The following is a 72089-nucleotide window of genomic DNA, read 5'->3' on the forward strand; positions in this document are numbered from 1 at the left end:
ATTGTCATAATCATTTTGTTGATGTCATAATCATTTGATGATGTCATAATCATTAGATGATGTCATAATCATTTTGTTGATGTCATAATCATTTGATGATGTCATAATCATTTTGTTGATGTCATAATCATTTTGTTGATGTCATATGATTTGATGATGTCATAATCATTTGATGTCATAATCATTGGATGATGTCATAATCATTTTGTTGATGTCATAATCATTTGATGATGTCATAATCATTTGATGATGTCATAATCATTTGATGTCACAATCATTGGATGATGTCATAATCATTTTGTTGATGTCATAATCATTTGATGATGTCATAATCATTAGATGATGTCATAATCATTTTGTTGATGTCATAATCATTTGATGATGTCATAATCATTTGATGTCATAATCATTGGATGATGACATAATCATTTTGTTGATGTCATAATCTTTTGTTGATGTCATAATCATTTTGTTGATGTAATAATCATTTTGTTGATGTCATAATGATTTGATGATGTCATAATGATTTGAGGTCATAATCATTGGATGATGTCATAATCATTTTGTTGATGTCATAATCATTTGATGATGCCATAATCATTTGATGATGTCATGATCATTAGATGATGTCATAATCATTTTGTTGATGTCATAATCATTTGATGATGTCATAATCATTTTGTTGATGTCATAATCATTTGATGATGTCATCATCATTAGATGATGTCATAATCATTTTGTTGATGTCATAATCATTTGATGATGTCGTAATCATTTTGTTGATGTCATAATCATTTTGTTGATGTCATAATGATTTGATGATGTCATAATCATTTGATGTCATAATCATTGGATGATGTCATAATCATTTTGTTGATGTCATAATCATTTGATGATGTCATAATCATTTGATGTCATAATCATTGGATGATGTCATAATCATTTTGTTGATGTCATAATCATTTGATGATGTCATAATCATTAGATGATGTCATAATCATTTTGTTGATGTCATAATCATTTGATGATGTCATAATCATTTGATGTCATAATCATTGGATGATGTCATAATCATTTTGTTGATGTCATAATCATTTGATGATGTCATAATCATTAGATGATGTCATAATCATTTTGTTGATGTCATAATCATTTGATGATGTCATAATCATTTTGTTGATGTCAGAATCATTTGGTGATGTCATAATAATTTTGTTGATGTCAGAATCATTTGATGATGTCATAATCATTTGATGATGTCATAATCATTAGATGATGTCATAATCATTTTATTGATGTCATAATCATTTGATGATGTCATAATCATTTTGTTGATGTCAGAATCATTTGATGATGTCATAATAATTTTGTTGATGTCAGAATCATTTGATGATGTCATAATCATTTTGTTGATGTCATAATCATTAGATGATGTCATAATCATTTTGTTGATGTCATAATCATTTGATGATGTCATAATCATTTTGTTGATGTCATAATCACTTGATGATGTCATAATCATTTGATGTCAAAATCATTGGATGATGTCATAATCATTTTGATGATGTCATAATCATTTGATGTCATAATCATTGGATGATGACATAATCATTTTCTTGATGTCATAATCATTTGATGATGTCATAATCATTTTGTTGATGTAATAATCATTTTGTTGATGTCATAATGATTTGATGATGTCATAATCATTTGACGTCATAATCATTTGATGATGCCATAATCATTTGATGATGTCATAATCATTTGATGATGTCATAATCATTTGATGTCATAATCATTGGATGATGTCATAATCATTTTGTTGATGTTATAATCATTTGATGATGTCATAATCATTGGATGATGTCATAATCATTTTTTGATGTCATAATCATTTGATGATGTCATAATCATTTAATGATGTCATAATCATTTTGTTGATGTCATAATCATTTTGTTGATGTCATAATGATTTGATGATGTCATAATCATTTGATGTCATAATCGTTGGATGATGTCATAATCATTTGATGATGTCATAATCATTTGATGATGTCATAATCATTGGATGATGTCATAATCATTTTGTTGATGTCATAATCATTTGATGATGTCATAATCATTAGATGATGTCATAATCATTTTGTTGATGTCATAATCATTTTGTTGATGTCATAATCATTTGATGTCATAATCATTGGATGATGTCATAATCATTTTGTTGATGTCATAATCATTTGATGATGTCATAATCATTAGATGATGTCATAATCATTTTGTTGATGTCATAATCATTTGATGTCATAATCATTAGATGATGTCATAATCATTTTGTTGATGTCATAATCATTTTGTTGATGTCATAATCATTTGATGATGTCATAATCGTTTGATGTCATAATCATTAGATGATGTCATAATCATTTTGTTGATGTCATAATCATTTGATGTCATAATCATTTGATGATGTCATAATCATTTTGTTGATGTCATAATCATTTTGTTGATGTCATAATGATTTGATGATGTCATAATCATTGGATGTCATAATCATTGGATGATGTCATAATCATTTTGTTGATGTCATAATCATTTGATGATGTCATAATCATTTGATGTCATAATCATTGGATGATGTCATAATCATTTTGTTGATGTCATAATCATTTGATGATGTCATAATCATTTTGTTGATGTCATAATCATTTGATGATGTCATAATCATTTGATGTCATAATCATTGGATGATGTCATAATCATTTTGTTGACGTCATAATCATTTTGTTGACGTCATAATCATTTGATGATGTCATAATCATTGGATGATGTCATAATCATTTTGTTGATGTCATAATCATTTGATGATGTCATAATCATTAGATGATGTCATAATCATTTTGTTGATGTCAGAATCATTTGATGATGTCATAATCATTTTGTTGATGTCATAATCATTTGATGATGTCATAATCATTTTGTTGATGTCATAATCATTTTGTTGATGTCATATGATTTGATGATGTCATAATCATTTGATGTCATAATCATTGGATGATGTCATAATCATTTTGTTGATGTCATAATCATTTGATGATGTCATAATCATTTGATCATGTCATAATCATTTGATGTCACAATCATTGGATGATGTCATAATCATTTTGTTGATGTCATAATCATTTGATGATGTCATAATCATTAGATGATGTCATAATCATTTTGTTGATGTCATAATCATTTGATGATGTCATAATCATTTGATGTCATAATCATTGGATGATGACATAATCATTTTGTTGATGTCATAATCTTTTGATGATGTCATAATCATTTTGTTGATGTAATAATCATTTTGTTGATGTCATAATGATTTGATGATGTCATAATGATTTGAGGTCATAATCATTGGATGATGTCATAATCATTTTGTTGATGTCATAATCATTTGATGATGCCATAATCATTTGATGATGTCATGATCATTAGATGATGTCATAATCATTTTGTTGATGTCATCATCATTTGATGATGTCATAATCATTTTGTTGATGTCATAATCATTTGATGATGTCATCATCATTAGATGATGTCATAATCATTTTGTTGATGTCATAATCATTTGATGATGTCGTAATCATTTTGTTGATGTCATAATCATTTTGTTGATGTCATAATGATTTGATGATGTCATAATCATTTGATGTCATAATCATTGGATGATGTCATAATCATTTTGTTGATGTCATAATCATTTGATGATGTCATAATCATTTGATGTCATAATCATTGGATGATGTCATAATCATTTTGTTGATGTCATAATCATTTGATGATGTCATAATCATTAGATGATGTCATAATCATTTTGTTGATGTCATAATCATTTGATGATGTCATAATCATTTGATGTCATAATCATTGGATGATGTCATAATCATTTTGTTGATGTCATAATCATTTGATGATGTCATAATCATTAGATGATGTCATAATCATTTTGTTGATGTCATAATCATTTGATGATGTCATAATCATTTTGTTGATGTCAGAATCATTTGGTGATGTCATAATAATTTTGTTGATGTCAGAATCATTTGATGATGTCATAATCATTTGATGATGTCATAATCATTAGATGATGTCATAGTCATTTTGTTGATGTCATAATCATTTGATGATGTCATAATCATTTTGTTGATGTCAGAATCATTTGATGATGTCATAATAATTTTGTTGATGTCAGAATCATTTGATGATGTCATAATCATTTTGTTGATGTCATAATCATTAGATGATGTCATAATCATTTTGTTGATGTCATAATCATTTGATGATGTCATAATCATTTTGTTGATGTCATAATCACTTAATGATGTCATAATCATTTGATGTCAAAATCATTGGATGATGTCATAATCATTTTGATGATGTCATAATCATTTGATGTCATAATCATTGGATGATGACATAATCATTTTCTTGATGTCATAATCATTTGATGATGTCATAATCATTTTGTTGATGTAATAATCATTTTGTTGATGTCATAATGATTTGATGATGTCATAATCATTTGATGTCATAATCATTTGATGATGCCATAATCATTTGATGATGTCATAATCATTTGATGATGTCATAATCATTTGATGTCATAATCATTGGATGATGTCATAATCATTTTGTTGATGTTATAATCATTTGATGATGTCATAATCATTGGATGATGTCATAATCATTTTTTGATGTCATAAACATTTGATGATGTCATAATCATTTAATGATGTCATAATCATTTTGTTGATGTCATAATCATTTTGTTGATGTCATAATGATTTGATGATGTAATAATCATTTGATGTCATAATCGTTGGATGATGTCATAATCATTTGATGATGTCATAATCATTTGATGATGTCATAATCATTGGATGATGTCATAATCATTTTGTTGATGTCATAATCATTTGATGATGTCGTAATCATTTTGTTGATGTCATAATCATTTGATGATGTCATAAACATTTGATGTCATAATCATTGGATGATGTCATAATCATTTTGTTGATGTCATAATCATTTGATGATGTCATAATCATTGGATGATTTCATAATCATTTGATGTCATAATCATTTGATGATTTCATAATCATTTGATGTCATAATCATTGGATAATGTCATAATCATTTTGTTGATGTCATAATCATTTGATGATGTCATAATCATTAGATGATGTCATAATCATTTTGTTGATGTTACAATCATTTGATGATGTCATAATCATTTTGTTGATGTCATAATCATTTTGTTGATGTCATAATGATTTGATGATGTCATAATCATTTGATGTCATAATCATTGGATGATGTCATAATCATTTTGTTGATGTCATAATCATTTGATGATGTCATAATCATTAGATGATGTCATAATCATTAGATGATGTCATAATCATTTTGTTGATGTCATAATCATTTGATGTCATAATCATTTGATGATGTCATAATCATTTTGTTGATGTCATAATCATTTTGTTGATGTCATAATGATTTGATGATGTCATAATCATTTGATGTCATAATTATTGGATGATGTCATAATCATTTTGTTGATGTCATAATCATTTGATGATGTCATAATCATTAGATGATGTCATAATTATTGGATGATGTCATAATCATTTTGTTGATGTCATAATCATTTGATGATGTCATAATCATTAGATGATGTCATAATCATTTTGTTGATGTCATAATCATTTTGTTGATGTCATAATCATTTGATGTCATAATCATTGGATGATGTCATAATCATTTTGTTGATGTCATAATCATTTGATGATGTCATAATCATTAGATGATGTCATAATCATTTTGTTGATGTCATAATCATTTGATGTCATAATCATTTGATGATGTCATAATCATTTTGTTGATGTCATAATCATTTTGTTGATGTCATAATGATTTGATGATGTCATAATCATTGGATGTCATAATCATTGGATGATGTCATAATCATTTTGTTGATGTCATAATCATTTGATGATGTCATAATCATTTGATGTCATAATCATTGGATGATGTCATAATCATTTTGTTGATGTCATAATCATTTGATGATGTCATAATCATTAGATGATGTCATAATCATTTTGTTGATGTCATAATCATTTGATGATGTCATAATCATTTGATGTCATAATCATTGGATGATGTCATAATCATTTTGTTGACGTCATAATCATTTGATGATGTCATAATCATTGGATGATGTCATAATCATTTTGTTGATGTCATAATCATTTGATGATGTCATAATCATTAGATGATGTCATAATCATTTTGTTGATGTCAGAATCATTTGATGATGTCATAATCATTTTGTTGATGTCATAATCATTTGATGATGTCATAATCATTTGATGATGTCATAATCATTTGATGTCATAATCATTGGATGATGTCATAATCATTTTGTTGATGTTATAATCATTTGATGATGTCATAATCATTGGATGATGTCATAATCATTTTTTGATGTCATAAACATTTGATGATGTCATAATCATTTAATGATGTCATAATCATTTTGTTGATGTCATAATCATTTTGTTGATGTCATAATGATTTGATGATGTAATAATCATTTGATGTCATAATCGTTGGATGATGTCATAATCATTTGATGATGTCATAATCATTTGATGATGTCATAATCATTGGATGATGTCATAATCATTTTGTTGATGTCATAATCATTTGATGATGTCATAATCATTTTGTTGATGTCATAATCATTTGATGATGTCATAAACATTTGATGTCATAATCATTGGATGATGTCATAATCATTTTGTTGATGTCATAATCATTTGATGATGTCATAATCATTGGATGATTTCATAATCATTTGATGTCATAATCATTTGATGATTTCATAATCATTTGATGTCATAATCATTGGATAATGTCATAATCATTTTGTTGATGTCATAATCATTTGATGATGTCATAATCATTAGATGATGTCATAATCATTTTGTTGATGTTACAATCATTTGATGATGTCATAATCATTTTGTTGATGTCATAATCATTTTGTTGATGTCATAATGATTTGATGATGTCATAATCATTTGATGTCATAATCATTGGATGATGTCATAATCATTTTGTTGATGTCATAATCATTTGATGATGTCATAATCATTAGATGATGTCATAATCATTAGATGATGTCATAATCATTTTGTTGATGTCATAATCATTTGATGTCATAATCATTTGATGATGTCATAATCATTTTGTTGATGTCATAATCATTTTGTTGATGTCATAATGATTTGATGATGTCATAATCATTTGATGTCATAATTATTGGATGATGTCATAATCATTTTGTTGATGTCATAATCATTTGATGATGTCATAATCATTAGATGATGTCATAATTATTGGATGATGTCATAATCATTTTGTTGATGTCATAATCATTTGATGATGTCATAATCATTAGATGATGTCATAATCATTTTGTTGATGTCATAATCATTTTGTTGATGTCATAATCATTTGATGTCATAATCATTGGATGATGTCATAATCATTTTGTTGATGTCATAATCATTTGATGATGTCATAATCATTAGATGATGTCATAATCATTTTGTTGATGTCATAATCATTTGATGTCATAATCATTTGATGATGTCATAATCATTTTGTTGATGTCATAATCATTTTGTTGATGTCATAATGATTTGATGATGTCATAATCATTGGATGTCATAATCATTGGATGATGTCATAATCATTTTGTTGATGTCATAATCATTTGATGATGTCATAATCATTTGATGTCATAATCATTGGATGATGTCATAATCATTTTGTTGATGTCATAATCATTTGATGATGTCATAATCATTAGATGATGTCATAATCATTTTGTTGATGTCATAATCATTTTGTTGATGTCATAATCATTTGATGTCATAATCATTGGATGATGTCATAATCATTTTGTTGATGTCATAATCATTTGATGATGTCATAATCATTAGATGATGTCATAATCATTTTGTTGATGTCATAATCATTTGATGTCATAATCATTTGATGATGTCATAATCATTTTGTTGATGTCATAATCATTTTGTTGATGTCATAATGATTTGATGATGTCATAATCATTGGATGTCATAATCATTGGATGATGTCATAATCATTTTGTTGATGTCATAATCATTTGATGATGTCATAATCATTTGATGTCATAATCATTGGATGATGTCATAATCATTTTGTTGATGTCATAATCATTTGATGATGTCATAATCATTAGATGATGTCATAATCATTTTGTTGATGTCATAATCATTTGATGATGTCATAATCATTTGATGTCATAATCATTGGATGATGTCATAATCATTTTGTTGACGTCATAATCATTTGATGATGTCATAATCATTGGATGATGTCATAATCATTTTGTTGATGTCATAATCATTTGATGATGTCATAATCATTAGATGATGTCATAATCATTTTGTTGATGTCAGAATCATTTGATGATGTCATAATCATTTTGTTGATGTCATAATCATTTGATGATGTCATAATCATTTGATGATGTCATAATCATTTGATGTCATAATCATTGGATGATGTCATAATCATTTTGTTGATGTTATAATCATTTGATGATGTCATAATCATTGGATGATGTCATAATCATTTTTTGATGTCATAAACATTTGATGATGTCATAATCATTTAATGATGTCATAATCATTTTGTTGATGTCATAATCATTTTGTTGATGTCATAATGATTTGATGATGTAATAATCATTTGATGTCATAATCGTTGGATGATGTCATAATCATTTGATGATGTCATAATCATTTGATGATGTCATAATCATTGGATGATGTCATAATCATTTTGTTGATGTCATAATCATTTGATGATGTCATAATCATTTTGTTGATGTCATAATCATTTGATGATGTCATAAACATTTGATGTCATAATCATTGGATGATGTCATAATCATTTTGTTGATGTCATAATCATTTGATGATGTCATAATCATTGGATGATTTCATAATCATTTGATGTCATAATCATTTGATGATTTCATAATCATTTGATGTCATAATCATTGGATAATGTCATAATCATTTTGTTGATGTCATAATCATTTGATGATGTCATAATCATTAGATGATGTCATAATCATTTTGTTGATGTTACAATCATTTGATGATGTCATAATCATTTTGTTGATGTCATAATCATTTTGTTGATGTCATAATGATTTGATGATGTCATAATCATTTGATGTCATAATCATTGGATGATGTCATAATCATTTTGTTGATGTCATAATCATTTGATGATGTCATAATCATTAGATGATGTCATAATCATTAGATGATGTCATAATCATTTTGTTGATGTCATAATCATTTGATGTCATAATCATTTGATGATGTCATAATCATTTTGTTGATGTCATAATCATTTTGTTGATGTCATAATGATTTGATGATGTCATAATCATTTGATGTCATAATTATTGGATGATGTCATAATCATTTTGTTGATGTCATAATCATTTGATGATGTCATAATCATTAGATGATGTCATAATTATTGGATGATGTCATAATCATTTTGTTGATGTCATAATCATTTGATGATGTCATAATCATTAGATGATGTCATAATCATTTTGTTGATGTCATAATCATTTTGTTGATGTCATAATCATTTGATGTCATAATCATTGGATGATGTCATAATCATTTTGTTGATGTCATAATCATTTGATGATGTCATAATCATTAGATGATGTCATAATCATTTTGTTGATGTCATAATCATTTGATGTCATAATCATTTGATGATGTCATAATCATTTTGTTGATGTCATAATCATTTTGTTGATGTCATAATGATTTGATGATGTCATAATCATTGGATGTCATAATCATTGGATGATGTCATAATCATTTTGTTGATGTCATAATCATTTGATGATGTCATAATCATTTGATGTCATAATCATTGGATGATGTCATAATCATTTTGTTGATGTCATAATCATTTGATGATGTCATAATCATTAGATGATGTCATAATCATTTTGTTGATGTCATAATCATTTGATGATGTCATAATCATTTGATGTCATAATCATTGGATGATGTCATAATCATTTTGTTGACGTCATAATCATTTGATGATGTCATAATCATTGGATGATGTCATAATCATTTTGTTGATGTCATAATCATTTGATGATGTCATAATCATTAGATGATGTCATAATCATTTTGTTGATGTCAGAATCATTTGATGATGTCATAATCATTTTGTTGATGTCATAATCATTTGATGATGTCATAATCATTTTGTTGATGTCATAATCATTTTGTTGATGTCATATGATTTGATGATGTCATAATCATTTGATGTCATAATCATTGGATGATGTCATAATCATTTTGTTGATGTCATAATCATTTGATGATGTCATAATCATTTGATCATGTCATAATCATTTGATGTCACAATCATTGGATGATGTCATAATCATTTTGTTGATGTCATAATCATTTGATGATGTCATAATCATTAGATGATGTCATAATCATTTTGTTGATGTCATAATCATTTGATGATGTCATAATCATTTGATGTCATAATCATTGGATGATGACATAATCATTTTGTTGATGTCATAATCTTTTGATGATGTCATAATCATTTTGTTGATGTAATAATCATTTTGTTGATGTCATAATGATTTGATGATGTCATAATGATTTGAGGTCATAATCATTGGATGATGTCATAATCATTTTGTTGATGTCATAATCATTTGATGATGTCATAATCATTTGATGTCATAATCATTGGATGATGACATAATCATTTTGTTGATGTCATAATCTTTTGATGATGTCATAATCATTTTGTTGATGTAATAATCATTTTGTTGATGTCATAATGATTTGATGATGTCATAATGATTTGAGGTCATTATCATTGGATGATGTCATAATCATTTTGTTGATGTCATAATCATTTGATGATGCCATAATCATTTGATGATGTCATGATCATTAGATGATGTCATAATCATTTTGTTGTTGTCATAATCATTTGATGATGTCATAATCATTTTGTTGATGTCATAATCATTTGATGATGTCATCATCATTAGATGATGTCATAATCATTTTGTTGATGTCATAATCATTTGATGATGTCGTAATCATTTTGTTGATGTCATAATCATTTTGTTGATGTCATAATGATTTGATGATGTCATAATCATTTGATGTCATAATCATTGGATGATGTCATAATCATTTTGTTGATGTCATAATCATTTGATGATGTCATAATCATTTGATGTCATAATCATTGGATGATGTCATAATCATTTTGTTGATGTCATAATCATTTGATGATGTCATAATCATTAGATGATGTCATAATCATTTTGTTGATGTCATAATCATTTGATGATGTCATAATCATTTGATGTCATAATCATTGGATGATGTCATAATCATTTTGTTGATGTCATAATCATTTGATGATGTCATAATCATTAGATGATGTCATAATCATTTTTTTGATGTCATAATCATTTGATGATGTCATAATCATTTTGTTGATGTCATAATCATTTTGTTGATGTCATATGATTTGATGATGTCATAATCATTTGATGTCATAATCATTGGATGATGTCATAATCATTTTGTTGATGTCATAATCATTTGATGATGTCATAATCATTTGATGATGTCATAATCATTTGATGTCACAATCATTGGATGATGTCATAATCATTTTGTTGATGTCATAATCATATGATGATGTCATAATCATTAGATGATGTCATAATCATTTTGTTGATGTCATAATCATTTGATGTCATAATCATTGGATGATGACATAATCATTTTGTTGATGTCATAATCTTTTGATGATGTCATAATCATTTTGTTGATGTAATAATCATTTTGTTGATGTCATAATGATTTGATGATGTCATAATGATTTGAGGTCATAATCATTGGATGATGTCATAATCATTTTGTTGATGTCATAATCATTTGATGATGCCATAATCATTTGATGATGTCATGATCATTAGATGATGTCATAATCATTTTGTTGATGTCATAATCATTTGATGATGTCATAATCATTTTGTTGATGTCATAATCATTTGATGATGTCATCATCATTAGATGATGTCATAATCATTTTGTTGATGTCATAATCATTTGATGATGTCGTAATCATTTTGTTGATGTCATAATCATTTTGTTGATGTCATAATGATTTGATGATGTCATAATCATTTGATGTCATAATCATTGGATGATGTCATAATCATTTTGTTGATGTCATAATCATTTGATGATGTCATAATCATTTGATGTCATAATCATTGGATGATGTCATAATCATTTTGTTGATGTCATAATCATTTGATGATGTCATAATCATTAGATGATGTCATAATCATTTTGTTGATGTCATAATCATTTGATGATGTCATAATCATTTGATGTCATAATCATTGGATGATGTCATAATCATTTTGTTGATGTCATAATCATTTGATGATGTCATAATCATTAGATGATGTCATAATCATTTTGTTGATGTCATAATCATTTGATGATGTCATAATCATTTTGTTGATGTCAGAATCATTTGGTGATGTCATAATAATTTTGTTGATGTCAGAATCATTTGATGATGTCATAATCATTTGATGATGTCATAATCATTAGATGATGTCATAGTCATTTTGTTGATGTCATAATCATTTGATGATGTCATAATCATTTTGTTGATGTCAGAATCATTTGATGATGTCATAATAATTTTGTTGATGTCAGAATCATTTGATGATGTCATAATCATTTTGTTGATGTCATAATCATTAGATGATGTCATAATCATTTTGTTGATGTCATAATCATTTGATGATGTCATAATCATTTTGTTGATGTCATAATCACTTGATGATGTCATAATCATTTGATGTCAAAATCATTGGATGATGTCATAATCATTTTGATGATGTCATAATCATTTGATGTCATAATCATTGGATGATGACATAATCATTTTCTTGATGTCATAATCATTTGATGATGTCATAATCATTTTGTTGATGTAATAATCATTTTGTTGATGTCATAATCATTTGATGATGTCATAATCATTGGATGATTTCATAATCATTTGATGTCATAATCATTTGATGATTTCATAATCATTTGATGTCATAATCATTGGATAATGTCATAATCATTTTGTTGATGTCATAATCATTTGATGATGTCATAATCATTAGATGATGTCATAATCATTTTGTTGATGTTACAATCATTTGATGATGTCATAATCATTTTGTTGATGTCATAATCATTTTGTTGATGTCATAATGATTTGATGATGTCATAATCATTTGATGTCATAATCATTGGATGATGTCATAATCATTTTGTTGATGTCATAATCATTTGATGATGTCATAATCATTAGATGATGTCACAATCATTAGATGATGTCATAATCATTTTGTTGATGTCATAATCATTTGATGTCATAATCATTTGATGATGTCATAATCATTTTGTTGATGTCATAATCATTTTGTTGATGTCATAATGATTTGATGATGTCATAATCATTTGATGTCATAATTATTGGATGATGTCATAATCATTTTGTTGATGTCATAATCATTTGATGATGTCATAATCATTAGATGATGTCATAATTATTGGATGATGTCATAATCATTTTGTTGATGTCATAATCATTTGATGATGTCATAATCATTAGATGATGTCATAATCATTTTGTTGATGTCATAATCATTTTGTTGATGTCATAATCATTTGATGTCATAATCATTGGATGATGTCATAATCATTTTGTTGATGTCATAATCATTTGATGATGTCATAATCATTAGATGATGTCATAATCATTTTGTTGATGTCATAATCATTTGATGTCATAATCATTTGATGATGTCATAATCATTTTGTTGATGTCATAATCATTTTGTTGATGTCATAATGATTTGATGATGTCATAATCATTGGATGTCATAATCATTGGATGATGTCATAATCATTTTGTTGATGTCATAATCATTTGATGATGTCATAATCATTTGATGTCATAATCATTGGATGATGTCATAATCATTTTGTTGATGTCATAATCATTTGATGATGTCATAATCATTAGATGATGTCATAATCATTTTGTTGATGTCATAATCATTTGATGATGTCATAATCATTTGATGTCATAATCATTGGATGATGTCATAATCATTTTGTTGACGTCATAATCATTTGATGATGTCATAATCATTGGATGATGTCATAATCATTTTGTTGATGTCATAATCATTTGATGATGTCATAATCATTAGATGATGTCATAATCATTTTGTTGATGTCAGAATCATTTGATGATGTCATAATCATTTTGTTGATGTCATAATCATTTGATGATGTCATAATCATTTTGTTGATGTCATAATCATTTTGTTGATGTCATATGATTTGATGATGTCATAATCATTTGATGTCATAATCATTGGATGATGTCATAATCATTTTGTTGATGTCATAATCATTTGATGATGTCATAATCATTTGATCATGTCATAATCATTTGATGTCACAATCATTGGATGATGTCATAATCATTTTGTTGATGTCATAATCATTTGATGATGTCATAATCATTAGATGATGTCATAATCATTTTGTTGATGTCATAATCATTTGATGATGTCATAATCATTTGATGTCATAATCATTGGATGATGACATAATCATTTTGTTGATGTCATAATCTTTTGATGATGTCATAATCATTTTGTTGATGTAATAATCATTTTGTTGATGTCATAATGATTTGATGATGTCATAATGATTTGAGGTCATAATCATTGGATGATGTCATAATCATTTTGTTGATGTCATAATCATTTGATGATGTCATAATCATTTGATGTCATAATCATTGGATGATGACATAATCATTTTGTTGATGTCATAATCTTTTGATGATGTCATAATCATTTTGTTGATGTAATAATCATTTTGTTGATGTCATAATGATTTGATGATGTCATAATGATTTGAGGTCATAATCATTGGATGATGTCATAATCATTTTGTTGATGTCATAATCATTTGATGATGCCATAATCATTTGATGATGTCATGATCATTAGATGATGTCATAATCATTTTGTTGTTGTCATAATCATTTGATGATGTCATAATCATTTTGTTGATGTCATAATCATTTGATGATGTCATCATCATTAGATGATGTCATAATCATTTTGTTGATGTCATAATCATTTGATGATGTCGTAATCATTTTGTTGATGTCATAATCATTTTGTTGATGTCATAATGATTTGATGATGTCATAATCATTTGATGTCATAATCATTGGATGATGTCATAATCATTTTGTTGATGTCATAATCATTTGATGATGTCATAATCATTTGATGTCATAATCATTGGATGATGTCATAATCATTTTGTTGATGTCATAATCATTTGATGATGTCATAATCATTAGATGATGTCATAATCATTTTGTTGATGTCATAATCATTTGATGATGTCATAATCATTTGATGTCATAATCATTGGATGATGTCATAATCATTTTGTTGATGTCATAATCATTTGATGATGTCATAATCATTAGATGATGTCATAATCATTTTGTTGATGTCATAATCATTTGATGATGTCATAATCATTTTGTTGATGTCATAATCATTTTGTTGATGTCATATGATTTGATGATGTCATAATCATTTGATGTCATAATCATTGGATGATGTCATAATCATTTTGTTGATGTCATAATCATTTGATGATGTCATAATCATTTGATGATGTCATAATCATTTGATGTCACAATCATTGGATGATGTCATAATCATTTTGTTGATGTCATAATCATTTGATGATGTCATAATCATTAGATGATGTCATAATCATTTTGTTGATGTCATAATCATTTGATGTCATAATCATTGGATGATGACATAATCATTTTGTTGATGTCATAATCTTTTGATGATGTCATAATCATTTTGTTGATGTAATAATCATTTTGTTGATGTCATAATGATTTGATGATGTCATAATGATTTGAGGTCATAATCATTGGATGATGTCATAATCATTTTGTTGATGTCATAATCATTTGATGATGCCATAATCATTTGATGATGTCATGATCATTAGATGATGTCATAATCATTTTGTTGATGTCATAATCATTTGATGATGTCATAATCATTTTGTTGATGTCATAATCATTTGATGATGTCATCATCATTAGATGATGTCATAATCATTTTGTTGATGTCATAATCATTTGATGATGTCGTAATCATTTTGTTGATGTCATAATCATTTTGTTGATGTCATAATGATTTGATGATGTCATAATCATTTGATGTCATAATCATTGGATGATGTCATAATCATTTTGTTGATGTCATAATCATTTGATGATGTCATAATCATTTGATGTCATAATCATTGGATGATGTCATAATCATTTTGTTGATGTCATAATCATTTGATGATGTCATAATCATTAGATGATGTCATAATCATTTTGTTGATGTCATAATCATTTGATGATGTCATAATCATTTGATGTCATAATCATTGGATGATGTCATAATCATTTTGTTGATGTCATAATCATTTGATGATGTCATAATCATTAGATGATGTCATAATCATTTTGTTGATGTCATAATCATTTGATGATGTCATAATCATTTTGTTGATGTCAGAATCATTTGGTGATGTCATAATAATTTTGTTGATGTCAGAATCATTTGATGATGTCATAATCATTTGATGATGTCATAATCATTAGATGATGTCATAGTCATTTTGTTGATGTCATAATCATTTGATGATGTCATAATCATTTTGTTGATGTCAGAATCATTTGATGATGTCATAATAATTTTGTTGATGTCAGAATCATTTGATGATGTCATAATCATTTTGTTGATGTCATAATCATTAGATGATGTCATAATCATTTTGTTGATGTCATAATCATTTGATGATGTCATAATCATTTTGTTGATGTCATAATCACTTGATGATGTCATAATCATTTGATGTCAAAATCATTAGATGATGTCATAATCATTTTGTTGATGTCATAATCATTTGATGATGTCATAATCATTTTGATGATGTCATAATCATTTGATGTCATAATCATTGGATGATGACATAATCATTTTCTTGATGTCATAATCATTTGATGATGTCATAATCATTTTGTTGATGTAATAATCATTTTGTTGATGTCATAATGATTTGATGATGTCATAATCATTTGATGTCATAATCATTTGATGATGCCATAATCATTTGATGATGTCATAATCATTTGATGATGTCATAATCATTTGATGTCATAATCATTGGATGATGTCATAATCATTTTGTTGATGTTATAATCATTTGATGATGTCATAATCATTGGATGATGTCATAATCATTTTTTGATGTCATAATCATTTGATGATGTCATAATCATTTAATGATGTCATAATCATTTTGTTGATGTCATAATCATTTTGTTGATGTCATAATGATTTGATGATGTAATAATTATGATTATGACATAATCAAATTATTATGACATCAACAAAATGATTATGACATCAACTAATGATTATGACATCATCAAATGATTATGACATCAACAAAATGATTATGACATCATCCAATGATTATGACATCAAATGATTATGACATCATGAAATCATATGACATCAACAAAATGATTATGACATCAACAAAATGATTATGACATCATCAAATGATTATGACATCAACAAAATGATTATGACATCATCAAATGATTCTGACATCAACAAAATGATTATGACATCATCCAATGATTATGACATCAAATGATTATGACATCATCAAATCATTATGACATCAACAAAATGATTATGACATCAACAAAATGATTATGACATCATCAAATGATTATGACATCAACAAAATGATTATGACATCAACAAAATGATTATGACATCATCCAATGATTATGACATCATCAAATGATTATGACATCAACAAAATGATTATGACATCATCTAAGGATTATGACATCAAATGATTATGACATCATCAAATGATTATGAAAGCAACAAAATGATTATGACATCATCAAATGATTATGACATCAACAAAATGATTATGACATCATCTAATGATTACGACATCATCAAATGATTATGACATCAACAAAATGATTATGACATCATCTAATGATTATGACATCATCAAATGATTATGACATCAACAAAATGATTATGACATCATCCAATGATTATGACATCAAATGATTATGACATCATCAAATGATTATGACATCAACAAAATGATTATGACATCATCTAATGATTATGACATCATCAAATGATTATGACATCAACAAAATGATTATGAAATCAACAAAATGATTATGACATCATCAAATGATTATGACATCAACAAAATGATTATGACATCATCCAATGATTATGACATCAAATGATTATGACATCATCAAATGATTATGACATCAACAAAATGATTATGACATCATCAAATGATTATGACATCAACAAAATTATTATGACATCAACAAAATGATTATGACATCATCAAATGATTATGACATCAACAAAATGATTATGACATCATCTAATGATTATGACATCAACACAATGATTATGACATCATCTAATGATTATGACATCATCAAATGATTATGACATCAACAAAATGATTATGACATCATCCAATAATTATGACATCAAATGATTATGACATCATCAAATGATTATGACATCAACAAAATGATTATGACATCATCAAATGATTATGACATCAACAAAATGATTATGACATCATCCAATGATTATGACATCAAATGATTATGACATCATCAAATGATTATGACATCAACAAAATGATTATGACATCATCCAACGATTATGACATCAAATGATTATGACATCATCAAATCATTATGACATCAACAAAATGATTATGACATCAACAAAATGATTATGACATCATCAAATGATTATGACATCAACAAAATGATTATGACATCATCAAATGATGATGGCATCATCAAATGATTATGACATCAACAAAATGATTATGACATCATCAAATGATTATGACATCAACAAAATGATTATGACATCATCTAATGATCATGACATCATCAAATGATTATGGCATCATCAAATGATTATGACATCAACAAAATGATTTTGACATCATCCAATGATTATGACCTCAAATCATTATGACATCATCAAATCATTATGACATCAACAAAATGATTATTACATCAACAAAATGATTATGACATCATCAAATGATTATGACATCAACAAAATGATTATGTCATCATCCAATGATCATGACATCAAATGATTATGACATCATCAAATGATTATGACATCAACAAAATGATTATGACATCATTAAATGATTATGACATCATCAAATGATTATGACATCAAAAAATGATTATGACATCATCCATTGATTATGACATCATCAAATGATTATGACATCAACAAAATGATTATGACATAATCAAATGATTATGACATCAACAAAATGATTATGACATCATCTAATGATTATGACATCATCAAATGATTATGACATCAACAAAATGATTATGACATCATCCAATGATTATGACATCAAATGATTATGACATCATGAAATCATATGACATCAACAAAATGATTATGACATCAACAAAATGATTATGACATCATCAAATGATTATGACATCAACAAAATGATTATGACATCATCAAATGATTCTGACATCAACAAAATGATTATGACATCATCCAATGATTATGACATCAAATGATTATGACATCATCAAATGATTATGACATCAACAAAATGATTATGACATCAACAAAATGATTATGACATCATCTAATGATTATGACATCATCAAATGATTATGACATCAACAAAATGATTATGACATCATCTAAGGATTATGACATCAAATGATTATGACATCATCAAATGATTATGAAAGCAACAAAATGATTATGACATCATCAAATGATTATGACATCAATAAAATGATTATGACATCATCTAATGATTATGACATCATCAAATGATTATGACATCAACAAAATGATTATGACATCATCTAATGATTATGACATCATCAAATGATTATGACATCAACAAAATGATTATGACATCATCCAATGATTATGACATCAAATGATTATGACATCATCAAATGATTATGACATCAACAAAATGATTATGACATCATCTAATGATTATGACATCATCAAATGATTATGACATCAACAAAATGATTATGAAATCAACAAAATGATTATGACATCATCAAATGATTATGACATCAACAAAATGATTATGACATCATCCAATGATTATGACATCAAATGATTATGACATCATCAAATGATTATGACATCAACAAAATGATTATGACATCATCAAATGATTATGACATCAACAAAATGATTATGACATCAACAAAATGATTATGACATCATCAAATGATTGTAACATCAACAAAATGATTATGACATCATCTAATGATTATGACATCATCAAATGATTATGACATCAACAAAATGATTATGACATTATCGAATGATTATGACATCAAATGATTATGAAATCATCAAATGATTATGACATCAACAAAATGATTATGACATCATCAAATGATTATGACATCAACAAAATGATTATGACATCATTAAATGATTATGACATCAAAAAATGATTATGACATCATCCAATGATTATGACATCATCAAATGATTATGACATCAACAAAATGATTATGACATCATCCAATGATTATGACATCAAATGATTATGACATCATCAAATGATTATGACATCAACAAAATGATTATGACATCATCAAATGATTATGACATCAACAAAATGATTATGACATCATCCAATGATTATGACATCAAATGATTATGACATCATCAAATGATTATGACATCATCCAACGATTATGACATCAAATGATTATGACATCATCAAATCATTATGACATCAACAAAATGATTATGACATCAACAAAATGATTATGACATCATCCAATGATTATGACATCAAATGATTATGACATCATCAAATGATTATGACATCAACAAAATGATTATGACATCATCAAATGATTATGACATCAACAAAATGATTATGACATCAACAAAATGATTATGACATCATCAAATGATTATGACATCAACAAAATGATTATGACATCATCTAATGATTATGACATCAACACAATGATTATGACATCATCTAATGATTATGACATCATCAAATGATTATGACATCAACAAAATGATTATGACATCATCCAATAATTATGACATCAAATGATTATGACATCATCAAATGATTATGACATCAACAAAATGATTATGACATCATCAAATGATTATGACATCAACAAAATGATTATGACATCATCCAATGATTATGACATCAAATGATTATGACATCATCAAATGATTATGACATCAACAAAATGATTATGACATCATCCAACGATTATGACATCAAATGATTATGACATCATCAAATCATTATGACATCAACAAAATGATTATGACATCAACAAAATGATTATGACATCATCAAATGATTATGACATCAACAAAATGATTATGACATCATCAAATGATGATGGCATCATCAAATGATTATGACATCAACAAAATGATTATGACATCATCAAATGATTATGACATCAACAAAATGATTATGACATCATCTAATGATCATGACATCATCAAATGATTATGGCATCATCAAATGATTATGACATCAACAAAATGATTTTGACATCATCCAATGATTATGACCTCAAATCATTATGACATCATCAAATCATTATGACATCAACAAAATGATTATTACATCAACAAAATGATTATGACATCATCAAATGATTATGACATCAACAAAATGATTATGTCATCATCCAATGATCATGACATCAAATGATTATGACATCATCAAATGATTATGACATCAACAAAATGATTATGACATCATCTAATGATTATGACATCATCAAATGATTATGACATCAACAAAATGATTATGACATCAACAAAATGATTATGACATCATTAAATGATTATGACATCATCAAATGATTATGACATCAAAAAATGATTATGACATCATCCATTGATTATGACATCATCAAATGATTATGACATCAACAAAATGATTATGACATAATCAAATGATTATGACATCAACAAAATGATTATGACATCATCTAATGATTATGACATCATCAAATGATTATGACATCAACAAAATGATTATGACATCATCCAATGATTATGACATCAAATGATTATGACATCATGAAATCATATGACATCAACAAAATGATTATGACATCAACAAAATGATTATGACATCATCAAATGATTATGACATCAACAAAATGATTATGACATCATCAAATGATTCTGACATCAACAAAATGATTATGACATCATCCAATGATTATGACATCAAATGATTATGACATCATCAAATGATTATGACATCAACAAAATGATTATGACATCAACAAAATGATTATGACATCATCTAATGATTATGACATCATCAAATGATTATGACATCAACAAAATGATTATGACATCATCTAAGGATTATGACATCAAATGATTATGACATCATCAAATGATTATGAAAGCAACAAAATGATTATGACATCATCAAATGATTATGACATCAACAAAATGATTATGACATCATCTAATGATTATGACATCATCAAATGATTATGACATCAACAAAATGATTATGACATCATCTAATGATTATGACATCATCAAATGATTATGACATCAACAAAATGATTATGACATCATCCAATGATTATGACATCAAATGATTATGACATCATCAAATGATTATGACATCAACAAAATGATTATGACATCATCTAATGATTATGACATCATCAAATGATTATGACATGAACAAAATGATTATGAAATCAACAAAATGATTATGACATCATCAAATGATTATGACATCAACAAAATGATTATGACATCATCCAATGATTATGACATCAAATGATTATGACATCATCAAATGATTATGACATCAACAAAATGATTATGACATCATCAAATGATTATGACATCAACAAAATGATTATGACATCAACAAAATGATTATGACATCATCAAATGATTGTAACATCAACAAAATGATTATGACATCATCTAATGATTATGACATCATCAAATGATTATGACATCAACAAAATGATTATGACATTATCGAATGATTATGACATCAAATGATTATGAAATCATCAAATGATTATGACATCAACAAAATGATTATGACATCATCAAATGATTATGACATCAACAAAATGATTATGACATCATTAAATGATTATGACATCAAAAAAATGATTATGACATCATCCAATGATTATGACATCATCAAATGATTATGACATCAACAAAATGATTATGACATCATCCAATGATTATGACATCAAATGATTATGACATCATCAAATGATTATGACATCAACAAAATGATTATGACATCATCAAATGATTATGACATCAACAAAATGATTATGACATCATCCAATGATTATGACATCAAATGATTATGACATCATCAAATGATTATGACATCATCCAACGATTATGACATCAAATGATTATGACATCATCAAATCATTATGACATCAACAAAATGATTATGACATCAACAAAATGATTATGACATCATTAAATGATTATGACATCATCAAATGATTATGACATCAAAAAATGATTATGACATCATCCAATGATTATGACATCATCCAATGATTATGACATCAAATGATTATGACATCATCAAATGATTATGACATCATCCAACGATTATGACATCAAATGATTATGACATCATCAAATCATTATGACATCAACAAAATGATTATGACATCAACAAAATGATTATGACATCATCCAATGATTATGACATCAAATGATTATGACATCATCAAATGATTATGACATCAACAAAATGATTATGACATCATCAAATGATTATGACATCAACAAAATGATTATGACATCAACAAAATGATTATGACATCATCAAATGATTATGACATCAACAAAATGATTATGACATCATCCAATGATTATGACATCAAATGATTATGACATCATCAAATAATTATGACATCAACAAAATGATTATGACATCATCCAATGATTATGACATCCAATGATTATGACATCATCAAATCATTATGACATCAACAAAATGATTATGACATCAACAAAATGATTATGACATCATCAAATGAATATGACATCAAATGATTATGACATCAACAAAATGATTATGACATCATCTAATGATTATGACATCAAACGATTATGACATCATCAAATGATTATGACATCAACAAAATGATTATGACATCAACAAAATGATTATGACATCATCTAATGATTATGACATCAAATGATTATGACATCAACAAAATGATTATGACATCATCTAATGATTATGACATCATCAAATGATTATGACATCAACAAAATGATTATGACATCATCCAATGATTATGACATCAAATGATTATGACATCAACAAAATGATTATGACATCAACAAAATGATTATGACATCATCTAATGATTATGACATCATCAAATGATTATGACATCAACAAAATGATTATGACATCATCCAATAATTATGACATCATCTAATGATTATGACATCATCAAATGATTATGACATCAACAAAATGATTATGACATCATCCAATAATTATGACATCAAATGATTATGACATCATCAAATCATTATGACATCAACAAAATGATTATGACATCAACAAAATGATTATGACATCATCAAATGATTATGACATCAAATGATTATGACATCAACAAAATGATTATGACATCATCTAATGATTATGACATCATCTAATGATTATGACATCATCAAATGATTATGACATCAACAAAATGATTATGACATCATCCAATGATTATGACATCAAATGATTATGACATCATCAAATCATTATGACATCATCAAATGATTGTAACATCAACAAAATGATTATGACATCATCTAATGATTATGACATCATCAAATGATTATGACATCAACAAAATGATTATGACATTATCCAATGATTATGACATCAAATGATTATGAAATCATCAAATGATTATGACATCAAATGATTATGAAATCATCCAATGATTATGACATCATCAAATGATTATGACATCAACAAAATGATTATGACATCATCCAATGATTATGACATCAAATGTTTATGACATCATCAAATGATTATGACATCAACAAAATGATTATGACATCATCTAATGATTATGACATCATCAAATGATTATGACATCAACAAAATGATTATGACATCATCTAATGATTATGACATCATCAAATGATTATGACATCAACAAAATGATTATGACATCATCCAATGATTATGACATCAAATGATTATGACATCATCAAATGATTATGACATCAACAAAATGATTATGACATCATCTAATGATTATGACATCATCAAATGATTATGACATCAACAAAATGATTATGAAATCAACAAAATGATTATGACATCATCAAATGATTATGACATCAACAAAATGATTATGACATCATCCAATGATTATGACATCAAATGATTATGACATCATCAAATGATTATGACATCAACAAAATGATTATGACATCATCAAATGATTATGACATCAACAAAATGATTATGACATCAACAAAATGATTATGACATCATCAAATGATTGTAACATCAACAAAATGATTATGACATCATCTAATGATTATGACATCATCAAATGATTATGACATCAACAAAATGATTATGACATTATCGAATGATTATGACATCAAATGATTATGAAATCATCAAATGATTATGACATCAACAAAATGATTATGACATCATCAAATGATTATGACATCAACAAAATGATTATGACATCATTAAATGATTATGACATCAAAAAATGATTATGACATCATCCAATGATTATGACATCATCAAATGATTATGACATCAACAAAATGATTATGACATCATCCAATGATTATGACATCAAATGATTATGACATCATCAAATGATTATGACATCAACAAAATGATTATGACATCATCAAATGATTATGACATCAACAAAATGATTATGACATCATCCAATGATTATGACATCAAATGATTATGACATCATCAAATGATTATGACATCATCCAACGATTATGACATCAAATGATTATGACATCATCAAATCATTATGACATCAACAAAATGATTATGACATCAACAAAATGATTATGACATCATCCAATGATTATGACATCAAATGATTATGACATCATCAAATGATTATGACATCAACAAAATGATTATGACATCATCAAATGATTATGACATCAACAAAATGATTATGACATCAACAAAATGATTATGACATCATCAAATGATTATGACATCAACAAAATGATTATGACATCATCTAATGATTATGACATCAACACAATGATTATGACATCATCTAATGATTATGACATCATCAAATGATTATGACATCAACAAAATGATTATGACATCATCCAATAATTATGACATCAAATGATTATGACATCATCAAATGATTATGACATCAACAAAATGATTATGACATCATCAAATGATTATGACATCAACAAAATGATTATGACATCATCCAATGATTATGACATCAAATGATTATGACATCATCAAATGATTATGACATCAACAAAATGATTATGACATCATCCAACGATTATGACATCAAATGATTATGACATCATCAAATCATTATGACATCAACAAAATGATTATGACATCAACAAAATGATTATGACATCATCAAATGATTATGACATCAACAAAATGATTATGACATCATCAAATGATGATGGCATCATCAAATGATTATGACATCAACAAAATGATTATGACATCATCAAATGATTATGACATCAACAAAATGATTATGACATCATCTAATGATCATGACATCATCAAATGATTATGGCATCATCAAATGATTATGACATCAACAAAATGATTTTGACATCATCCAATGATTATGACCTCAAATCATTATGACATCATCAAATCATTATGACATCAACAAAATGATTATTACATCAACAAAATGATTATGACATCATCAAATGATTATGACATCAACAAAATGATTATGTCATCATCCAATGATCATGACATCAAATGATTATGACATCATCAAATGATTATGACATCAACAAAATGATTATGACATCATCTAATGATTATGACATCATCAAATGATTATGACATCAACAAAATGATTATGACATCAACAAAATGATTATGACATCATTAAATGATTATGACATCATCAAATGATTATGACATCAAAAAATGATTATGACATCATCCATTGATTATGACATCATCAAATGATTATGACATCAACAAAATGATTATGACATAATCAAATGATTATGACATCAACAAAATGATTATGACATCATCTAATGATTATGACATCATCAAATGATTATGACATCAACAAAATGATTATGACATCATCCAATGATTATGACATCAAATGATTATGACATCATGAAATCATATGACATCAACAAAATGATTATGACATCAACAAAATGATTATGACATCATCAAATGATTATGACATCAACAAAATGATTATGACATCATCAAATGATTCTGACATCAACAAAATGATTATGACATCATCCAATGATTATGACATCAAATGATTATGACATCATCAAATGATTATGACATCAACAAAATGATTATGACATCAACAAAATGATTATGACATCATCTAATGATTATGACATCATCAAATGATTATGACATCAACAAAATGATTATGACATCATCTAAGGATTATGACATCAAATGATTATGACATCATCAAATGATTATGAAAGCAACAAAATGATTATGACATCATCAAATGATTATGACATCAACAAAATGATTATGACATCATCTAATGATTATGACATCATCAAATGATTATGACATCAACAAAATGATTATGACATCATCTAATGATTATGACATCATCAAATGATTATGACATCAACAAAATGATTATGACATCATCCAATGATTATGACATCAAATGATTATGACATCATCAAATGATTATGACATCAACAAAATGATTATGACATCATCTAATGATTATGACATCATCAAATGATTATGACATGAACAAAATGATTATGAAATCAACAAAATGATTATGACATCATCAAATGATTATGACATCAACAAAATGATTATGACATCATCCAATGATTATGACATCAAATGATTATGACATCATCAAATGATTATGACATCAACAAAATGATTATGACATCATCAAATGATTATGACATCAACAAAATGATTATGACATCAACAAAATGATTATGACATCATCAAATGATTGTAACATCAACAAAATGATTATGACATCATCTAATGATTATGACATCATCAAATGATTATGACATCAACAAAATGATTATGACATTATCGAATGATTATGACATCAAATGATTATGAAATCATCAAATGATTATGACATCAACAAAATGATTATGACATCATCAAATGATTATGACATCAACAAAATGATTATGACATCATTAAATGATTATGACATCAAAAAAATGATTATGACATCATCCAATGATTATGACATCATCAAATGATTATGACATCAACAAAATGATTATGACATCATCCAATGATTATGACATCAAATGATTATGACATCATCAAATGATTATGACATCAACAAAATGATTATGACATCATCAAATGATTATGACATCAACAAAATGATTATGACATCATCCAATGATTATGACATCAAATGATTATGACATCATCAAATGATTATGACATCATCCAACGATTATGACATCAAATGATTATGACATCATCAAATCATTATGACATCAACAAAATGATTATGACATCAACAAAATGATTATGACATCATTAAATGATTATGACATCATCAAATGATTATGACATCAAAAAATGATTATGACATCATCCAATGATTATGACATCAACAAAATGATTATGACATCATCCAATGATTATGACATCAAATGATTATGACATCATCAAATGATTATGACATCATCAAATGATTATGACATCAACAAAATGATTATGACATCATCAAATGATTATGACATCAACAAAATGATTATGACATCATCCAATGATTATGACATCAAATGATTATGACATCATCAAATGATTATGACATCAAATGATTATGACATCATCAAATGATTATGACATCATCTAATGATTATGACATCATCAAATGATTATGACATCAACAAAATGATTATGACATCATCCAATGATTATGACATCAAATGATTATGACATCATCAAATAATTATGACATCAACAAAATGATTATGACATCATCCAATGATTATGACATCCAATGATTATGACATCATCAAATCATTATGACATCAACAAAATGATTATGACATCAACAAAATGATTATGACATCATCAAATGAATATGACATCAAATGATTATGACATCAACAAAATGATTATGACATCATCTAATGATTATGACATCAAACGATTATGACATCATCAAATGATTATGACATCAACAAAATGATTATGACATCAACAAAATGATTATGACATCATCTAATGATTATGACATCAAATGATTATGACATCAACAAAATGATTATGACATCATCTAATGATTATGACATCATCAAATGATTATGACATCAACAAAATGATTATGACATCATCCAATGATTATGACATCAAATGATTATGACATCAACAAAATGATTATGACATCAACAAAATGATTATGACATCATCTAATGATTATGACATCATCAAATGATTATGACATCAACAAAATGATTATGACATCATCCAATAATTATGACATCATCTAATGATTATGACATCATCAAATGATTATGACATCAACAAAATGATTATGACATCATCCAATAATTATGACATCAAATGATTATGACATCATCAAATCATTATGACATCAACAAAATGATTATGACATCAACAAAATGATTATGACATCATCAAATGATTATGACATCAAATGATTATGACATCAACAAAATGATTATGACATCATCTAATGATTATGACATCATCTAATGATTATGACATCATCAAATGATTATGACATCAACAAAATGATTATGACATCATCCAATGATTATGACATCAAATGATTATGACATCATCAAATCATTATGACATCAACAAAATGATTATGACATCAACAAAATGATTATGACATCATCAAATGATTGTAACATCAACAAAATGATTATGACATCATCTAATGATTATGACATCATCAAATGATTATGACATCAACAAAATGATTATGACATTATCCAATGATTATGACATCAAATGATTATGAAATCATCAAATGATTATGACATCAAATGATTATGAAATCATCCAATGATTATGACATCATCAAATGATTATGACATCAACAAAATGATTATGACATCATCCAATGATTATGACATCAAATGTTTATGACATCATCAAATGATTATGACATCAACAAAATGATTATGACATCATCAAATGATTATGACATCAACAAAATGATTATGACATCATCCAATGATTATGACATCATCAAATGATTATGACATCATCAAATGATTATGACATCATCCAACGATTATGACATCAAATGATTATTACATCATCAAATCATTATGACATCAACAAAATGATTATTACATCATCTAATGATTATGACATCATCAAATGATTATGACATCAACAAAATGATTATGACATCATCTAATGATTATGACATCATCAAATGATTATGACATCAACAAAATGATTATGACATCATCCAATGATTATGACATCAAATGATTATGACATCATCAAATGATTATGACATCAACAAAATGATTATGACATCATCTAATGATTATGACATCATCAAATGATTATGACATCAACAAAATGATTATGAAATCAACAAAATGATTATGACATCATCAAATGATTATGACATCAACAAAATGATTATGACATCATCCAATGATTATGACATCAAATGATTATGACATCATCAAATGATTATGACATCAACAAAATGATTATGACATCATCAAATGATTATGACATCAACAAAATGATTATGACATCAACAAAATGATTATGACATCATCAAATGATTGTAACATCAACAAAATGATTATGACATCATCTAATGATTATGACATCATCAAATGATTTTGACATCAACAAAATGATTATGACATCATCCAATGATTATGACATCAAATGATTATGACATCATGAAATCATATGACATCAACAAAATGATTATGACATCAACAAAATGATTATGACATCATCAAATGATTATGACATCAACAAAATTATTATGACATCATCAAATGATTCTGACATCAACAAAATGATTATGACATCATCCAATGATTATGACATCAAATGATTATGACATCATCAAATCATTATGACATCAACAAAATGATTATGACATCATCAAATGATTATGACATCATCTAATGATTATGACATCATCAAATGATTATGACATCAACAAAATGATTATGACATCAACTAAATGATTATGACATCATCAAATGATTATGACATCAACAAAATGATTATGACATCATCCAATGATTATGACATCAAATGATTATGACATCATCAAATGATTATGACATCAACAAAATGATTATGACATCATTAAATGATTATGACATCAACAAAATGATTATGACATCAACAAAATGATTATGACATCATCAAATGATTGTAACATCAACAAAATGATTATGACATCATCTAATGATTATGACATCATCAAATGATTATGACATCAACAAAATGATTATGACATTATCCAATGATTATGACATCAAATGATTATGAAATCATCAAATGATTATGACATCAACAAAATGATTATGACATCATCAAATGATTATGACATCAACAAAATGATTATGACATCATTAAATGATTATGACATCAAAAAAATGATTATGACATCATCCAATGATTATGACATCATGAAATGATTATGACATCAACAAAATGATTATGACATCATCCAATGATTATGACATCAAATGATTATGACATCATCAAATGATTATGACATCAACAAAATGATTATGACATCATCAAATGATTATGACATCAACAAAATGATTATGACATCATCCAATGATTATAACATCAAATGATTATGACATCATCAAATGATTATGACATCATCCAACGATTATGACATCAAATGATTATGACATCATCAAATCATTATGACATCAACAAAATGATTATGACATCAACAAAATGATTATGACATCATTAAATGATTATGACATCATCAAATGATTATGACATCAAAAAATGATTATGACATCATCCAATGATTATGACATCATCAAATGATTATGACATCAACAAAATGATTATGACATAATCAAATTATTATGACATCAACAAAATGATTATGACATCATCTAATGATTATGACATCATCAATTGATTATGACATCAACAAAATGATTATGACATCATCCAATGATTATGACATCAAATGATTATGACATCATGAAATCATATGACATCAACAAAATGATTATGACATCAACAAAATGATTATGACATCATCAAATGATTATGACATCAACAAAATGATTATGACATCATCAAATGATTCTGACATCAACAAAATGATTATGACATCATCCAATGATTATGACATCAAATGATTATGACATCATCAAATCATTATGACATCAACAAAATGATTATGACATCAACAAAATGATTATGACATCATCAAATGATTATGACATCAACAAAATGATTATGACATCAACAAAATGATTATGACATCATCTAATGATTATGACATCATCAAATGATTATGACATCAACAAAATGATTATGACATCATCTAAGGATTATGACATCAAATGATTATGACATCATCAAATGATTATGAAAGCAACAAAATGATTATGACATCATCAAATGATTATGACATCAACAAAATGATTATGACATCATCTAATGATTATGACATCATCAAATGATTATGACATCAACAAAATGATTATGACATCATCTAATGATTATGACATCATCAAATGATTATGACATCAACAAAATGATTATGACATCATCCAATGATTATGACATCAAATGATTATGACATCATCAAATGATTATGACATCAACAAAATGATTATGACATCATCTAATGATTATGACATCATCAAATGATTATGACATCAACAAAATGATTATGAAATCAACAAAATGATTATGACATCATCAAATGATTATGACATCAACAAAATGATTATGACATCATCCAATGATTATGACATCAAATGATTATGACATCATCAAATGATTATGACATCAACAAAATGATTATGACATCATCAAATGATTATGACATCAACAAAATGATTATGACATCAACAAAATGATTATGACATCATCAAATGATTATGACATCAACAAAATGATTATGACATCATCTAATGATTATGACATCAACAAAATGATTATGACATCATCTAATGATTATGACATCATCAAATGATTATGACATCAACAAAATGATTATGACATCATTAAATGATTATGACATCATCAAATGATTATGACATCAAAAAATGATTATGACATCATCCAATGATTATGACATCATCAAATGATTATGACATCAACAAAATGATTATGACATAATCAAATGATTATGACATCAACAAAATGATTATGACATCATCTAATGATTATGACATCATCAAATGATTATGACATCAACAAAATGATTATGACATCATCCAATGATTATGACATCAAATGATTATGACATCATGAAATCATATGACATCAACAAAATGATTATGACATCAACAAAATGATTTTGACATCATCAAATGATTATGACATCAACAAAATGATTATGACATCATCAAATGATTCTGACATCAACAAAATGATTATGACATCATCCAATGATTATGACATCAAATGATTATGACATCATCAAATCATTATGACATCAACAAAATGATTATGACATCAACAAAATGATTATGACATCATCAAATGATTATGACATCAACAAAATGATTATGACATCAACAAAATGATTATGACATCATCTAATGATTATGACATCATCAAATGATTATGACATCAACAAAATGATTATGACATCATCTAAGGATTATGACATCAAATGATTATGACATCATCAAATGATTATGAAAGCAACAAAATGATTATGACATCATCAAATGATTATGACATCAACAAAATGATTATGACATCATCTAATGATTATGACATCATCAAATGATTATGACATCAACAAAATGATTATGACATCATCTAATGATTATGACATCATCAAATGATTATGACATCAACAAAATGATTATGACATCATCCAATGATTATGACATCAAATGATTATGACATCATCAAATGATTATGACATCAACAAAATGATTATGACATCATCTAATGATTATGACATCATCAAATGATTATGACATCAACAAAATGATTATGAAATCAACAAAATGATTATGACATCATCAAATGATTATGACATCAACAAAATGATTATGACATCATCCAATGATTATGACATCAAATGATTATGACATCATCAAATGATTATGACATCAACAAAATGATTATGACATCATCAAATGATTATGACATCAACAAAATGATTATGACATCAACAAAATGATTATGACATCATCAAATGATTATGACATCAACAAAATGATTATGACATCATCTAATGATTATGACATCAACAAAATGATTATGACATCATCTAATGATTATGACATCATCAAATGATTATGACATCAACAAAATGATTATGACATCATCCAATAATTATGACATCAAATGATTATGACATCATCAAATGATTATGACATCAACAAAATGATTATGACATCATCAAATGATTATGACATCAACAAAATGATTATGACATCATCCAATGATTATGACATCAAATGATTATGACATCATCAAATGATTATGACATCAACAAAATGATTATGACATCATCCAACGATTATGACATCAAATGATTATGACATCATCAAATCATTATGACATCAACAAAATGATTATGACATCAACAAAATGATTATGACATCATCAAATGATTATGACATCAACAAAATGATTATGACATCATCAAATGATGATGGCATCATCAAATGATTATGACATCAACAAAATGATTATGACATCATCAAATGATTATGACATCAACAAAATGATTATGACATCATCTAATGATCATGACATCATCAAATGATTATGGCATCATCAAATGATTATGATATCAACAAAATGATTTTGACATCATCCAATGATTATGACCTCAAATCATTATGACATCATCAAATCATTATGACATCAACAAAATGATTATTACATCAACAAAATGATTATGACATCATCAAATGATTATGACATCAACAAAATGATTATGTCATCATCCAATGATCATGACATCAAATGATTATGACATCATCAAATGATTATGACATCAACAAAATGATTATGACATCATCTAATGATTATGACATCATCAAATGATTATGGCATCAACAAAATGATTATGACATCAACAAAATGATTATGACATCATTAAATGATTATGACATCATCAAATGATTATGACATCAAAAAATGATTATGACATCATCCATTGATTATGACATCATCAAATGATTATGACATCAACAAAATGATTATGACATAATCAAATGATTATGACATCAACAAAATGATTATGACATCATCTAATGATTATGACATCATCAAATGATTATGACATCAACAAAATGATTATGACATCATCCAATGATTATGACATCAAATGATTATGACATCATGAAATCATATGACATCAACAAAATGATTATGACATCAACAAAATGATTATGACATCATCAAATGATTATGACATCAACAAAATGATTATGACATCATCAAATGATTCTGACATCAACAAAATGATTATGACATCATCCATTGATTATGACATCAAATGATTATGACATCATCAAATGATTATGACATCAACAAAATGATTATGACATCAACAAAATGATTATGACATCATCTAATGATTATGACATCATCAAATGATTATGACATCAACAAAATGATTATGACATCATCTAAGGATTATGACATCAAATGATTATGACATCATCAAATGATTATGAAAGCAACAAAATGATTATGACATCATCAAATGATTATGACATCAACAAAATGATTATGACATCATCTAATGATTATGACATCATCAAATGATTATGACATCAACAAAATGATTATGACATCATCTAATGATTATGACATCATCAAATGATTATGACATCAACAAAATGATTATGACATCATCCAATGATTATGACATCAAATGATTATGACATCATCAAATGATTATGACATCAACAAAATGATTATGACATCATCTAATGATTATGACATCATCAAATGATTATGACATCAACAAAATGATTATGAAATCAACAAAATGATTATGACATCATCAAATGATTATGACATCAACAAAATGATTATGACATCATCCAATGATTATGACATCAAATGATTATGACATCATCAAATGATTATGACATCAACAAAATGATTATGACATCATCAAATGATTATGACATCAACAAAATGATTATGACATCAACAAAATGATTATGACATCATCAAATGATTGTAACATCAACAAAATGATTATGACATCATCTAATGATTATGACATCATCAAATGATTATGACATCAACAAAATGATTATGACATTATCGAATGATTATGACATCAAATGATTATGAAATCATCAAATGATTATGACATCAACAAAATGATTATGACATCATCAAATGATTATGACATCAACAAAATGATTATGACATCATTAAATGATTATGACATCAAAAAAATGATTATGACATCATCCAATGATTATGACATCAAATGATTATGACATCATGAAATCATATGACATCAACAAAATGATTATGACATCAACAAAATGATTATGACATCATCAAATGATTATGACATCAACAAAATGATTATGACATCATCAAATGATTCTGACATCAACAAAATGATTATGACATCATCCAATGATTATGACATCAAATGATTATGACATCATCAAATGATTATGACATCAACAAAATGATTATGACATCAACAAAATGATTATGACATCATCTAATGATTATGACATCATCAAATGATTATGACATCAACAAAATGATTATGACATCATCTAAGGATTATGACATCAAATGATTATGACATCATCAAATGATTATGAAAGCAACAAAATGATTATGACATCATCAAATGATTATGACATCAACAAAATGATTATGACATCATCTAATGATTATGACATCATCAAATGATTATGACATCAACAAAATGATTATGACATCATCTAATGATTATGACATCATCAAATGATTATGACATCAACAAAATGATTATGACATCATCCAATGATTATGACATCAAATGATTATGACATCATCAAATGATTATGACATCAACAAAATGATTATGACATCATCTAATGATTATGACATCATCAAATGATTATGACATCAACAAAATGATTATGAAATCAACAAAATGATTATGACATCATCAAATGATTATGACATCAACAAAATGATTATGACATCATCCAATGATTATGACATAAAATGATTATGACATCATCAAATGATTATGACATCAACAAAATGATTATGACATCATCAAATGATTATGACATCAACAAAATGATTATGACATCAACAAAATGATTATGACATCATCAAATGATTGTAACATCTACAAAATGATTATGACATCATCTAATGATTATGACATCATCAAATGATTATGACATCAACAAAATGATTATGACATTATCGAATGATTATGACATCAAATGATTATGAAATCATCAAATGATTATGACATCAACAAAATGATTATGACATCATCAAATTATTATGACATCAACAAAATGATTATGACATCATTAAATGATTATGACATCAAAAAAATGATTATGACATCATCCAATGATTATGACATCATCAAATGATTATGACATCAACAAAATGATTATGACATCATCCAATGATTATGACATCAAATGATTATGACATCATCAAATGATTATGACATCAACAAAATGATTATGACATCATCAAATGATTATGACATCAACAAAATGATTATGACATCATCCAATGATTATGACATCAAATGATTATGACATCATCAAATGATTATGACATCATCCAACGATTATGACATCAAATGATTATGACATCATCAAATCATTATGACATCAACAAAATGATTATGACATCAACAAAATGATTATGACATCATTAAATGATTATGACATCATCAAATGATTATGACATCAAAAAATGATTATGACATCATCCAATGATTATGACATCAACAAAATGATTATGACATCATCCAATGATTATGACATCAAATGATTATGACATCATCAAATGATTATGACATCATCAAATGATTATGACATCAACAAAATGATTATGACATCATCAAATGATTATGACATCAACAAAATGATTATGACATCATCCAATGATTATGACATCAAATGATTATGACATCATCAAATGATTATGACATCATCAAATGATTATGACATCAAATGATTATGACATCATCAAATGATTATGACATCATCTAATGATTATGACATCATCAAATGATTATGACATCAACAAAATGATTATGACATCATCCAATGATTATGACATCAAATGATTATGACATCATCAAATGATTATGACATCAACAAAATGATTATGACATCATCCAATGATTATGACATCCAATGATTATGACATCATCAAATCATTATGACATCAACAAAATGATTATGACATCAACAAAATGATTATGACATCATCAAATGAATATGACATCAAATGATTATGACATCAACAAAATGATTATGATGTCATAATCATTTTTTGATGTCATAATCATTTGATGATGTCATAATCATTTAATGATGTCATAATCATTTTGTTGATGTCATAATCATTTTGTTGATGTCATAATGATTTGATGATGTCATAATCATTTGATGTCATAATCGTTGGATGATGTCATAATCATTTGATGATGTCATAATCATTTGATGTCATAATCATTGGATGATGTCATAATCATTTTGTTGATGTCATAATCATTTGATGATGTCATAATCATTTTGTTGATGTCATAATCATTTGATGATGTCATAATCATTTGATGTCATAATCATTGGATGATGTCATAATCATTTTGTTGATGTCATAATCATTTGATGATGTCATAATCATTGGATGATGTCATAATCATTTTTTTGATGTCATAATCATTTAATGATGTCATAATCATTTTGTTGATGTCATAATAATTTGATGATGTCATAATCATTTTGTTGATGTCATAATCATTTGATGATTTCATAATCATTTGATGTCATAATCATTCGATAATGTCATAATCATTTTGTTGATGTCATAATCATTTGATGATGTCATAATCATTAGATGATGTCATAATCATTTTGTAGATGTTACAATCATTTGATGATGTCATAATCATTTTGTTGATGTCATAATCATTTTGTTGATGTCATAATCATTTGATGATGTCATAATCATTTTGTTGATGTCATAATCATTTGATGATGTCATAATCATTTTATGTCATAATCATTGGATGATGTCATAATCATTTTGTTGATGTCATAATCATTTGATGATGTCATAATCATTTTGTTGATTTCATAATCATTTTGTTGATGTCATAATCATTTGATGATGTCATAATCATTAGATGATGTCATAATCATTTTGTTGATGTCATAATCATTTGATGATGTCATAATCATTTGATGTCATAATCATTGGATGATGTCATAATCATTTTGTTGATGTCATAATCATTTGATGATGTCATAATCATTAGATGATGTCATAATCATTTTGTTGATGTCATAATCATTTGATGATGTCATAATCATTAGATGATGTCATAATCATTTTGTTGATGTCATAATCATTTGATGATGTCATAATCATTTTGTTGCTTTCATAATCATTTGATGATGTCATAATCATTTGATGTCATAATCCTTAGATGATGTCATAATCATTTTGTTGATGTCATAATCATTTGATGATGTCATAATCATTAGATGATGTCATAATCATTTTGTTGATGTCATAATCATTTTGTTGATGTCATAATCATTTGATGATGTCATAATCATTTGATGTCATAATCATTGGATGATGTCATAATCATTTTGTTGATGTCAGAATCATTTGATGATGTCATAATCATTTTGTTGATGTCATAATCATTTGATGATGTCATAATCATTTTGTTGATGTCATAATCATTTTGTTGATGTCATATGATTTCATGATGTCATAATCATTTGATGTCATAATCATTGGATGATGTCATAATCATTTTTTTGATGTCATAATCATTTAATGATGTCATAATCATTTTGTTGATGTCATAATCATTTGATGATGTCATAATCATTTTGTTGATGTCATAATCATTTGATGATTTCATAATCATTTGATGTCATAATCATTCGATAATGTCATAATCATTTTGTTGATGTCATAATCATTTGATGATGTCATAATCATTAGATGATGTCATAATCATTTTGTTGATGTTACAATCATTTGATGATGTCATAATCATTTTGTTGATGTCATAATCATTTTGTTGATGTCATAATCATTTGATGATGTCATAATCATTTTGTTGATGTCATAATCATTTGATGATGTCATAATCATTTGATGTCATAATCATTGGATGATGTCATAATCATTTTGTTGATGTCATAATCATTTGATGATGTCATAATCATTTTGTTGATTTCATAATCATTTTGTTGATGTCATAATCATTTGATGATGTCATAATCATTAGATGATGTCATAATCATTTTGTTGATGTCATAATCATTTGATGATGTCATAATCATTTGATGTCATAATCATTGGATGATGTCATAATCATTTTGTTGATGTCATAATCATTTGATGATGTCATAATCATTAGATGATGTCATAATCATTTTGTTGATGTCATAATCATTTGATGATGTCATAATCATTAGATGATGTCATAATCATTTTGTTGATGTCATAATCATTTGATGATGTCATAATCATTTTGTTGCTTTCATAATCATTTGATGATGTCATAATCATTTGATGTCATAATCCTTAGATGATGTCATAATCATTTTGTTGATGTCATAATCATTTGATGATGTCATAATCATTAGATGATGTCATAATCATTTTGTTGATGTCATAATCATTTTGTTGATGTCATAATCATTTGATGATGTCATAATCATTTGATGTCATAATCAATGGATGATGTCATAATCATTTTGTTGATGTCAGAATCATTTGATGATGTCATAATCATTTTGTTGATGTCATAATCATTTGATGATGTCATAATCATTTTGTTGATGTCATAATCATTTTGTTGATGTCATATGATTTCATGATGTCATAATCATTTGATGTCATAATCATTGGATGATGTCATAATCATTTTGTTGATGTCATAATCATTTGATGATGTCATAATCATTAGATGATGTCATAATCATTTTGTTGATGTCATAATCATTTGATTATGTCATAATCATTTTGTTGATGTCATAATCATTTGATGATGTCATAATCAATGGATGATGTCATAATCATTTTTTGATGTCATAATCATTAGATGATGTCATAATCATTTTGTTGATGTCATAATCATTTTGTTGATGTCATAATCATTTTGTTGATGTCATAATCATTTGATGATGTCATAATCATTAGATGATGTCATAATCATTTTGTTGATGTCATAATCATTTGATGATGTCATAATCATTTGATGTCATGATCATTGGATGATGACATAATCATTTTGTTGATGTCATAATCATTTGATGATGTCATAATCATTTTGTTGATGTAATAATCATTTTGTTGATGTCATAATGATTTGATGATGTCATAATGATTTGAGGTCATAATCATTGGATGATGTCAAAATCATTTTGTTGATATCATAATCATTTGATGATGCCATAATCATTTGATGATGTCATGATCATTAGATGATGTCATAATCATTTTGTTGATGTCATAATCATTTGATGATGTCATAATCATTTTGTTGATGTCATAATCATTTGATGATGCCATCATCATTTGATGATGTCATAATCATTTTGTTGATGTCATAATGATTTGATGATGTCATAATCATTTGATGTCATAATTATTGTATGATGTCATAATCATTTTGTTGATGTCATAATCATTTGATGATGTCATAATCATTAGATGATGTCATAATTATTGGATGATGTCATAATCATTTTGTTGATGTCATAATCATTTGATGATGTCATAATCATTAGATGATGTCATAATCATTTTGTTGATGTCATAATCATTTTGTTGATGTCATAATCATTTGATGTCATAATCATTGGATGATGTCATAATCATTTTGTTGATGTCATAATCATTTGATGATGTCATAATCATTAGATGATGTCATAATCATTTTGTTGATGTCATAATCATTTGATGTCATAATCATTAGATGATGTCATAATCATTTTGTTGATGTCATAATCATTTTGTTGATGTCATAATCATTTGATGATGTCATAATCGTTTGATGTCATAATCATTAGATGATGTCATAATCATTTTGTTGATGTCATAATCATTTGATGTCATATTCATTTGATGATGTCATAATCATTTTGTTGATGTCATAATCATTTTGTTGATGTCATAATGATTTGATGATGTCATAATCATTGGATGTCATAATAATTGGATGATGTCATAATCATTTTGTTGATGTCATAATCATTTGATGATGTCATAATCATTTGATGTCATAATCATTGGATGATGTCATAATCATTTTGTTGATGTCATAATCATTTGATGATGTCATAATCATTAGATGATGTCATAATCATTTGATGATGTCATAATCATTTGATGTCATAATCATTGGATGATGTCATAATCATTTTGTTGATGTCATAATCATTTGATGATGTCATAATCATTTTGTTGATGTCATAATCATTTGATGATGTCATAATCATTTGATGATGTCATAATCATTTGATGTCATAATCATTGGATGATGTCATAATCATTTTGTTGATGTCATAATCATTTGATGATGTCATAATCATTGGATGATGTCATAATCATTTTTTGATGTCATAATCATTTGATGATGTCATAATCATTTAATGATGTCATAATCATTTCGTTGATGTCATAATCATTTTGTTGATGTCATAATGATTTGATGATGTCATAATCATTTGATGTCATTATCGTTGGATGATGTCATAATCATTTGATGATGTCATAATCATTTGATGTCATAATCATTGGATGATGTCATAATCATTTTGTTGATGTCATAATCATTTGATGATGTCATAATCATTTTGTTGATGTCATAATCATTTGATGATGTCATAATCATTTGATGTCATAATCATTGGATGATGTCATAATCATTTTGTTGATGTCATAATCATTTGATGATGTCATAATCATTGGATGATGTCATAATCATTTTTTTGATGTCATAATCATTTAATGATGTCATAATCATTTTGTTGATGTCATAATCATTTGATGATGTCATAATCATTTTGTTGATGTCATAATCATTTGATGATTTCATAATCATTTGATGTCATAATCATTCGATAATGTCATAATCATTTTGTTGATGTCATAATCATTTGATGATGTCATAATCATTAGATGATGTCATAATCATTTTGTTGATGTTACAATCATTTGATGATGTCATAATCATTTTGTTGATGTCATAATCATTTTTTTGATGTTATAATCATTTGATGATGTCATAATCATTTTGTTGATGTCATAATCATTTGATGATGTCATAATCATTTGATGTCATAATCATTGGATGATGTCATAATCATTTTGTTGATGTCATAATCATTTGATGATGTCATAATCATTTTGTTGATTTCATAATCATTTTGTTGATGTCATAATCATTTGATGATGTCATAATCATTAGATGATGTCATAATCATTTTGTTGATGTCATAATCATTTGATGATGTCATAATCATTTGATGTCATAATCATTGGATGATGTCATAATCATTTTGTTGATGTCATAATCATTTGATGATGTCATAATCATTAGATGATGTCATAATCATTTTGTTGATGTCATAATCATTTGATGATGTCATAATCATTAGATGATGTCATAATCATTTTGTTGATGTCATAATCATTTGATGATGTCATAATCATTTTGTTGCTTTCATAATCATTTGATGATGTCATAATCATTTGATGTCATAATCCTTAGATGATGTCATAATCATTTTGTTGATGTCATAATCATTTGATGATGTCATAATCATTAGATGATGTCATAATCATTTTGTTGATGTCATAATCATTTTGTTGATGTCATAATCATTTGATGATGTCATAATCATTTGATGTCATAATCAATGGATGATGTCATAATCATTTTGTTGATGTCAGAATCATTTGATGATGTCATAATCATTTTGTTGATGTCATAATCATTTGATGATGTCATAATCATTTTGTTGATGTCATAATCATTTTGTTGATGTCATATGATTTCATGATGTCATAATCATTTGATGTCATAATCATTGGATGATGTCATAATCATTTTGTTGATGTCATAATCATTTGATGATGTCATAATCATTAGATGATGTCATAATCATTTTGTTGATGTCATAATCATTTGATTATGTCATAATCATTTTGTTGATGTCATAATCATTTGATGATGTCATAATCAATGGATGATGTCATAATCATTTTTTGATGTCATAATCATTTGATGATGTCATAATCATTTAATGATGTCATAATCATTTTGTTGATGTCATAATCATTTTGTTGATGTCATAATCATTTGATGATGTCATAATCATTAGATGATGTCATAATCATTTTGTTGATGTCATAATCATTTGATGATGTCATAATCATTTGATGTCATGATCATTGGATGATGACATAATCATTTTGTTGATGTCATAATCATTTGATGATGTCATAATCATTTTGTTGATGTAATAATCATTTTGTTGATGTCATAATGATTTGATGATGTCATAATGATTTGAGGTCATAATCATTGGATGATGTCAAAATCATTTTGTTGATATCATAATCATTTGATGATGCCATAATCATTTGATGATGTCATGATCATTAGATGATGTCATAATCATTTTGTTGATGTCATAATCATTTGATGATGTCATAATCATTTTGTTGATGTCATAATCATTTGATGATGCCATCATCATTTGATGATGTCATAATCATTTTGTTGATGTCATAATCATTTGATGATGTCATAATCATTTTGTTGATGTCATAATCATTTTGTTGATGTCATAATCATTTGATGATGTCATAATCATTTGATGTCATAATCGTTGGATGATGTCATAATCATTTTGTTGATGTCATAATCATTTGATGATGTCATAATCATTTGATGTCATAATTATTGGATGATGTCATAATCATTTTGTTGATGTCATAATCATTTGATGATGTCATAATCATTAGATGATGTCATAATCATTTTGTTGATGTCATAATCATTAGATGATGTCATAATCATTTTGTTGATGTCATAATCATTTGATGATGTCATAATCATTTTGTTGATGTCATAATCATTTTGTTGATGTCATAATCATTTGATGATGTCATAATCATTTTGTTGATGTCATAATCATTTGATGATGTCATAATCATTTGATGTCATAATCATTGGATGATGTCATAATCATTTTGTTGATGTCATAATCATTTGATGATGTCATAATCATTTTGTTGATTTCATAATCATTTTGTTGATGTCATAATCATTTGATGATGTCATAATCATTAGATGATGTCATAATCATTTTGTTGATGTCATAATCATTTGATGATGTCATAATCATTTGATGTCATAATCATTGGATGATGTCATAATCATTTTGTTGATGTCATAATCATTTGATGATGTCATAATCATTAGATGATGTCATAATCATTTTGTTGATGTCATAATCATTTGATGATGTCATAATCATTAGATGATGTCATAATCATTTTGTTGATGTCATAATCATTTGATGATGTCATAATCATTTTGTTGCTTTCATAATCATTTGATGATGTCATAATCATTTGATGTCATAATCCTTAGATGATGTCATAATCATTTTGTTGATGTCATAATCATTTGATGATGTCATAATCATTAGATGATGTCATAATCATTTTGTTGATGTCATAATCATTTTGTTGATGTCATAATCATTTGATGATGTCATAATCATTTTGTTGATGTCATAATCATTTTGTTGATGTCATAATGATTTGATGATGTCATAATCATTTGATGTCATAATCATTGGATGATGTCATAATCATTTTGTTGATGTCAGAATCATTTGATGATGTCATAATCATTTTGTTGATGTCATAATCATTTGATGATGTCAAAATCATTTTGTTGATGTCATAATCATTTTGTTGATGTCATATGATTTCATGATGTCATAATCATTTGATGTCATAATCATTGGATGATGTCATAATCATTTTGTTGATGTCATAATCATTTGATGATGTCATAATCATTAGATGATGTCATAATCATTTTGTTGATGTCATAATCATTTGATGATGTCATAATCATTTTGTTGATGTCATAATCACTTGATGATGTCATAATCATTTGATGTCAAAATCATTGGATGATGTCATAATCATTTTGATGATGTCATAATCATTTGATGTCATAATCATTGGATGATGACATAATCATTTTCTTGATGTCATAATCATTTGATGATGTCATAATCATTTTGTTGATGTAATAATCATTTTGTTGATGTCATAATGATTTGATGATGTCATAATCATTTGATGTCATAATCATTTGATGATGCCATAATCATTTGATGATGTCATAATCATTTGATGATGTCATAATCATTTGATGTCATAATCATTGGATGATGTCATAATCATTTTGTTGATGTTATAATCATTTGATGATGTCATAATCATTGGATGATGTCATAATCATTTTTTGATGTCATAATCATTTGATGATGTCATAATCATTTAATGATGTCATAATCATTTTGTTGATGTCATAATCATTTTGTTGATGTCATAATGATTTGATGATGTAATAATCATTTGATGTCATAATCGTTGGATGATGTCATAATCATTTGATGATGTCATAATCATTTGATGATGTCATAATCATTGGATGATGTCATAATCATTTTGTTGATGTCATAATCATTTGATGATGTCATAATCATTTTGTTGATGTCATAATCATTTGATGATGTCATAAACATTTGATGTCATAATCATTGGATGATGTCATAATCATTTTGTTGATGTCATAATCATTTGATGATGTCATAATCATTGGATGATTTCATAATCATTTGATGTCATAATCATTTGATGATTTCATAATCATTTGATGTCATAATCATTGGATAATGTCATAATCATTTTGTTGATGTCATAATCATTTGATGATGTCATAATCATTAGATGATGTCATAATCATTTTGTTGATGTTACAATCATTTGATGATGTCATAATCATTTTGTTGATGTCATAATCATTTTGTTGATGTCATAATGATTTGATGATGTCATAATCATTTGATGTCATAATCATTGGATGATGTCATAATCATTTTGTTGATGTCATAATCATTTGATGATGTCATAATCATTAGATGATGTCATAATCATTAGATGATGTCATAATCATTTTGTTGATGTCATAATCATTTGATGTCATAATCATTTGATGATGTCATAATCATTTTGTTGATGTCATAATCATTTTGTTGATGTCATAATGATTTGATGATGTCATAATCATTTGATGTCATAATTATTGTATGATGTCATAATCATTTTGTTGATGTCATAATCATTTGATGATGTCATAATCATTAGATGATGTCATAATTATTGGATGATGTCATAATTATTTTGTTGATGTCATAATCATTTGATGATGTCATAATCATTAGATGATGTCATAATCATTTTGTTGATGTCATAATCATTTTGTTGATGTCATAATCATTTGATGTCATAATCATTGGATGATGTCATAATCATTTTGTTGATGTCATAATCATTTGATGATGTCATAATCATTAGATGATGTCATAATCATTTTGTTGATGTCATAATCATTTGATGTCATAATCATTGGATGATGTCATAATCATTTTGTTGACGTCATAATCATTTGATGATGTCATAATCATTGGATGATGTCATAATCATTTTGTTGATGTCATAATCATTTGATGATGTCATAATCATTAGATGATGTCATAATCATTTTGTTGATGTCAGAATCATTTGATGATGTCATAATCATTTGATGTCATAATCATTGGATGATGTCATAATCATTTTGTTGATGTCATAATCATTTGATGATGTCATAATCATTTTGTTGATGTCATAATCATTTGATGATGTCATAATCATTTGATGATGTCATAATCATTTGATGTCATAATCATTGGATGATGTCATAATCATTTTGTTGATGTCATAATCATTTGATGATGTCATAATCATTGGATGATGTCATAATCATTTTTTGATGTCATAATCATTTGATGATGTCATAATCATTTAATGATGTCATAATCATTTCGTTGATGTCATAATCATTTTGTTGATGTCATAATGATTTGATGATGTCATAATCATTTGATGTCATTATCGTTGGATGATGTCATAATCATTTGATGATGTCATAATCATTTGATGTCATAATCATTGGATGATGTCATAATCATTTTGTTGATGTCATAATCATTTGATGATGTCATAATCATTTTGTTGATGTCATAATCATTTGATGATGTCATAATCATTTGATGTCATAATCATTGGATGATGTCATAATCATTTTGTTGATGTCATAATCATTTGATGATGTCATAATCATTGGATGATGTCATAATCATTTTTTTGATGTCATAATCATTTAATGATGTCATAATCATTTTGTTGATGTCATAATCATTTGATGATGTCATAATCATTTTGTTGATGTCATAATCATTTGATGATTTCATAATCATTTGATGTCATAATCATTCGATAATGTCATAATCATTTTGTTGATGTCATAATCATTTGATGATGTCATAATCATTAGATGATGTCATAATCATTTTGTTGATGTTACAATCATTTGATGATGTCATAATCATTTTGTTGATGTCATAATCATTTTTTTGATGTTATAATCATTTGATGATGTCATAATCATTTTGTTGATGTCATAATCATTTGATGATGTCATAATCATTTGATGTCATAATCATTGGATGATGTCATAATCATTTTGTTGATGTCATAATCATTTGATGATGTCATAATCATTTTGTTGATTTCATAATCATTTTGTTGATGTCATAATCATTTGATGATGTCATAATCATTAGATGATGTCATAATCATTTTGTTGATGTCATAATCATTTGATGATGTCATAATCATTTGATGTCATAATCATTGGATGATGTCATAATCATTTTGTTGATGTCATAATCATTTGATGATGTCATAATCATTAGATGATGTCATAATCATTTTGTTGATGTCATAATCATTTGATGATGTCATAATCATTAGATGATGTCATAATCATTTTGTTGATGTCATAATCATTTGATGATGTCATAATCATTTTGTTGCTTTCATAATCATTTGATGATGTCATAATCATTTGATGTCATAATCCTTAGATGATGTCATAATCATTTTGTTGATGTCATAATCATTTGATGATGTCATAATCATTAGATGATGTCATAATCATTTTGTTGATGTCATAATCATTTTGTTGATGTCATAATCATTTGATGATGTCATAATCATTTGATGTCATAATCAATGGATGATGTCATAATCATTTTGTTGATGTCAGAATCATTTGATGATGTCATAATCATTTTGTTGATGTCATAATCATTTGATGATGTCATAATCATTTTGTTGATGTCATAATCATTTTGTTGATGTCATATGATTTCATGATGTCATAATCATTTGATGTCATAATCATTGGATGATGTCATAATCATTTTGTTGATGTCATAATCATTTGATGATGTCATAATCATTAGATGATGTCATAATCATTTTGTTGATGTCATAATCATTTGATTATGTCATAATCATTTTGTTGATGTCATAATCATTTGATGATGTCATAATCAATGGATGATGTCATAATCATTTTTTGATGTCATAATCATTTGATGATGTCATAATCATTTAATGATGTCATAATCATTTTGTTGATGTCATAATCATTTTGTTGATGTCATAATCATTTGATGATGTCATAATCATTAGATGATGTCATAATCATTTTGTTGATGTCATAATCATTTGATGATGTCATAATCATTTGATGTCATGATCATTGGATGATGACATAATCATTTTGTTGATGTCATAATCATTTGATGATGTCATAATCATTTTGTTGATGTAATAATCATTTTGTTGATGTCATAATGATTTGATGATGTCATAATGATTTGAGGTCATAATCATTGGATGATGTCAAAATCATTTTGTTGATATCATAATCATTTGATGATGCCATAATCATTTGATGATGTCATGATCATTAGATGATGTCATAATCATTTTGTTGATGTCATAATCATTTGATGATGTCATAATCATTTTGTTGATGTCATAATCATTTGATGATGCCATCATCATTTGATGATGTCATAATCATTTTGTTGATGTCATAATGATTTGATGATGTCATAATCATTTGATGTCATAATTATTGTATGATGTCATAATCATTTTGTTGATGTCATAATCATTTGATGATGTCATAATCATTAGATGATGTCATAATTATTGGATGATGTCATAATCATTTTGTTGATGTCATAATCATTTGATGATGTCATAATCATTAGATGATGTCATAATCATTTTGTTGATGTCATAATCATTTTGTTGATGTCATAATCATTTGATGTCATAATCATTGGATGATGTCATAATCATTTTGTTGATGTCATAATCATTTGATGATGTCATAATCATTAGATGATGTCATAATCATTTTGTTGATGTCATAATCATTTGATGTCATAATCATTAGATGATGTCATAATCATTTTGTTGATGTCATAATCATTTTGTTGATGTCATAATCATTTGATGATGTCATAATCGTTTGATGTCATAATCATTAGATGATGTCATAATCATTTTGTTGATGTCATAATCATTTGATGTCATATTCATTTGATGATGTCATAATCATTTTGTTGATGTCATAATCATTTTGTTGATGTCATAATGATTTGATGATGTCATAATCATTGGATGTCATAATAATTGGATGATGTCATAATCATTTTGTTGATGTCATAATCATTTGATGATGTCATAATCATTTGATGTCATAATCATTGGATGATGTCATAATCATTTTGTTGATGTCATAATCATTTGATGATGTCATAATCATTAGATGATGTCATAATCATTTGATGATGTCATAATCATTTGATGTCATAATCATTGGATGATGTCATAATCATTTTGTTGATGTCATAATCATTTGATGATGTCATAATCATTTTGTTGATGTCATAATCATTTGATGATGTCATAATCATTTGATGATGTCATAATCATTTGATGTCATAATCATTGGATGATGTCATAATCATTTTGTTGATGTCATAATCATTTGATGATGTCATAATCATTGGATGATGTCATAATCATTTTTTGATGTCATAATCATTTGATGATGTCATAATCATTTAATGATGTCATAATCATTTCGTTGATGTCATAATCATTTTGTTGATGTCATAATGATTTGATGATGTCATAATCATTTGATGTCATTATCGTTGGATGATGTCATAATCATTTGATGATGTCATAATCATTTGATGTCATAATCATTGGATGATGTCATAATCATTTTGTTGATGTCATAATCATTTGATGATGTCATAATCATTTTGTTGATGTCATAATCATTTGATGATGTCATAATCATTTGATGTCATAATCATTGGATGATGTCATAATCATTTTGTTGATGTCATAATCATTTGATGATGTCATAATCATTGGATGATGTCATAATCATTTTTTTGATGTCATAATCATTTAATGATGTCATAATCATTTTGTTGATGTCATAATCATTTGATGATGTCATAATCATTTTGTTGATGTCATAATCATTTGATGATTTCATAATCATTTGATGTCATAATCATTCGATAATGTCATAATCATTTTGTTGATGTCATAATCATTTGATGATGTCATAATCATTAGATGATGTCATAATCATTTTGTTGATGTTACAATCATTTGATGATGTCATAATCATTTTGTTGATGTCATAATCATTTTTTTGATGTTATAATCATTTGATGATGTCATAATCATTTTGTTGATGTCATAATCATTTGATGATGTCATAATCATTTGATGTCATAATCATTGGATGATGTCATAATCATTTTGTTGATGTCATAATCATTTGATGATGTCATAATCATTTTGTTGATTTCATAATCATTTTGTTGATGTCATAATCATTTGATGATGTCATAATCATTAGATGATGTCATAATCATTTTGTTGATGTCATAATCATTTGATGATGTCATAATCATTTGATGTCATAATCATTGGATGATGTCATAATCATTTTGTTGATGTCATAATCATTTGATGATGTCATAATCATTAGATGATGTCATAATCATTTTGTTGATGTCATAATCATTTGATGATGTCATAATCATTAGATGATGTCATAATCATTTTGTTGATGTCATAATCATTTGATGATGTCATAATCATTTTGTTGCTTTCATAATCATTTGATGATGTCATAATCATTTGATGTCATAATCCTTAGATGATGTCATAATCATTTTGTTGATGTCATAATCATTTGATGATGTCATAATCATTAGATGATGTCATAATCATTTTGTTGATGTCATAATCATTTTGTTGATGTCATAATCATTTGATGATGTCATAATCATTTGATGTCATAATCAATGGATGATGTCATAATCATTTTGTTGATGTCAGAATCATTTGATGATGTCATAATCATTTTGTTGATGTCATAATCATTTGATGATGTCATAATCATTTTGTTGATGTCATAATCATTTTGTTGATGTCATATGATTTCATGATGTCATAATCATTTGATGTCATAATCATTGGATGATGTCATAATCATTTTGTTGATGTCATAATCATTTGATGATGTCATAATCATTAGATGATGTCATAATCATTTTGTTGATGTCATAATCATTTGATTATGTCATAATCATTTTGTTGATGTCATAATCATTTGATGATGTCATAATCAATGGATGATGTCATAATCATTTTTTGATGTCATAATCATTTGATGATGTCATAATCATTTAATGATGTCATAATCATTTTGTTGATGTCATAATCATTTTGTTGATGTCATAATCATTTGATGATGTCATAATCATTAGATGATGTCATAATCATTTTGTTGATGTCATAATCATTTGATGATGTCATAATCATTTGATGTCATGATCATTGGATGATGACATAATCATTTTGTTGATGTCATAATCATTTGATGATGTCATAATCATTTTGTTGATGTAATAATCATTTTGTTGATGTCATAATGATTTGATGATGTCATAATGATTTGAGGTCATAATCATTGGATGATGTCAAAATCATTTTGTTGATATCATAATCATTTGATGATGCCATAATCATTTGATGATGTCATGATCATTAGATGATGTCATAATCATTTTGTTGATGTCATAATCATTTGATGATGTCATAATCATTTTGTTGATGTCATAATCATTTGATGATGCCATCATCATTTGATGATGTCATAATCATTTTGTTGATGTCATAATCATTTGATGATGTCATAATCATTTTGTTGATGTCATAATCATTTTGTTGATGTCATAATCATTTGATGATGTCATAATCATTTGATGTCATAATCGTTGGATGATGTCATAATCATTTTGTTGATGTCATAATCATTTGATGATGTCATAATCATTTGATGTCATAATTATTGGATGATGTCATAATCATTTTGTTGATGTCATAATCATTTGATGATGTCATAATCATTAGATGATGTCATAATCATTTTGTTGATGTCATAATCATTAGATGATGTCATAATCATTTTGTTGATGTCATAATCATTTGATGATGTCATAATCATTTTGTTGATGTCATAATCATTTTGTTGATGTCATAATCATTTGATGATGTCATAATCATTTTGTTGATGTCATAATCATTTGATGATGTCATAATCATTTGATGTCATAATCATTGGATGATGTCATAATCATTTTGTTGATGTCATAATCATTTGATGATGTCATAATCATTTTGTTGATTTCATAATCATTTTGTTGATGTCATAATCATTTGATGATGTCATAATCATTAGATGATGTCATAATCATTTTGTTGATGTCATAATCATTTGATGATGTCATAATCATTTGATGTCATAATCATTGGATGATGTCATAATCATTTTGTTGATGTCATAATCATTTGATGATGTCATAATCATTAGATGATGTCATAATCATTTTGTTGATGTCATAATCATTTGATGATGTCATAATCATTAGATGATGTCATAATCATTTTGTTGATGTCATAATCATTTGATGATGTCATAATCATTTTGTTGCTTTCATAATCATTTGATGATGTCATAATCATTTGATGTCATAATCCTTAGATGATGTCATAATCATTTTGTTGATGTCATAATCATTTGATGATGTCATAATCATTAGATGATGTCATAATCATTTTGTTGATGTCATAATCATTTTGTTGATGTCATAATCATTTGATGATGTCATAATCATTTTGTTGATGTCATAATCATTTTGTTGATGTCATAATGATTTGATGATGTCATAATCATTTGATGTCATAATCATTGGATGATGTCATAATCATTTTGTTGATGTCAGAATCATTTGATGATGTCATAATCATTTTGTTGATGTCATAATCATTTGATGATGTCAAAATCATTTTGTTGATGTCATAATCATTTTGTTGATGTCATATGATTTCATGATGTCATAATCATTTGATGTCATAATCATTGGATGATGTCATAATCATTTTGTTGATGTCATAATCATTTGATGATGTCATAATCATTAGATGATGTCATAATCATTTTGTTGATGTCATAATCATTTGATGATGTCATAATCATTTTGTTGATGTCATAATCACTTGATGATGTCATAATCATTTGATGTCAAAATCATTGGATGATGTCATAATCATTTTGATGATGTCATAATCATTTGATGTCATAATCATTGGATGATGACATAATCATTTTCTTGATGTCATAATCATTTGATGATGTCATAATCATTTTGTTGATGTAATAATCATTTTGTTGATGTCATAATGATTTGATGATGTCATAATCATTTGATGTCATAATCATTTGATGATGCCATAATCATTTGATGATGTCATAATCATTTGATGATGTCATAATCATTTGATGTCATAATCATTGGATGATGTCATAATCATTTTGTTGATGTTATAATCATTTGATGATGTCATAATCATTGGATGATGTCATAATCATTTTTTGATGTCATAATCATTTGATGATGTCATAATCATTTAATGATGTCATAATCATTTTGTTGATGTCATAATCATTTTGTTGATGTCATAATGATTTGATGATGTAATAATCATTTGATGTCATAATCGTTGGATGATGTCATAATCATTTGATGATGTCATAATCATTTGATGATGTCATAATCATTGGATGATGTCATAATCATTTTGTTGATGTCATAATCATTTGATGATGTCATAATCATTTTGTTGATGTCATAATCATTTGATGATGTCATAAACATTTGATGTCATAATCATTGGATGATGTCATAATCATTTTGTTGATGTCATAATCATTTGATGATGTCATAATCATTGGATGATTTCATAATCATTTGATGTCATAATCATTTGATGATTTCATAATCATTTGATGTCATAATCATTGGATAATGTCATAATCATTTTGTTGATGTCATAATCATTTGATGATGTCATAATCATTAGATGATGTCATAATCATTTTGTTGATGTTACAATCATTTGATGATGTCATAATCATTTTGTTGATGTCATAATCATTTTGTTGATGTCATAATGATTTGATGATGTCATAATCATTTGATGTCATAATCATTGGATGATGTCATAATCATTTTGTTGATGTCATAATCATTTGATGATGTCATAATCATTAGATGATGTCATAATCATTAGATGATGTCATAATCATTTTGTTGATGTCATAATCATTTGATGTCATAATCATTTGATGATGTCATAATCATTTTGTTGATGTCATAATCATTTTGTTGATGTCATAATGATTTGATGATGTCATAATCATTTGATGTCATAATTATTGTATGATGTCATAATCATTTTGTTGATGTCATAATCATTTGATGATGTCATAATCATTAGATGATGTCATAATTATTGGATGATGTCATAATCATTTTGTTGATGTCATAATCATTTGATGATGTCATAATCATTAGATGATGTCATAATCATTTTGTTGATGTCATAATCATTTTGTTGATGTCATAATCATTTGATGTCATAATCATTGGATGATGTCATAATCATTTTGTTGATGTCATAATCATTTGATGATGTCATAATCATTAGATGATGTCATAATCATTTTGTTGATGTCATAATCATTTGATGTCATAATCATTAGATGATGTCATAATCATTTTGTTGATGTCATAATCATTTTGTTGATGTCATAATCATTTGATGATGTCATAATCGTTTGATGTCATAATCATTAGATGATGTCATAATCATTTTGTTGATGTCATAATCATTTGATGTCATATTCATTTGATGATGTCATAATCATTTTGTTGATGTCATAATCATTTTGTTGATGTCATAATGATTTGATGATGTCATAATCATTGGATGTCATAATCATTGGATGATGTCATAATCATTTTGATGATGTCATAATCATTTGATGTCATAATCATTGGATGATGACATAATCATTTTCTTGATGTCATAATCATTTGATGATGTCATAATCATTTTGTTGATGTAATAATCATTTTGTTGATGTCATAATGATTTGATGATGTCATAATCATTTGATGTCATAATCATTTGATGATGCCATAATCATTTGATGATGTCATAATCATTTGATGATGTCATAATCATTTGATGTCAAAATCATTGGATGATGTCATAATCATTTTGATGATGTCATAATCATTTGATGTCATAATCATTGGATGATGACATAATCATTTTCTTGATGTCATAATCATTTGATGATGTCATAATCATTTTGTTGATGTAATAATCATTTTGTTGATGTCATAATGATTTGATGATGTCATAATCATTTGATGTCATAATCATTTGATGATGCCATAATCATTTGATGATGTCATAATCATTTGATGATGTCATAATCATTTGATGTCATAATCATTGGATGATGTCATAATCATTTTGTTGATGTTATAATCATTTGATGATGTCATAATCATTGGATGATGTCATAATCATTTTTTGATGTCATAATCATTTGATGATGTCATAATCATTTAATGATGTCATAATCATTTTGTTGATGTCATAATCATTTTGTTGATGTCATAATGATTTGATGATGTAATAATCATTTGATGTCATAATCGTTGGATGATGTCATAATCATTTGATGATGTCATAATCATTTGATGATGTCATAATCATTGGATGATGTCATAATCATTTTGTTGATGTCATAATCATTTGATGATGTCATAATCATTTTGTTGATGTCATAATCATTTGATGATGTCATAAACATTTGATGTCATAATCATTGGATGATGTCATAATCATTTTGTTGATGTCATAATCATTTGATGATGTCATAATCATTGGATGATTTCATAATCATTTGATGTCATAATCATTTGATGATTTCATAATCATTTGATGTCATAATCATTGGATAATGTCATAATCATTTTGTTGATGTCATAATCATTTGATGATGTCATAATCATTAGATGATGTCATAATCATTTTGTTGATGTTACAATCATTTGATGATGTCATAATCATTTTGTTGATGTCATAATCATTTTGTTGATGTCATAATGATTTGATGATGTCATAATCATTTGATGTCATAATCATTGGATGATGTCATAATCATTTTGTTGATGTCATAATCATTTGATGATGTCATAATCATTAGATGATGTCATAATCATTAGATGATGTCATAATCATTTTGTTGATGTCATAATCATTTGATGTCATAATCATTTGATGATGTCATAATCATTTTGTTGATGTCATAATCATTTTGTTGATGTCATAATGATTTGATGATGTCATAATCATTTGATGTCATAATTATTGTATGATGTCATAATCATTTTGTTGATGTCATAATCATTTGATGATGTCATAATCATTAGATGATGTCATAATTATTGGATGATGTCATAATCATTTTGTTGATGTCATAATCATTTGATGATGTCATAATCATTAGATGATGTCATAATCATTTTGTTGATGTCATAATCATTTTGTTGATGTCATAATCATTTGATGTCATAATCATTGGATGATGTCATAATCATTTTGTTGATGTCATAATCATTTGATGATGTCATAATCATTAGATGATGTCATAATCATTTTGTTGATGTCATAATCATTTGATGTCATAATCATTAGATGATGTCATAATCATTTTGTTGATGTCATAATCATTTTGTTGATGTCATAATCATTTGATGATGTCATAATCGTTTGATGTCATAATCATTAGATGATGTCATAATCATTTTGTTGATGTCATAATCATTTGATGTCATATTCATTTGATGATGTCATAATCATTTTGTTGATGTCATAATCATTTTGTTGATGTCATAATGATTTGATGATGTCATAATCATTGGATGTCATAATCATTGGATGATGTCATAATCATTTTGTTGATGTCATAATCATTTGATGATGTCATAATCATTTGATGTCATAATCATTGGATGATGTCATAATCATTTTGTTGATGTCATAATCATTTGATGATGTCATAATCATTAGATGATGTCATAATCATTTGATGATGTCATAATCATTTGATGTCATAATCATTGGATGATGTCATAATCATTTTGTTGACGTCATAATCATTTGATGATGTCATAATCATTGGATGATGTCATAATCATTTTGTTGATGTCATAATCATTTGATGATGTCATAATCATTAGATGATGTCATAATCATTTTGTTGATGTCAGAATCATTTGATGATGTCATAATCAGTTGATGTCATAATCATTGGATGATGTCATAATCATTTTGTTGATGTCATAATCATTTGATGATGTCATAATCATTTTGTTGATGTCATAATCATTTGATGATGTCATAATCATTTGATGATGTCATAATCATTTGATGTCATAATCATTGGATGATGTCATAATCATTTTGTTGATGTCATAATCATTTGATGATGTCATAATCATTGGATGATGTCATAATCATTTTTTGATGTCATAATCATTTGATGATGTCATAATCATTTAATGATGTCATAATCATTTTGTTGATGTCATAATCATTTTGTTGATGTCATAATGATTTGATGATGTCATAATCATTTGATGTCATTATCGTTGGATGATGTCATAATCATTTGATGATGTCATAATCATTTGATGTCATAATCATTGGATGATGTCATAATCATTTTGTTGATGTCATAATCATTTGATGATGTCATAATCATTTTGTTGATGTCATAATCATTTGATGATGTCATAATCATTTGATGTCATAATCATTGGATGATGTCATAATCATTTTGTTGATGTCATAATCATTTGATGATGTCATAATCATTGGATGATGTCATAATCATTTTTTTGATGTCATAATCATTTAATGATGTCATAATCATTTTGTTGATGTCATAATCATTTGATGATGTCATAATCATTTTGTTGATGTCATAATCATTTGATGATTTCATAATCATTTGATGTCATAATCATTCGATAATGTCATAATCATTTTGTTGATGTCATAATCATTTGATGATGTCATAATCATTAGATGATGTCATAATCATTTTGTTGATGTTACAATCATTTGATGATGTCATAATCATTTTGTTGATGTCATAATCATTTTGTTGATGTCATAATCATTTGATGATGTCATAATCATTTTGTTGATGTCATAATCATTTGATGATGTCATAATCATTTGATGTCATAATCATTGGATGATGTCATAATCATTTTGTTGATGTCATAATCATTTGATGATGTCATAATCATTTTGTTGATTTCATAATCATTTTGTTGATGTCATAATCATTTGATGATGTCATAATCATTAGATGATGTCATAATCATTTTGTTGATGTCATAATCATTTGATGATGTCATAATCATTTGATGTCATAATCATTGGATGATGTCATAATCATTTTGTTGATGTCATAATCATTTGATGATGTCATAATCATTAGATGATGTCATAATCATTTTGTTGATGTCATAATCATTTGATGATGTCATAATCATTAGATGATGTCATAATCATTTTGTTGATGTCATAATCATTTGATGATGTCATAATCATTTTGTTGCTTTCATAATCATTTGATGATGTCATAATCATTTGATGTCATAATCCTTAGATGATGTCATAATCATTTTGTTGATGTCATAATCATTTGATGATGTCATAATCATTAGATGATGTCATAATCATTTTGTTGATGTCATAATCATTTTGTTGATGTCATAATCATTTGATGATGTCATAATCATTTGATGTCATAATCAATGGATGATGTCATAATCATTTTGTTGATGTCAGAATCATTTGATGATGTCATAATCATTTTGTTGATGTCATAATCATTTGATGATGTCATAATCATTTTGTTGATGTCATAATCATTTTGTTGATGTCATATGATTTCATGATGTCATAATCATTTGATGTCATAATCATTGGATGATGTCATAATCATTTTGTTGATGTCATAATCATTTGATGATGTCATAATCATTAGATGATGTCATAATCATTTTGTTGATGTCATAATCATTTGATTATGTCATAATCATTTTGTTGATGTCATAATCATTTGATGATGTCATAATCAATGGATGATGTCATAATCATTTTTTGATGTCATAATCATTTGATGATGTCATAATCATTTAATGATGTCATAATCATTTTGTTGATGTCATAATCATTTTGTTGATGTCATAATCATTTGATGATGTCATAATCATTAGATGATGTCATAATCATTTTGTTGATGTCATAATCATTTGATGATGTCATAATCATTTGATGTCATGATCATTGGATGATGACATAATCATTTTGTTGATGTCATAATCATTTGATGATGTCATAATCATTTTGTTGATGTAATAATCATTTTGTTGATGTCATAATGATTTGATGATGTCATAATGATTTGAGGTCATAATCATTGGATGATGTCAAAATCATTTTGTTGATATCATAATCATTTGATGATGCCATAATCATTTGATGATGTCATGATCATTAGATGATGTCATAATCATTTTGTTGATGTCATAATCATTTGATGATGTCATAATCATTTTGTTGATGTCATAATCATTTGATGATGCCATCATCATTTGATGATGTCATAATCATTTTGTTGATGTCATAATCATTTGATGATGTCATAATCATTTTGTTGATGTCATAATCATTTTGTTGATGTCATAATGATTTGATGATGTCATAATCATTTGATGTCATAATCGTTGGATGATGTCATAATCATTTTGTTGATGTCATAATCATTTGATGATGTCATAATCATTTGATGTCATAATCATTGGATGATGTCATAATCATTTTGTTGATGTCATAATCATTTGATGATGTCATAATCATTTTGTTGATGTCATAATCATTTGATGATGTCATAATCATTTGATGTCATAATTATTGGATGATGTCATAATCATTTTGTTGATGTCATAATCATTTGATGATGTCATAATCATTAGATGATGTCATAATCATTTTGTTGATGTCATAATCATTAGATGATGTCATAATCATTTTGTTGATGTCATAATCATTTGATGATGTCATAATCATTTTGTTGATGTCATAATCATTTGATGATGTCATAATCATTTTGTTGATGTCATAATCATTTGATGATGTCATAATCATTTGATGTCATAATCATTGGATGATGTCATAATCATTTTGTTGATGTCATAATCATTTGATGATGTCATAATCATTTTGTTGATTTCATAATCATTTTGTTGATGTCATAATCATTTGATGATGTCATAATCATTAGATGATGTCATAATCATTTTGTTGATGTCATAATCATTTGATGATGTCATAATCATTTGATGTCATAATCATTGGATGATGTCATAATCATTTTGTTGATGTCATAATCATTTGATGATGTCATAATCATTAGATGATGTCATAATCATTTTGTTGATGTCATAATCATTTGATGATGTCATAATCATTAGATGATGTCATAATCATTTTGTTGATGTCATAATCATTTGATGATGTCATAATCATTTTGTTGCTTTCATAATCATTTGATGATGTCATAATCATTTGATGTCATAATCCTTAGATGATGTCATAATCATTTTGTTGATGTCATAATCATTTGATGATGTCATAATCATTAGATGATGTCATAATCATTTTGTTGATGTCATAATCATTTTGTTGATGTCATAATCATTTGATGATGTCATAATCATTTTGTTGATGTCATAATCATTTTGTTGATGTCATAATGATTTGATGATGTCATAATCATTTGATGTCATAATCATTGGATGATGTCATAATCATTTTGTTGATGTCAGAATCATTTGATGATGTCATAATCATTTTGTTGATGTCATAATCATTTGATGATGTCAAAATCATTTTGTTGATGTCATAATCATTTTGTTGATGTCATATGATTTCATGATGTCATAATCATTTGATGTCATAATCATTGGATGATGTCATAATCATTTTGTTGATGTCATAATCATTTGATGATGTCATAATCATTAGATGATGTCATAATCATTTTGTTGATGTCATAATAATTTGATTATGTCATAATCATTTTGTTGATGTCATAATCATTTGATGATGTCATAATCATTGGATGATGTCATAATCATTTTTTGATGTCATAATCATTTGATGATGTCATAATGATTTAATGATGTCATAATCATTTTGTTGATGTCATAATCATTTTGTTGATGTCATAATGATTTGATGATGTCATAATCATTTGATGTCATAATCGTTGGATGATGTCATAATCATTTGATGATGTCATAATCATTTGATGTTATAATCATTGGATGATGTCATAATCATTTTGTTGATGTCATAATCATTTGATGATGTCATAATCATTTTGTTGATGTCATAATCATTTGATGATGTCATAATCATTTGATGTCATAATCATTGGATGATGTCATAATCATTTTGTTGATGTCATAATCATTTCATGATGTCATAATCATTGGATGATGTCATAATCATTTTTTTGATGTCATAATCATTTAATGATGTCATAATCATTTTGTTGATGTCATAATCATTTGATGATGTCATAATCATTTTGTTGATGTCATAATCATTTGATGATTTCATAATCATTTGATGTCATAATCATTGGATAATGTCATAATCATTTTGTTGATGTCATAATCATTTGATGATGTCATAATCATTAGATGATGTCATAATCATTTTGTTGATGTTACAATCATTTGATGATGTCATAATCATTTTGTTGATGTCATAATCATTTTGTTGATGTCATAATCATTTAATGATGTCATAATCATTTTGTTGATGTCATAATCATTTGATGATGTCATAATCATTTGATGTCATAATCATTGGATGATGTCATAATCATTTTGTTGATGTCATAATCATTTGATGATGTCATAATCATTTAGTTGATGTCATAATCATTTTGTTGATGTCATAATCATTTGATGATGTCATAATCATTAGATGATGTCATAATCATTTGATGATGTCATAATCATTTTGTTGATGTCATAATGATTTGATGATGTCATAATCATTTGATGTCATAATCATTGGATGATGTCATAATCATTTTGTTGATGTCAGAATCATTTGATGATGTCATAATAATTTTGTTGATGTCATAATCATTTGATTATGTCATAATCATTTTGTTGATGTCATAATCATTTTGTTGATGTCATATGATTTCATGATGTCATAATCATTTGATGTCATAATCATTGGATGATGTCATAATCATTTTGTTGATGTCATAATCATTTGATGATGTCATAATCATTAGATGATGTCATAATCATTTTGTTGATGTTACAATCATTTGATGATGTCATAATCATTTTGTTGATGTCATAATCATTTTGTTGATGTCATAATCATTTGATGATGTCATAATCATTTTGTTGATGTCATAATCATTTGATGATGTCATAATCATTTGATGTCATAATCATTGGATGATGTCATAATCATTTTGTTGATGTCATAATCATTTGATGATGTCATAATCATTTTGTTGATTTCATAATCATTTTGTTGATGTCATAATCATTTGATGATGTCAAAATCATTAGATGATGTCATAATCATTTTGTTGATGTCATAATCATTTGATGATGTCATAATCATTTGATGTCATAATCATTGGATGATGTCATAATCATTTTGTTGATGTCATAATCATTTGATGATGTCATAATCATTAGATGATGTCATAATCATTTTGTTGATGTCATAATCATTTGATGATGTCATAATCATTAGATGATGTAATAATCATTTTGTTGATGTCATAATGATTTGATGATGTAATAATCATTTGATGTCATAATCGTTGGATGATGTCATAATCATTTGATGATGTCATAATCATTTGATGATGTCATAATCATTGGATGATGTCATAATCATTTTGTTGATGTCATAATCATTTGATGATGTCATAATCATTTTGTTGATGTCATAATCATTTGATGATGTCATAAACATTTGATGTCATAATCATTGGATGATGTCATAATCATTTTGTTGATGTCATAATCATTTGATGATGTCATAATCATTGGATGATTTCATAATCATTTGATGTCATAATCATTTGATGATTTCATAATCATTTGATGTCATAATCATTGGATAATGTCATAATCATTTTGTTGATGTCATAATCATTTGATGATGTCATAATCATTAGATGATGTCATAATCATTTTGTTGATGTTACAATCATTTGATGATGTCATAATCATTTTGTTGATGTCATAATCATTTTGTTGATGTCATAATGATTTGATGATGTCATAATCATTTGATGTCATAATCATTGGATGATGTCATAATCATTTTGTTGATGTCATAATCATTTGATGATGTCATAATCATTAGATGATGTCATAATCATTAGATGATGTCATAATCATTTTGTTGATGTCATAATCATTTGATGTCATAATCATTTGATGATGTCATAATCATTTTGTTGATGTCATAATCATTTTGTTGATGTCATAATGATTTGATGATGTCATAATCATTTGATGTCATAATTATTGGATGATGTCATAATCATTTTGTTGATGTCATAATCATTTGATGATGTCATAATCATTAGATGATGTCATAATTATTGGATGATGTCATAATCATTTTGTTGATGTCATAATCATTTGATGATGTCATAATCATTAGATGATGTCATAATCATTTTGTTGATGTCATAATCATTTTGTTGATGTCATAATCATTTGATGTCATAATCATTGGATGATGTCATAATCATTTTGTTGATGTCATAATCATTTGATGATGTCATAATCATTAGATGATGTCATAATCATTTTGTTGATGTCATAATCATTTGATGTCATAATCATTAGATGATGTCATAATCATTTTGTTGATGTCATAATCATTTGATGATGTCATAATCATTTGATGTCATAATCATTGGATGATGTCATAATCATTTTGTTGATGTCATAATCATTTGATGTCATAATCATTGGATGATGTCATAATCATTTTGTTGATGTCATAATCATTTGATGATGTCATAATCATTTGATGTCATAATCATTGGATGATGTCATAATCATTAGATGATGTCATAATCATTTGATGATGTCATAATCATTGGATGTCATAATCATTTGATGATGTCATAATCATTTTGTTGATGTCATAATCATTTGATGATGTCATAATCATTTGATGTCATAATCATTGGATGATGTCATAATCATTTTGTTGATGTCATAATCATTTGATGATGTCATAATCATTAGATGATGTCATAATCATTTGATGATGTCATAATCATTTGATGTCATAATCATTGGATGATGTCATAATCATTTGATGATGTCATAATCATTTGATGATGTCATAATCATTGGATGATGTCATAATCATTTTGTTGATGTCATAATCATTTGATGATGTCATAATCATTAGATGATGTCATAATCATTTTGTTGATGTCAGAATCATTTGATGATGTCATAATCATTTGATGTCATAATCATTGGATGATGTCATAATCATTTTGTTGATGTCATAATCATTTGATGATGTCATAATCATTTTGTTGATGTCATAATCATTTGATGATGTCATAATCATTTGATGATGTCATAATCATTTGATGTCATAATCATTGGATGATGTCATAATCATTTTGTTGATGTCATAATCATTTGATGATGTCATAATCATTGGATGATGTCATAATCATTTTTTGATGTCATAATCATTTGATGATGTCATAATCATTTAATGATGTCATAATCATTTTGTTGATGTCATAATCATTTTGTTGATGTCATAATGATTTGATGATGTCATAATCATTTGATGTCATAATCGTTGGATGATGTCATAATCATTTGATGATGTCATAATCATTTGATGTTATAATCATTGGATGATGTCATAATCATTTTGTTGATGTCATAATCATTTGATGATGTCATAATCATTTTGTTGATGTCATAATCATTTGATGATGTCATAATCATTTGATGTCATAATCATTGGATGATGTCATAATCATTTTGTTGATGTCATAATCATTTGATGATGTCATAATCATTGGATGATGTCATAATCATTTTTTTGATGTCATAATCATTTAATGATGTCATAATCATTTTGTTGATGTCATAATCATTTGATGATGTCATAATCATTTTGTTGATGTCATAATCATTTGATGATTTCATAATCATTTGATGTCATAATCATTGGATAATGTCATAATCATTTTGTTGATGTCATAATCATTTGATGATGTCATAATCATTAGATGATGTCATAATCATTTTGTTGATGTTACAATCATTTGATGATGTCATAATCATTTTGTTGATGTCATAATCATTTTGTTGATGTCATAATCATTTGATGATGTCATAATCATTTTGTTGATGTCATAATCATTTGATGATGTCATAATCATTTGATGTCATAATCATTGGATGATGTCATAATCATTTTGTTGATGTCTTAATCATTTGATGATGTCATAATCATTTAGTTGATGTCATAATCATTTTGTTGATGTCATAATCATTTGATGATGTCATAATCATTAGATGATGTCATAATCATTTGATGATGTCATAATCATTTTGTTGATGTCATAATGATTTGATGATGTCATAATCATTTGATGTCATAATCATTGGATGATGTCATAATCATTTTGTTGATGTCAGAATCATTTGATGATGTCATAATAATTTTGTTGATGTCATAATCATTTGATGATGTCATAATCATTTTGTTGATGTCATAATCATTTTGTTGATGTCATATGATTTCATGATGTCATAATCATTTGATGTCATAATCATTGGATGATGTCATAATCATTTTGTTGATGTCATAATCATTTGATGATGTCATAATCATTAGATGATGTCATAATCATTTTGTTGATGTTACAATCATTTGATGATGTCATAATCATTTTGTTGATGTCATAATCATTTTGTTGATGTCATAATCATTTGATGATGTCATAATCATTTTGTTGATGTCATAATCATTTGATGATGTCATAATCATTTGATGTCATAATCATTGGATGATGTCATAATCATTTTGTTGATGTCATAATCATTTGATGATGTCATAATCATTTTGTTGATTTCATAATCATTTTGTTGATGTCATAATCATTTGATGATGTCATAATCATTAGATGATGTCATAATCATTTTGTTGATGTCATAATCATTTGATGATGTCATAATCATTTGATGTCATAATCATTGGATGATGTCATAATCATTTTGTTGATGTCATAATCATTTGATGATGTCATAATCATTAGATGATGTCATAATCATTTTGTTGATGTCATAATCATTTGATGATGTCATAATCATTAGATGATGTCATAATCATTTTGTTGATGTCATAATCATTTGATGATGTCATAATCATTTTGTTGCTTTCATAATCATTTGATGATGTCATAATCATTTGATGTCATAATCCTTAGATGATGTCATAATCATTTTGTTGATGTCATAATCATTTGATGATGTCATAATCATTAGATGATGTCATAATCATTTTGTTGATGTCATAATCATTTTGTTGATGTCATAATCATTTGATGATGTCATAATCATTTGATGTCATAATCATTGGATGATGTCATAATCATTTTGTTGATGTCAGAATCATTTGATGATGTCATAATCATTTTGTTGATGTCATAATCATTTGATGATGTCATAATCATTTTGTTGATGTCATAATCATTTTGTTGATGTCATATGATTTCATGATGTCATAATCATTTGATGTCATAATCATTGGATGATGTCATAATCATTTTGTTGATGTCATAATCATTTGATGATGTCATAATCATTAGATGATGTCATAATCATTTTGTTGATGTCATAATCATTTGATTATGTCATAATCATTTTGTTGATGTAATAATCATTTGATGATGTCATAATCAATGGATGATGTCATAATCATTTTTTGATGTCATAATCATTTGATGATGTCATAATCATTTAATGATGTCATAATCATTTTGTTGATGTCATAATCATTTTGTTGATGTCATAATCATTTGATGATGTCATAATCATTAGATGATGTCATAATCATTTTGTTGATGTCATAATCATTTGATGATGTCATAATCATTTGATGTCATGATCATTGGATGATGACATAATCATTTTGTTGATGTCATAATCATTTGATGATGTCATAATCATTTTGTTGATGTAATAATCATTTTGTTGATGTCATAATGATTTGATGATGTCATAATGATTTGAGGTCATAATCATTGGATGATGTCAAAATCATTTTGTTGATGTCATAATCATTTGATGATGCCATAATCATTTGATGATGTCATGATCATTTTGTTGATGTCATAATCATTTTGTTGATGTCATAATCATTTGATGATGTCATAATCATTTGATGTCATAATCATTGGATGATGTCATAATCATTTTGTTGATGTCATAATCATTTGATGATGTCATAATCATTTTGTTGATGTCATAATCATTTGATGATGCCATCATCATTTGATGATGTCATAATCATTTTGTTGATGTCATAATCATTTGATGATGTCATAATCATTTTGTTGATGTCATAATCATTTTGTTGATGTCATAATGATTTGATGATGTCATAATCATTTGATGTCATAATCGTTGGATGATGTCATAATCATTTTGTTGATGTCATAATCATTTGATGATGTCATAATCATTTGATGTCATAATCATTGGATGATGTCATAATCATTTTGTTGATGTCATAATCATTTGATGATGTCATAATCATTTTGTTGATTTCATAATCATTTTGTTGATGTCATAATCATTTGATGATGTCATAATCATTAGATGATGTCATAATCATTTTGTTGATGTCATAATCATTTGATGATGTCATAATCATTTGATGTCATAATCATTGGATGATGTCATAATCATTTTGTTGATGTCATAATCATTTGATGATGTCATAAACATTAGATGATGACATAATTATTTTGTTGATGTCATAATAATTTGATTATGTCATAATCATTTTGTTGATGTCATAATCATTTGATGATGTCATAATCATTGGATGATGTCATAATCATTTTTTGATGTCATAATCATTTCATGATGTCATAATCATTTAATGATGTCATAATCATTTTGTTGATGTCATAATCATTTTGTTGATGTCATAATGATTTGATGATGTCATAATCATTTGATGTCATAATCGTTGGATGATGTCATAATCATTTGATGATGTCATAATCATTTGATGTTATAATCATTGGATGATGTCATAATCATTTTGTTGATGTCATAATCATTTGATGATGTCATAATCATTTTGTTGATGTCATAATCATTTGATGATGTCATAATCATTTGATGTCATAATCATTGGATGATGTCATAATCATTTTGTTGATGTCATAATCATTTGATGATGTCATAATCATTGGATGATGTCATAATCATTTTTTTGATGTCATAATCATTTAATGATGTCATAATCATTTTGTTGATGTCATAATCATTTGATGATGTCATAATCATTTTGTTGATGTCATAATCATTTGATGATTTCATAATCATTTGATGTCATAATCATTGGATAATGTCATAATCATTTTGTTGATGTCATAATCATTTGATGATGTCATAATCATTAGATGATGTCATAATCATTTTGTTGATGTTACAATCATTTGATGATGTCATAATCATTTTGTTGATGTCATAATCATTTTGTTGATGTCATAATCATTTAATGATGTCATAATCATTTTGTTGATGTCATAATCATTTGATGATGTCATAATCATTTGATGTCATAATCATTGGATGATGTCATAATCATTTTGTTGATGTCATAATCATTTGATGATGTCATAATCATTGGATGATGTCATAATCATTTTTTTGATGTCATAATCATTTAATGATGTCATAATCATTTTGTTGATGTCATAATCATTTGATGATG

Source organism: Dendrobates tinctorius, unplaced genomic scaffold (assembly GCF_039654945.1).
Source record: "Dendrobates tinctorius isolate UK_male_01 unplaced genomic scaffold, ASM3965494v1 ptg000019l, whole genome shotgun sequence".
Lineage (NCBI taxonomy): Eukaryota > Metazoa > Chordata > Amphibia > Anura > Dendrobatidae > Dendrobates > Dendrobates tinctorius.